This window comes from Oryctolagus cuniculus, chromosome 17, assembly GCF_051225735.1.
Source record: "Oryctolagus cuniculus isolate XC-2025 breed Fujian yellow rabbit chromosome 17, ASM5122573v1, whole genome shotgun sequence".
In the NCBI taxonomy this organism is placed as follows: Eukaryota; Metazoa; Chordata; class Mammalia; order Lagomorpha; family Leporidae; genus Oryctolagus; species Oryctolagus cuniculus.
Genome location: NC_142883.1, coordinates 39,581,908 through 39,651,203, shown reverse-complemented (window position 1 = coordinate 39,651,203; position 69,296 = coordinate 39,581,908). Strand labels below are relative to the sequence as shown.

Below are 69,296 nucleotides of genomic sequence, written 5' to 3'. Positions count from 1 at the left end.
CACCAGCGGAACAGAAGGAATCTCTGAGTTTGCAATTAATTTGTTCTTTTAATGGACCCAACTCATGATCAGCCATTAAAATGGGCTTTCCCCACCCACTGCTGGTGTCCAGGGAGGCAGCTGATGGCCCAGCCCCTCTACCCTAATCAAGGCGCTGTGGGTATGGGGGCTGTTCACTTGCCAACACTCCCACTAGCTCAGAGGCGCTTTGCAGACACACTCACAGGGAGACTTAAATACATAGACTCACGTCCAAACCATGCCCATGAACCCCACCAAAGTCCCTGCACGTAAGATGACAGAAAAGACTCCGTGACGCCTACCTTGATGCAAACAGAGCTGAAAATAGCGGTGAAGATTACCGAGTCCAAGCCCTCTGGGAGATCCCAGAGGCTGCACAGCACTTTGACGCCCAGGCAGGCCTGGAACCCTGGACTCCCCACGGCCACTCTCGGCGGCCTCCTAAGCCATGGTGGCAAGGGCAGGTGCAGTCTCTCAGAACCAGGCTTCCCAAGAGTGCCCCAGGGACCCCCTTCTTGTTCGTTTTCCACTCCACCAACCTGTCTCCTAAACACACACCTACTTATGGCATCACGGCTCAGCTCACCAGAGTAACACGCCCTGACGTGTGCACCGCACTTTACAGTTTACAAACTGTTGTACCTCATTAACTCCCAGTCTCAGAGGTGGGCAGAGCTGGTATTATTTTAATCTCCCTCCTCCAGATAAGGAAGCAAGGTTCAGAAACAGGAAGGGATTTGCCCAAGCTCACAGCTTGCACAGATAAGGCCAAGATTCAGAGCCAGGCCTCCCAAATCCAAATCCCAGCTGCCCCCAGCGCCGCTCTGCAGTAGCTGAGTTCGGAAGGCAATGCTCACTCTCCAGCCATCGCACTGCGTGGAACAGGAGCATGAAGACACGCACATGCGCCCGTGCGTCTGCACAAATGAGCAAGGCTGCAATGTGTCCCCATGCAGACGGCTTCCCCTGATTCACATCCTCCCTCCCCAGCCCAGCCAAGGCTGGCCCAAATCTGCCTACACTACGGGCACTTAATAAGCAAAAACATCAAGTCACTCAATCAATAAACTCAGCTGTCGGCAACAAGCGAGGCTGAGCACTCCTAAGAGCTAATAATGCTTGGAGCTATAAACATGGCCATTAGCTGGGCTCCCACCCTGCCAGGCGGGCTCTGCCACTTTGGGCAGGGCACCTGCAGCCAGAGGCCGTGGCATTTCACAGTTGGCTGAACCCACTGAGCCCGCTCAGGCTGAGATGTTGCTACAATCTCATTCCACTCATGTCCTCAGCTTCCCCCTGCCCAGGACCCAACGTGGGGCTCCAAGGCAGAGGAGGCCCTGCTGGATCCTTCCAGAACACATGGCAACCCTGGGGATCACCACCCCCAGGACACTGGCTTTCAAACCCATGCTGCCTCCGCAATCACACAGGGCTGATGCTGCCCATCGAGCCCACTCCCTGTTCAGAGAGGCCAGCCTCTCTGTGTTGGAATCCAGCTCAGCCATGCACTTGCTGTGGGACCCTGGGCAAATTATTTAACTTCTCTGTGCCTCAGCTGCTTTGTCTGTCAAGTGTGAATACAAAGCACCTCCCAAGGTGGTTACAAGGCTTAGGCGTGGCTTCTGTGCCCAGAAGAGAGCTCAGCATGTAAAAGACACCTGAGAATCAGAGCAGGAGGAGCATAGCGAATGGAGCCACCGTGTGAGTGGGAGAGGCCAGCAGGAGCAAAAGGGGGAAGGAACACAAGCCAAGCAGACTTCATCTCCACCCTCCTGTCTCCTGCACACACAGGCAGGCAGGGAGCAGAGGGCCTACCTGCTTCCAGCTGTTTCCTCCAGATGTTCTCCGCCCTTAACCTGCCCAGCCCAGGGAAGGTGGGGGAGGTGAGGGATTAGCAGGCACCAGAAGACGGTGACCTACCAGGACACCAGCCCTGGATTAGGCCCCATCGTGGGTGCTAAATCCAGGTACGAGATTACACAGCCAGGCTCTTCTTCTAAATGATCTTCAGCCCTGTCTGGAAGGTGCAGTAGCTCAACTGTGACCTTACCGAACTGTTGCTCCAGCTCTTGGGAACAGGTGCATGTACGCCCCCAGCTTGCCAGAGGAAAACAGGCCTCCTTCGGAAGTAGAAATTATTTGAAAGCAAAAGTCATTGTTTTCCTCTCTGAAAAAGCTGTTGTTTTCCTCTCGGGAAGCTCTCAACATTTTTGACAATCTCCCAGAGACATTGTATGTGTGCGCATGTGTGCACCAGCACCTGCAGTCTCACTTCTGATTCTTTTCGCCCAGTTCAGAATGCCTGAAAACTTCTGGACGCGAGTTAACCACTGAGGCCCCAAGGTTCAGGGGAAGAGAATCTGCCAGGTGTGACCATTCAGGACCATGGACAGAGCTTCATCAGGGCCACAGGGGGCCTCCTGCCCTCCAGGAAGGGGAGCTGCTCCCAGGGTCTGTGGGGTGGGGGTGGGGGCAGGACAGTGTGGGCGCAGGCAAGGGTGAATGGGCGCAGCTGAGCACAGTGCGGCTGAGAGGGTGGTGAGGATGGTGGCTGGGCTCAAGGAAGGGTGGGGGTGTCGGTGAAGCAGGGAGGCTGTGTGTTCAGGGGCAGCTGAGTGTAAGAGAGGAGAAGACTTTAAGTGGTGTGAGCGTGTCAGGGAGTGTGTCTGCTCATCTGAGTGGATGTGAAGGCAGCTATGAGGGATGGGGGCACTGGTACAAGTCAGGATTAGAGCTGGGCGAGCTTCAGGTTGAAGCCAGCATGAGGCCCAGGGGGAGCGGGAAGCCAGCCAAGCTGGGGTCCAGGGGGAGGCAGAGGAGCTGAGTGCTCACCCAGGGGCTCTGAGCGTGGGAGGGAGGCAGGGCCGAGAAGCAAGATCTTCCCCCAGGCTGCCAGGTCAATATTTAGAGGGCTGTTTCCATGTGTATAAAAACTCAGCGCGTCTGCTAGGCTGTGTTTGCAGAGGCTGGGAGTGGAAAGCTGGACCCAGGCCAGACATGAAGCTTGTTTAAACTCTAAGGCATGACTCCCCCAGCCCATGCTGTACCGGCCTGCCGGCCCTCAGACACACACACACACACACACACACACACAAGGCACTCAGCCCAATGGCACACATGGGCACCGTGTATTCAGGGACGTGACTTCACACACACACACACACACACACACACACACACGGAGCTCATTGGTTACTGCACAGAAGCCCACATGAACACACATCCACAGCCCCCAGACATAAACCAGACTCAGATCCAAACAAATGCAGAAAGCACCCAGTGTGCCAGCTCGCTCGCTTGCTCGCTCTCTCTCTCTCACACACACACATACACAGCAACGATACTGTATCATAAATACAACCAGAATGCATTATTCATGCATGATTAGCTTCACAGTGGCCCACGCAATAACACACATGCACTTGGCTCACAGAGCATCAGCCCCACACAGGCACACTAAACACATAGAGTCTAATAATTGCAGATGAAACAATATTACAGGTGGGCCAGCACAGACACAAAAGGTAAACAGTGTCTCACACGGAAACAAAATAGCATGTCGCTGCTCCACATGCCTGCGCCCACCTAGGAACTCACATGGCCCCCACACCATCCCGAGCACAGTTTATTTCCCAGGGCCTGGATGCAGCATCACACGCAATCTTGCACACACCACCCGCCCTCACCTGGCAGGCTCCAGGCTCTGAGTACAAAGTTTACAGGGCCGTGGTTAGGAGGCTTACTCTGGAGTCAGCCAGCCGGGGTTAGAATCCCTGTTCTGCTATTTATGGGTTGACCTTGGAGGAGACGGCAAGCTTCAGTGAGATAATGAACTCAGCGTGGTAGTAAGCGCGTGCTAAGCACTGCACAAACTCTATCCATAGTCATCACGCAGTTTACAATATTTACAGATAAAGAGATTGAGTGGAAGCGAGTGCCCAAGTCACAAGAATGATGATAAAGACGGAGGTACTGAGGAGAGGAGGAGGAGGAGAGCGATCTTTAACAGCGGACACTTATTTAGCACTTACAGGAGCCTGGTACTGTTCTTTTTTTAAAAAAAAAGATTTTCTTAATTTTATTTGAAAGGCAAAGTTACAGAAAGAGAGAGGAAGGAGAGAGAGACAGAGAGAGAGAGAGAGAGAGAGAGAGACAGAGAAAGAGAGAGAGAGAGATCTTCCATATGCTAGTTCACTCCCCAAATGGCCTCAATGGCTGGGGTTGGGCCAGGCCAAAGCCAGGAGCTTCTTCCAGGTCTCCCACAGGGGGTGCAGGAGCCCAAGTACTTGGGCCAGCCCCCACTGCTTTCCCAGGCACATTAGCAGAGAGCTGGATGGGAAGTGGAGCATCTGGGACTCGAACTGGTGCCCGTATAGGTTTCTGGGACTACAGGTGGCAGCTTTATCCACTGCACCACAGCACCAGCCCCTGCCTGGTACTATTCTAAGTACTTTCAAATATAATACTGCTTGGTCCCCATGGCAGCTGTATGAGACTGGTGCTGAAATTTCCTCCCCTCTGCAGCCGAGATGGGGCCATATGGATGCCAATTCACTTTTGCTGAGCTACACCCCAGGGTCACAGCCGAGCGACCATGTGGGCAGTGCCCTGCTGCCCCAGCCCCCTTCCCTCCAGAACCCTTGACTTATTCTGGGGCTTCTGACTGCAACTCATGTTCTCCCAATCTGCAGAACCCTGCCACAGCTTCTGCCAAGGCCTCTTCTCTGGCCACATTTGTTTCTGGGAATCCAGCCCCTCCCCTTGGTTCAAGGTGTAGAGACGCCAAGAGAACCAGAGCAAGAACCCTAGATTCTGGCCCCAGCCCTGTGATTCAAAGAGCTACCTGGGTCTGGCCACGTCCCATCTCTTCTCTGGCTCCCACTCTGCCTGTCTGTAAAGTGGGAACAACTGGGACTCATCAGAAGGGCTGTTCCATGACCAGGCATCTTTGTGAGCAAAAGCGCTCTCTGTCAGCTATGACACCCTCTAAAGGCACGGATGGCAGCATCAAGGAGCTGGGATGCTCACGCCAACCTTGACTCTCAGTCCCCAGGCTCAGGGCAGCACCAGGGGCTATCTGGCTGGGGGGAGGTGGTGACAGAACCAGCAGGGACAGAGCCTTGCAAGGAAACTCCTTTCTAGCCATGAGCTAAGGTGGGCTGTCACACTGCAGTAATGAGTAAGGCCATCTCAGATCTCGAGAACTGAAAACCACATGATTTCTCGCTCACATTAATTTCCACAGCTCTGCTCATGGTCATCCCTGGCCTCCTGCCTGATGCAGCATCTACCATAGTACGTGCTGGCAACCTCACTACTGGAAGGACAAGAGAGCTCTGGGGGTCTGGCCATGAGGTCCTTGGCCTGTAAGAGGCACGTGTGTCAAACCTGCTCACGAGGTCGGGGTCAGATCTAACAGACAGCCCCACTCACAGAGACCAGGCAGGGCAATCTCACCATGCAATAGGAACAGGGGTAGCAGCTGGAAATGGAGGTGGCTGCACTAAGGATTTCCACACCAGGAAAACAGAAGCTAAGCCCCAATACTAGGTGAGTACTGTGTCCTGAAACTGAAGCTCCCGGCAGGTGGATCTGGCCTACTGTGGCAAGAGGGCCTGTCCTGTGAAATCTCCCCCCGCCCCCGGGTGACATTCTGTGAAAGTCATGGATGAGGGCGTCCCAGAGGTCAGGACCTGGATGCCGGCCTTGCAATTGATTGCTAAGTCACTGTGGGACAGCCACAGCCTCTCCGAGCCTCGGTTTCCTCCTCTGGAAAACTCCTGAGGCACATACAGGGCACTCCATAACCAGTGGCTATGGTTCCCGCAGGGCAGGAGGCATGGAGGAGACTCGGCCCCCTCCCTAGTCCCAGACTCTGAGCCTGGCCTTGCTCGACCTGAGCCAAAGCAAACCTCTGTGGCTCATCTGCATCGTCCTTAAGGAGGAGAACAGTCGTAGGCTGAACCCCAGGACTGGGCACTGAGACAGAGATTTCCAAGCAGCACAGTCACTCTTACCCTGGGCATCTTCCCCTCTGCCCACACTACAGCTGCCGCTGGCCCCTCCGGACCGGTCCAGCTGGCTGGAGACACAGAAGGGGGCTTATCTCTCCATGCTTTCTCCCAAGCGTGTACAGGCATCCCTTAGGTGTGCAGACCCTAAATCTTTCTCTGGCCTGAACCTATCTCCTGGGCAGAGGGCTCATATGCCCCTTGCCTGCTGGGCACCTCCATGTCCAAGTCCAGAGACTGTCCAACGCACTTTGCCCCCCTAGCCCACTCCAGCCTGGACTTCATCCCACACTTCCCATGGCAATGAACGGATATTTGGAAACATAATGCATTTGCGCCACACAACGTGAATGGACATCCACAGCAGGCCTGGTGCCAGGAGCAGGGGGTACTGAGCTCAAATGCGGGGTCTCAACCCTTAGCAAGTTCTCAGACTAAAGGGGCAGACGGAGGAGGACCAAGCACTGCAGAGCAACAGCAGGGGCATACGACAGGGGCAGAAGAGGGAGTGATGGAGACTGCAGGTGACGCACGGCCAGCCAGGACAGCTGCCCAGAGGGGACAGCCTGAACGATGAGGTCCTGGGAACAGGTGGGAAGCAGCAGCCTAGGCAAAGGGCAGAACAAGTGGGAAGCAGTGGACAGCACCAGAGACGATGGCTAAAGCAGGGAGGGAAAAGCGGAGGACAGCAGTGAGTGGGGAAACCAGTGCAAGTGTGGGCAGGGACAGGCGGCGCAGTCTCTTCTCTGGGTCCCCAGAACATACTGCTTTCTACTAAGGAAGTCGCCCCTGGCAGGACAACATGAGGCAGCTGGTGTCACCAGCCAGTGAGGGGTCTCCGGGGAATCCTGAAGCAGAGCCCAGGTGCAACCAGGCCCCCCGGAATGGGAGACCCTCTCCTTTAGCATGTAGCTCTGCCTCCTCCTAACCTGTGCTGGCCACAGTCCCTTAAGGCCTTGGCTCTTCCTCATTTATCCAGACTTCTCAATGAATTCTCGTCCATGTGGAGCTTTGAGTTAAGTCTACCCCACGTCTAGCTGAAAGCCAGGGAGCCCTCTGGCCGCCCCTTCTGTGGGGGGTTTGCCCCGTGGAGATGGATGGGAAGGGGCGAGCTTGTGCAGCCCCCACGCCCAGGTCCAGCGCCACAGGGGATCCGCAGGGCCCTAGAGGAAGTGCTTGGGTCTTATTGTGAAGATGATTTCACCACAGTCCACCCAGCATTCCTCAAGGCTGCTCTGGCCATCACGTTCTTAGCCAGCCCTCCCTCTAGAAGTCAGAGTGGGGGTCCTGGCCAGCGCCGTGGCTCAATAGGCTAATCCTCCGCCTGCGGCGCCGGCACACCAGGTTCTAGTCCCAGTCAGGGCGCCGGATTCTGTCCCGGTTGCCCCTCTTCCAGGCCAGCTCTCTGCTGTGGCCAGGGAGTGCAGTGGAGGATGGCCCAAGTGCTTGGGCCCTGCACCCGCATGGGAGACCAGGAAGAAGCACCTGGCTCCTAGCTTCAGATTAGTGCAATGCGCTGGCCGCAGCACGCCGGCCACGGCAGCCATTGGAGGGTGAACCAACGGCAAAGGAAGACCTTTCTCTCTGTCTCTCTCTCTCTCTCACTGTCCACTCTGCCTGTCAAAAATAAATTAAAAAAAAAAAAAAACAGAGTGGGGGTCCTGCGAAGAAAGCACCACACAGACCACCAGCCCCTTGGTCCTGCGCAAAGCTTCCCTTTGCTCTCGGTGGCTTTTCACCTAGTAAATCTCCTCTGTGACACGGGCTCCATCCCTTTGTGGCTTTCTGTCCCTGTCTCTGTTTCTCTCTGTATCTTGCTGGATCTTAATGAGTCTTTCACCTCTGTCTTCCCCCATCTCTGCGGATCTCTCGTCTCCACGCATCACTGTGTCTTTCTGTCTTTTCCTATCTTCTTCTCTGCTTCTAGGACTCTCCCTGTGGTCCCATCAGGCTCTAACCTGCCCTTGGAGAAATGAGGAAATCAGGACCCCACAAAAAGAAGGCACTCACCCATGAGCAGAAATGCAGTCCCTCACCACTACAGCCAGAGCCATCTTGTTTCAACAGAGCTAGAGTCTCCCTTAGCCAGTTTATGCTGACGCCAACAGGGAGCCGGAGGAGGGGGGCCGTGGTGAGTCTCCAGGGCTCAGTGTGGCAGACAGGGCTTTGGCCCAGGGGATAAGAACTCAGCTTTGCTCACAGCTCGACCATGAACACGCTAACTCTGAGCAGCCTCGGTCTCCTCTTCTGTGAAATGGAGATAACGAGAGCAGCCTTGCCTGCCTCACAGGCCTATGATTGATGTCTTATTAAGGAAAGGGCCTGGGAGTGCTTTGGAATCAATTACAAAGCACCAAGCAGGACAAGGACAATGATGGCTGGGGATCATGATGACCCTGAGGGGGGTGGAGGTGGCGAGAGCTATGCTGACAGTGACAATGGCACTGTGGTGGTGAGGGTGACAGTGATGCTGGAGGTGATGAGAGCTGAGAAGAAGGCGACAGTGGGGACGGTGCTGATGATGTTCACAGTAATGAAATGCAATGTCCTTTGGAGACTGAGATGTAGAACAGCCAGCATGCCTTGGAGACAGCAGCGGGTCCTCCGTCTCCCCTCCACACACCAGCCCAGGACTCCAATCCCACCTTTCCCTTCACTTCACCCCAAAGCCAGGCTCCAGACCCCTCAGCTTTCCCCGCAGGTGCCATTCAGCTCAGTCCTCCCATGGCCACCTCCCAACCTGTTCTTCCCCTCAACCCGATCCCCTGCCCACCAAGGAGAGCGACCACACTCACCACAGCCATTTATACCCAGGGACACCTCCCATTCCCCTGCCTGCACCTCCCGCCCTGCTGTCAACAGTCTGAGCCAAGGGGCAGGTGGACAGAGCTGCCTGTACCCAGCTCTTCCTCCACTCCCCAGACAGGACCACTGTAGGGTTTAAGAGGATTGCCCACGGGTCGGCAGCGAGCCCAGCTCTCTGCCTCGGTTTCCTGCACACGGGAGTGACCACTTAGTCTCTGGGGCCTGAGACGTGTTCCCTGCCATGAACAGAACGGAAGGGCAAGTGGCTGGGCCAGAGGGAGAAGGTGTGGAGTGGGCAGTGTCCTCTCTGAGCACTGGGACACCCACATTCTCTTCCCACAGCCTTCTCCATAGCAGTGAGGGGGGCAGGAGCAGTCGGGGATCAGAAGGGATTAAGAGCAGGAGGCAAACAGAGCTGTCAGACAGAACTAAAGGCTGAAGTTCTGAGTGCCAGCATTCCCATGCCACAAAATGCCTCCAGTCCAATTGTGCCTCGGTTTCCCCCTTTGCAGAAGGCATAGCCCCAGACAGACGCAGATGCTACTGGGTGTTCTCATTGCAGAAGTGGACAGGGGCTGGCAGGCGCCGCCCAGGGTCATGCCCAGGCCCCTGCCCGCCTGCTCCTGCTGTGGCTGCATCTTGGAGGAGCCCTCGGGAATCAATCACTCCCAGCAGAGCCAGGCCCCGGCCCCTGACATTCCAATTAAACACTTGGCTCTGACCTTGGTTGCATCATCTGGGCTTGGAATAACGTCATCCATCTTCCCCGGACGGACGGTGCCGAGGGCTGGGCAGGGGCACCAGCAGCCACCCAGCCCCAGAGCCCACCTCGTGCCCACAGGGACACGTTTCAATCAAGGGGAACCATAGCACTTCCAGGGACGGCATTCATCTCCGCAGCAGGAGAACCGGCCTTGGTCCCTGCAGAGGGAGCCGTGTTCATCCTGCTGCCCTTCCCATCCGTCACTTGTCACAGGGAACTCTGGGTTCCCAGGTGTCGAACGAGGAAAGGGAGACCAAGGACAGTGTCTGATAGTGCAGTGGTGGATGTGGGTGACACTGGGGGGAGGGGAGTCCCGGCCTTCCAGAGGCAGCCCCAGTCGGAGAGAGTAGAGGGGCCAGCCGGGGGCTTCTGCCACACTGGCAGGAAGGGATGTTCCAGACTGACTGGGGAGCCTTGCCTTGGGAACCCCCTTCTGGAAGGGGGAGACGCAGCCCTGCCTTAGGGAGAGCCCAGTCTGGGAGACTCAGGGACGAGGTAGCGCCTCCCAGGGGGCAGAGGCAATGCACCTGCCTTGGGAAGCCCCGGCTGCAAGGGGAGGCAAGGCCTTGCTGCACAGTGGCACCCCCTGCACCCCAGAAAGTCAGCCCCTCCATGTAGGGCTTCCCAGAGGGCTGGCTGTACTCTCTGATCTGAGTTCAAATCCCAGCTTTATGCTCTCCTTCCTGTGCACCCTTGAACAATGACTCAGCCTCTCTGGGCCTTCTTTCTTTACATGGAAAATTCCTGCCTTCAGGACAAAGTGAGGCAGTGTACAGGGAACGCTGAACAGAGTGTGCAGCCCTCAGCGGCAGGCGGTGGGCTCCAGATCAGGCCAACTCCCAGGACATAGCAGAGGGGTGGCCAGGGACAGCTCAGAGGTTTGGGTCCCCAGAGAAGGGAACAGCACAGGTTGCACAGAGGGGAAAGCAAACAGCAGAGCCCTAGCCTGGGTCACCGGAGAATGGTAGAGGAGCCAGATGCCTAGGAGAGGTCCTGAAGACGATCCTGGGTCCTAGACTGTGGGCGAGGAGGGCAGAGCTCATCCCCAAAGCCACTGCCGATTAAAACATTAGAACCTATTACCCCAGTTTCCCCGGGTGCCCCTACCTCCCGTGAGCTGCTTCTGAGCTGGCACCGGTTCCTTGAGTGTTATTTTTAGTTTGTTTTCCCAGTAATGATTCTTCTGGGTGGATTTCAGGGTTGTAGCTGTGTGCTCTCTGGGAGACAGGAGCAGTATCCAGACAAAAAAAAAGTGAGGCTGTTACTCATAGTCATTCAACCGGGTTTGTAAAGTTATTATTAAGCATTTGTCACCACAAAAGTCACTTTGATTTGGCTTTGCCGGGAGCTGTGCTCTCTGCCCCGTTGTGCTTCTTTATCTGCCAAGGGAGTGTTCAGGGGCCCCATCCAGGAACCCCCAAGAGAAACAAACGGCCCTCCATGGGTAGAAGAGACCCACCCTTGGGAGCTGTGTCTCAGAGGGGCATCTGCCTGTGGGGTGGACAATTCCACAGGCCTGTCCCTGCACCCAAGGCCTTTGCAATGTTACCATTTAGGCAAGTTGTCCAAGGTCACAGAGTTAGCAGGGCTGGGATTTGAACTTGGGCTATAAGGTTCAGGACTTGGGTTCAGAAGCACCCACTAGATGCCCCTTAACTGCCTAAAAGGATCTGAGAGATGGATGGTGCAAACAAGGACAGGGGCCCGTGAGACCAGGGTTCGGCTCTGCCCTCTGCAAGCCTAGAACATTGCTGCACTGGCCTGGGATGGAAGGGTCTCCAAGAGAGGAAAGCACTGGGCACATGCCCGACTCCTGGAGTGTCCCCTGCTGATGGATCACGTGCAAAGCCCCAGGATGATCAGTCTCAGAGAGCACTGAAAATCGGATGTGCTGGGAGCAGGCGAATGTAACACAGGCTTTAGGAGTAGGCAACTTGGAATCCAATCCCAGCCCGGCCACTTTGTTGCTGTGCAACCTTAAGCACGTTCCTTTGCTTTTCTGAGCCACCTCTTCATCCTCTCTAAATCGAGCTAACAGTTACTTCTAGAGATCCAGAGGCAATGGCTACAAGGTACAAGGTGCCACTGTGCACCAAGGCACAGCAGCAGACACACAGCTGCGGGCGAGGAGCTCGCCTGCCCAGTGACCACTGACTACACAGCCAACAGATGCCAGGCAGGACACTGGTGTCCAAGCTATTGCCTCTTTTGCTGTTCATCCATTCATTCTGTAAACGTTTAGGAATATTTACACCATGTACCACATTGTGGGGGACCTAAAGATGAACCAAATTCCACCTGGGGTGGTTGAAGAGCTTCACTGAAGTCTCCAGAAAGAGAGGGAGGAGGAGGAACAGGTGTCCCAATCCCAGCAAAAACAGCATGGCTGAAGGGCACCACGACAGAAAGACATGGCTTGGATGGACTGGAAACGTCTGTGAGAAGCCCTAAGAGGTGAACCCAGGTGGTGGTGGAGGGGGCCATAGATGGTTTTATAGCAAGATATAAAAAGACATAGGCAAACACAGGAAGCTGAGCAACAGATCTGGCCAGTGCGCTGGGAACCTGAAGCAAGCATTTCCATCTCAAGGGAACAGGAAGAGGACCTGGGTTTGATTCCAACTCTGAAAGGAGTTCTTGGCATAAAGTCAGGCAAAGCATCCAGTGCTCTGGTCTCGTGTCCACCCTCGCAACTCTCAGGGACCGCCCCAGCTCTAACAGCCCCTCTAGCTGTGTGAGTCCCTGATGGAGGGCTCCCCTTGTGCACAGCAGCCCCGGCTTCCCCCCTCCCCAGCCTCAGCACGCCTGGCTCCTTCCCTTGCCCTCCCCAGCAGCCACACTGGCACTCTGTGCCCAGTGCAAGAGTCCTGCTCAGTGCCGATCCCGTGCACGGCAGCTCTGGGGGATCCTGGACAGCAGCTCCGGAGGTTCAGGGGTGCGGTTGGGCCCCGGTGCTTCCTCTCCCACCCGGCCCCCGATACCAGGTTGGCTATCGAAAGAGAAGTGCAAGTCGAAGGAGCACCAAGAGATCCTGCCATTCCACTAATGATGGTGAACTCGCTCGCTCTCCCCAGCTTCTCTCCTCTCTCTCCCTGGCTCTTGCTCTCTCTTTCTCTGCTTTGTGTTTGGTGAGTGCTTTGCCCTGGAATTAAGTGAAGCGGTGTGGGGGCGGGGAGGGAAAGAAGAGCAAAGCAACGCCCAGCCTTCATGGCCCAAGGCCAAATCCTCTCTTGGCTGGGTGCCCGGGGTGGTCCCAGCTTACGGCCCGCGTGTGCCAGCGGGAGGAAGGGAAAGGGGATAGCTAGAGCCCGGGCTGGGCGTGGGGTGGGGGCTGCGGAGAGGTACCTGGAGGGCAATGAAAGGGAAATGAGAATAAAAAAGACCTGGAACAGACAGTTCAGAGGGCAACTAATTTGGCAGAGTTCTATGTGTGTGTGTGTGTGCGCGCGCACACAGGCGTGTACTAAACAAATGCATTATCAGTGGCTTTGGCCCTGCACGTGTGAGGTTTTGTGTGGCTGAATAGAATAACTGGGAGCACGTGGGGAGCCGGGCAGGGTGTGCCTGCTGAAAGCCAAGCCTCCTTCCCAGCTCCACCCCAGCTCTCAAAGGCTCCAGCCACGCTGAACCACACAGCTTCCCATTCAGACTGGATTCGCCCCGCCTCCAGGCTGCCAAAAAGCTGCCCCTGGTTCTACAACAGCCTCTTCTCCTCGCCCTCATCTCCGCCTTCCCCGGCCCACACCACTGCTTGTCCTTCTTGCTGTGCAGCCCTGAAGTCGCGTCCCCAGGAAGCCTTTGCTTGTGGTGCCTCGCCCCTGGCCTTCTGACTCCCCAGCATAGCAGCAGACACACGGCTGTGGGCGAGGAACTCGCCTGCTCAGTAAGCTCTGACTACACAGCCAACAGATGCCAGGCAAGGCACATACAACGGGGGCTGATGACCCAGACAGCGCCTGCCTTCCTGGGTCTCCCATCAGAGGAGACAGAAATCCATACAATCTGATAGCTGCTTACATAGGAGAAACACAGGGCCCTACAGGTGCACAGACAGGGCCAGGGCCATGGGCAGCCTTCGTGGAAGAGGAAAGGTACAAGGTGAGGCTGAATGAATGAATGACTTAGGTCAGTGCAGCTGCCGGAACTGGAGTCTGAGACCTGAGCTGAACAAGCAGCTACACTGAATCAGGGCCAAACCCCTGAAATAATGACCCAGGGAGCCTCACTCCCCCAGCACAGAGATTGGTCCCCAAGTCTGCAGTGGGGGTAGCAACTGTGGGACATGGAGTAGGCCCATCCGTACACAGGGTTACCTTCCTCCCTGGTCAGCAACCGGCTGAGTGGACCTGGCCCATCATCAGCTCGCTCTGGGCCTTGGGTTTCTTAGCTATAAGACAGGGCCACACATTCCGACCTCTAATCCTAAATTGAGGACACAGCCCCTTCCCAGGGGGGGATTACCTGTGTGGGAATGACAAGGAGAAACTGAGCGAAGGGCATTGCGGTCAGGACTTGAATTCCGAGTCCAAAGTCTTCACTGTGAGTCTGGGAAGGCTTCTGGGCTGAGATGTTTGAGTCGGTGGAGAAGAGCACCAGGGGAGCTGAAGGTGCCGCCGGAACAAGGGTGTACCAGAGCCACGGACCCGGCATGGAGAGGAACACCCTAGAGATGGTGGTGGGAGGGCGGGCGGCAGCCGCACCGGGGAGTGGTGGGAGACGCGGCTGGGGCTGTGCTGCAGGCCGTGGTGACCAGAAGCAGAGGGGGAGACTCGGATCTCAGCCCGAGTCCCATCAGGCAGGGTGAGGCTGGCCTGGCAGGTGCGGGAACTCTGTCCATGGCAGGACAGCCAAGATCAGCATCAGGGGTGAAGGTGGTCTGGGCTAAGAACGTTAAGGAAATGAGGCCACTGCAGACATTTCGAGAGTATAAAAAGAAAGGACTGAAGGAATACGCCTCAGTTTTTGCAGCTGTGCAATGAGACAGCCAGCTTAGGGGGCTCTCTGAGCCACCTCCTGCTGGGACTGCAGGGTGATTCTAGAAACATCTGCAGTTGCCAGGCTCCCTGAAAGACAGGGGCAACCTTGAAGAGTGCAGGGTGTCACCTGGCCCACTGCAGGGAGGGCAGGCAGGGCAGGAAGTTTCGGTTTGGGCCCATGTGGGGCACTGGGGTTCAGAGAGCCCCGCTTGCTGCCTGGCCACTTGGCAGGAAGCTAGCTAAGCTGCCCCAGGCCTCAGGCGGGAGCCTGCGATTGACATACCCTCTGCCACAGCCAATCATTTGCCTAGAAAGTCAGCCAGCCGCGAACAGAGTGAGAAGAGCAGAGAGATGCTACCACTTTAGGCTGACAAGAAGCTCGGGGGACAAAAGACTGCACACATGCCACACCCTCACTCCAGCCCGGGCTGCTCCTGCGACGGCGCCTTCAGGATCTAGCAGCAGCCAGGTTAGACTCACAGGTGAGTCCAAGGGCAGCACATGGGTGTGTTGGGAAAGGCAGAGGGACTGTGGGGTTGGAATAGCTGGACCGGTGGCTATGTCTTGTCCCCCTGATTCCTAGAAGTCACACTTCCCAAGTCCATGGGGCGCTAGAGATGGAGCCGTTCACTCCCCCACGCGGGCCATCAGCAGCCTTGTCATCTCCGAGACAGGGAGGAGGGAGAGCTGGCATCATGAGATCAGAGGCAGCTCAGACACACTGTCCATGGAGGGTAGGGCCACAGAGGAGGCACAAGGAGAACCCGGGGCTGCAGCTGTGCCCTCTAAAGATAGCTGTGGCCACGTCCTTCCTGACCGCGGGCCTTCATCTTCTCCGTAAGATGGGCAAAGGGGCACCAAGCCACATAACACCGCCACTGCCACCGCCCATCAGCTTAGTGTCCGCCTTCCCTTCTAGAACGAAGTTGTGCCTATGATGCCAGAGATACAGTCTGGTGGTAAGAGGGAGGGGGGCAGTGGAGAGGGAAAGGGAGAGACTGAGTCAGCAAAGGGAGGCCTGGTTTCCTCTCACCTACGAACAACCAGAGGCGCAGAGAGGAGACTCGGCATCTGTGTCCTGTGCCCAGATTCCGGGGCGGCCAGAGAGCAGACTGACAGCACTGCCCCTCGGACGCCGGCGTCAGCTGCAGATGCGTGCAGGACGCTCGGACCTCGTGTGGAAATCGTCTCTTCCCTCTGGCCATCCTCAGGCCCAGTCCCCACTCACAGGGCTGGTGGACAGCGCCTCCTTCCTGGAGCCCTCCCCTTTTTTCCTTCCCCTACACACAGAGCCTGATGGCTGGCTTGCCTCTCACTGGGAGGGTTAATAAGCCCCTGGGTGACACTAATTGCCATCAGGCATTAGGGGCCTAACGAGAATCATCTTCCTTGACTACTCCAGCACCTTCCATCCCCAAGGCCTCCCTGGACTGAACCTCCTAGGTGCAGACAGATGTGGGGGAGGGGCGAGAGCCACTCCACAGGCCCCAGACCCCAAGCCAAGGCCACCCACAGCGGGCAGCCAGGGAAGAGGAAGTCTTCCAGGAACAGATCAAGCCACTTTCCAAAACCAAAATGTCATTTTCCTGGATGAAAATAAACTCGCCGCGTCAAGAGGGCTAGGAATGAGTCAGGGAGCTGGGGGCGGGGACTGGGACCGCCCCCACCCCCCTCAGACCTAGCTCTGACCCACCCCACCCCACATTCTCAATCTGGCTAGGTGCAGAGGTGTGGGGAGAGGTGCCCCTCGAGAGCCATAGCTCTCCTCATAAGGGTTATTACGCGGAGGTTTTGAAGACCCTGTCTCTCCAGAGTAGGACCGCCAAGACCTGGCTTCTGGGGGCTGGGGCGTGACACCCAATCATTGCCATTGATCCAATGCCTGATTGACGGCTGAGGGTTGACTTGTAGGGTCTGATCTGGGCTGTGCTCTAATGAAACCGGCCAGACAGTGGAAGGAACACCACCCCTCCCCCTAGTCGGCAGGTGCCCAGGTGAGTGTGCTAGAGGGGTAGGTCCCCATCCCCACCCCAGGCCCTTGGAGAGGTTTGCAAAACACCTGTAGGAGGGCTGGTGGCCCCCTCCTCTCCGCCGCCACTCCTCTCCCGCCCCGGCCTCCGCAGCGGATTCCATCTGCCCCCAGCTGCGCCCCCCGACCCATCCCCGCACGAAGTGGAACCCGAGAGCTTCCCCGCGACCCGAAAGGAGCTGGGCGCGGCAGCTAGAGGACTCCCACCCAGTGCCCCCGGAGACCCCCGCGCAGACTCTGGGGCTGGGGGTAGGGTGCCCCCTACCCGCGCCTCTGGCAGAACGGCTGCAAAACACCTCCGGCGCCCGGCGGGGAGCTTGCATCCTCGGAAAAGGGACCGCGGCGACTGCGGCGGTGTCTGCCCGGGAGCGGCACAGCCGCCGCAGCCGGCCGGCCCTACTCCAGTCCAGGCTCTAGCGTGCGTCGGAGAGGGGAAATAAAACCTAAAGCAGGGGAGAGCGCAATCGCCAGGTCGGCCCCTGCCCGTGTCTCAGGAAGGAGGCGCGCGCGCCCCCAGGCTGGGAATGCGGAATGGACACGTGGACGGCGGAGGGGGAGCCGGGGAGGGGGCCCTCCGTGGCGCGCGAGCCGGGGGCCGCGCGCTCCGGGCCCACGTGACCACGGGGAATCGGGGAGGGGCGGGGCGGGGAGCGAGCGCGCCAAGCTCGGCGCCCGCCACTGCCCGGGTGGGCGCTGGATCCCGGACGGGGGAGGAGGGCGGGCGAGCGCGCGTGTGTGTCTCTCTCGAGTCATTTACGGCGGAGCAGCCGGCGTGAGCGCCGAGGAGGCGGCGGCGGCTCCGTGCAACCGTGGCTCCCCCCGCCGCCTCTTCCCTTTTGCTCCCGATTCTTCTCCCCACATACACGTCCATGGGGAGCCGGCCCCCCTGCCGGCACCTCCTCTCCGCTCGGCCCCGTAGGCGCCAGCTGCCGCCTCCCTGGCCGCGGGCTGCGCGGGTGCCGGGCGCCCTGGCCCCTGGCGCAGCGCCCGCGTCTCGCCGCCCGCAGCCCGGACTGGCGCGGCGATCCGCTCGCCTAAACTGACTCGAAGAGAGCGGGAGCCGATGCCCGGCCGCAGCGCGACAGCGGGCGAGTGGGCGTCCGGGGGCGGGGCGGGGGCGGCGGGGAGACCGAGGCATCGGAGACTCTGAACCCCGGAAAAGTTCAAGGTTTGTGCTGCCCCCCTCCCCCTCCAGAGAAGGCGAGGAGCGCGGCGGGGCAGCGCGCCCCTCTGCTCGGACAGCGGGACCTGAGAGGGAGAGGGGTGGCCTGGAGCGGCCGCGGGCTGGCCGAGCGCCTTCCCGGCCGTAGAGCGTGGATGGGCCGGAGGCTGCAGTCGACGCCGTGGGCAAGGCGCAGTAGCCGGCATTCCCGCCGCCTTGCTCCTCCAAGCCCCGTCTCCACGGGGCGGCCCGTTCCGGCCGCGCCACCCTCGCCCCAGCCGCCGAGCCGCTGCCAGAGCAGGCGGCGTTAAGCCAGCCTGCGTCGAGCCCGAGCCGCGGTCGAGACTGGAGAGAGCGCCCCGGAGCCCAGGAGCGAGCTCGGCGAGGGGACAAACATCTGGCTGCCCACCTCGGGCATTCTGCCTGGGCGTCGCCTCTGGTGGTGGCGACCCGCGGCGCCGGTCTCAGCGCCGCGCGGAAACTTTTCCTTCTCCGGGTGGATTAAAGTTACCAGGATTTCCTATTTATATGCGAAAAAGAAACCCGTCATTTGCACCTGACCTGGGATTTTTGTGCTGAGGCTGCTGCAGGGCGCCTGGAGGAAGCAAGCCGCGCTGTCCATGTGGGGCTTCTACCGAGACAGAGGGAACTGGGGCTTGCGCTGGAGATCCGCACCCCTGTGCGACTTCGGATTCGAGCTGGGCCGCGGGGCCCAGGCATTCGGTGCTCGGCGCTAGGCAGCCCCGGGGCCCGGGGCCCGCACGTGCGGCTACCCCCTCTCTCCGTGGATCCTGCAGGGGGCACCAGCCCGGGGAGGTGGAGGCTCCTCCCGCCCGGCGCTGCGCCCCCACCAGTTCCGAGGGTGTAGCCGGCGGCGCCTGGGACGCCCCCTCCCCGCAGAGTGTCCCCGAATTGCACTCGCCTGGCCTGGCCCCCGAAGCCTCAGCAGAGCCCACGGGGCGCCACGGCCACCCTGAGTTGGATGTGACCGAGCCTAGCCTGGGGCCAGGACCCTGTCGCCTGTTGCCCCCCCTAGACCCCTCCAGCCCTAGCCTCGGCCATGGCCCCGGGGATGTCGGGCCGCGGCGGCGCCGCCCTGCTCTGCCTCTCCGCCCTGCTCGCCCACGGTAAGTGTCGCGGCGGAGACTCGGGGCTGAAGATGCGGCGGGCGCCGCTGGAGGGGGCCCAGGGAGGGTTGGAGGAAGGAGGACCCCCATCTCCACCCCTCCTCGGACTCGCAGCCGCCGCTCCTAGCCCGGAGTCTGGGGCAGCAGCTCGAGTTTCCGCCGGCCCCTAAGCCCTCCGGCGGGAGCAAAGGCTGCAAGCCTGGCCGAGGGGATCGAGCCCGGCCGGGAAAAAGAGCGAGTGGAGGGTCGATCCAGTCCTCTCCGGCTTAGGAGGAAGGGTCTAAGCCCGAGAGTCTGGGGGCGTGTCCGCCCACGGGGGCGCAGAGAGGTCCCGAGATGCGCTGGATCGCTCCCCGGCCGCTCCCCCCCCCCCCACCTTCGCCCTCCCGCTCCAGCCAGTCGGGCTGGGCGCTGTCGGGATCGGCGGGGATCGAGTGTGCCCCGGCCCCTGGAGCGCAGGCCGGTGCGGGGCCGCGCGGCCCGCTGCCTCGCTTCTTGCGGCTGTCCTCGCGAAGGGAAGTGGACTGACAGCGGCCGGAGAGTCGCGGCGACTCGCCCGCCCGCAGGCCTGTGAGCTGCATCTAAATGGCCGGCTTAGCCGAGTCCGGAGGGCGGGGGTCCCGGCCGGGACCGCGGGCGGCGCGCAGAGGGAGCGGGCTCCGCGCTCTCGCGCTCTGCAATCTGTTGCGTCTGCTCCCCAGGCTCGCCCCGGGCTCCGCGGTGAAGGGGGTTGGGAGAGGGAGGGGCCGGGGCGGTGCGCTTTAACGGTGGGACGGCGGCGACACGGGTGCGGGGCAGGGGTCTCTGAACAGCCTCCCCCCATCCCGAGTGGGAACTCGGACCAGACCGGAGGAGGCTGCAGCCGGCCCTCTGCAAGCTGGAGACGCTCCAGGAGGCGAGGGGCGCTGACCAGGGTGAGGGAGAGAGCTCGCGGGAGCAGAATGGAGGTCCTCTGCCCCTCCACAGCGAGCGACCAGCAGACCTGGGGCAGGTTTCCCTGCCAGCAAAGGTGGGGGGCTGGGGGCGGGCAGGGCTTCCCTGCCCCAGGCTGAGGGATGAGCCTTGGAGAGGATGGAGACCGGATGCGATGGAGTGGCTGCTCAGCTTCGGCCCAGATCTGCCCAGTCCCTGGGAGCCTGCCCAAGCCGGCCATGCAGGCCCTCGTGGTCCCTAAGCAGCGGCCTCTCACCCTGAGCAGGGCGCATCCATTGTCAAGGTTGAAAGAAGAAAGGGAATGGGCACTTGGAGACATAGGGTCCGGGGGCCAGAGGGGGAAAGGGATCAGCCCGATGGCCATGCAGGGCGTGCTTGCTTATTCCCAGCTGGGGTGGTGGGGGGGGGGTGGGGGTTGCTGCGTTTAGACCACAGGAGACAGCTAACCTCAGTTCTTCCCGGAAAGGCAGCATGCCACCAGGGGGTGGGCTGGGCGAGCCGGGGACCCAGAAACCTCGGCTCCCTGGACAAGACACAGAATGGGGAAGGGCTGGGGAGGAGGGCCCGCCTGTTTGCCTACTGTAGCCGCCAGGGCAGCACTGGTGGCCCATCCCTGGTGAGCTCTGAGCTGGACCGTCCAGTGGGAGGAAGCCAGGAAGCCCAGACGTTGGGTCTAGGTGTGGTCTGAACCTCCCCCTTGCATCTTCACTGTCAGAGCTCCCTTCCTCAAACCAGCCGTGGCCCCATCTCTGGGCAGTTCAGAAGCTCTCATTACATCCCCCACTGCCCACCGTCCTGGTCTTTCAGCCTGGCCTTATAAATCCTTGCCCACTGTAACCTCCCAGAATCCTCCCTTCCTCCTTCCTGGGGGGGAGGGGGGGTCTGATCACCGTCTCCTTCTTGCCCTAAGTGCCAGGGCCTTCCTTCTCTGTACCCTGGGGCTCCCAAAGCTGTGTGCTTCTTGTCCACCCAGCCAGTGCCCCGTGCTTGGTGTGGTACCAGCATGCCCAGGGGCTCAGAGCTTGGCTGCATGAGCAGAAAGAAGGTATTAGAGGAGGGGTCTCCCCCATCCAGTCCTCCTTCCAGGCTGCTTCCCTTCGCCCTAAAGTCTCCCCCATTCCATGCCTTTGTCTCCCCTTGTTGGGGAAGGACGCCAGCAGATGCTTAAAGCTGGGGGACCTCCCCTGTGGATAAGATCAGATCAACAGAAATCCCCTCAACCCCCACCCCATCTATCTGTCCTCCTCTGGGGCTGCATGACACCTTCAAGCCAACCCTTTGCTCTCAGAGGAAAAGGCTATATGGACGTCATCTCAGTCGGTTGGGGCCGGAGGGCTGGCTGTGGCTTCCTAAGCCTGGCAGGCTGCTGAGGCCACGGGGTTCTGACCACATAGCCAGATGGGGAGCCAAGCAGCCTGGGTTCCTGTCTGCTTCTGGCGCCACCAGGCAGGGTGACCTTGGGCTGCCTCACTCGTGCTCCTCGTCTTCCATAAAGCAGCGTGAGCTGCTGGCCCATCCCTCCCCTCCTTACTTGGTGCCCGGACCACTGACAGAGGGGCTCAGCCTTGGGGTGTCCACACCCTGCATTGTCGCCAATCTCAAGGCATCTCCCAGAGAACATCTGCCAAGGCCAGAATCTGGGATCTGGTCTCTGGGAGATTCTTCTCCGTTTTAGTTTGAATAAGAGTTTGGGTGGTGGTTCAATCTGGAGAGCTGATGATGCCAGCCCCCTACTCACTTACCTTCAGGGACTCTGCACTGTCCACAGGGCCTAGGGTACACTCCTTGCCCTGGTGTCCTAGCGCCTTTCCAATCCTGTCCCAGTCTCCATCACCACATCCGTGGTCTTGCCCTCTCATCTCACTCCATGCACCCCATGAGGTTTCTCTCTTCCCACTGTGTACTCTTTCTGCCTTTGCACCTGCCAGCCCCTCTCTCTGGAATGCCTTGCTTCTAGAAAGCCTTCCCGCATCAGTTATCACCTCCTCCAGGGCATCATTCTAGATTATGCTCTGGTTTCTCACCAGCAGTCCCTTGCAGCAGAAGCAATTACACTCTTTCCAGTCTACCCTTGCATTTGGCACTGCCTCTCTGGCCCTCCAGCCACTATGCCCGTGTTGACCCGGGCAACCCTCCTGATAACCACCGGGAGAGTGTATCATCTGTGTTTCTGTCTCATTCTATGGTAGGCGCTCAGGAGGAATGAATGGGGTGGGCAGAACACTGTGTATGGAGGGACGCTCCCAGTGTCAGTTGAAAGGGGAACTCTGAGATGTGGGCAGAAGAGGGGAGGGAGAGGAGACGGTCAGAGACACCAGGAAGAGTACAAGGGGGTGGGACAGGCACATGCGAGCCACCTGTCTCAGGTGACACCCAGCCTCGGAGTATGTGAAGGCGGTGTCCCACATCACTCTGATTGCCACTCGTCTGCCCAGTCCCACAGCCCACTTCCTTCTGGCCACTCGGAGCGCTGTGCCACCACACAGCCTTGTTAATGTTTAAGACCAGCAGGTGGGGATGTGTTATAAACTTGGTGGCAGAAAAGGAGCTTTATTGGAATCCATTCTGCAGACTGCTGGGTGTTTGGCTGCAGGAGGCAAGGCCACTGAGGAACAGCAGGGCTGGACCCAGGCATCTCCCGGGCCCCGCCCTGGGGGCCTGTCTGGAGCACACAGACCCCAGGCCTGAGAGACTGGTAATGAGTGGGGAAGCTGCAGAAATGGAGACCCAAGAGACCCCAGCTCTGGCCCTCTGGGGCAGGGTCGCACTTGGTAGCTCAGTGTGCAGCAGTGTCCACAGCACTGGAAGAGATTGCAAAACTGCCAGGTCCACCCCTCAGGTGGATAAGGAAGTGGCCACGCAGGGGAAGGGACTGGCCAAAGTCACTGTGCAAGGTCCTTCTGCATCAAGACTAGCCCCAGAACCCAAGTGGGGGTCCTGGCTGGGCGCGGGGCCCAGGCTCCTTGGCAGCTTCCCCCACCCCCACCATCCCTTCTAGGCACTTGGTCAAGGGAGGCACTTCCAGGCTGAAGCTGGGTGGCAAGCAGTTAGGACAAACCCTCACCAGCAGCTGTGGCTGGTAAACCTCACCACGCATCCACTGGAGACGGGAGGGGTTCCCTTTCGGGAGCTTCCAGCACCAGCTGCAGAGAGGAGAGAAAGCCCCAGATCCTTGCGGTTTAAAGCGGTTTGAAACCAGAGCCCTCAGGACTCAGGACACCTGGGTGCAGACCCTGACTGTGGCACCGATTGGCTGCGTAGCGGCAGGACTGTCAGCTCCCTTCTTGCCCACCCCTGCCCCCACCCGTGCCTCCCTCCACTGATGCCTGCAGCAGAGCCAGCAAGTGGACACGGTTCTTCCCCCTCCCTGCCCCATTCCCTCCCCAGGATCTCCCTTCTTCCTTACCCGTGCTCAACACAGAATTTTAATAAGAAATTAATGAACCAGTTGTGCACGTGCTTCTTTTTTTTTTTTTAAAGAAAATAAATGTCTTTTTCTATTCTCCTCTGTCTTTTTAAATGCCAGGAAAAGTGGGTCCCCCTTTTCACCAGTTCAGCTGTCTGGGCCGTACTCCAGTGGTCCCCAAAGATGGGGCTGCATATGGGGGAGCGCTAAGGCACCAGTTCCTGGAAGACTGGGGGCGCTAAGACCAGGGAGGCCAGAATGGTGCCAGCAAGGGAGCCGGCCAGTCACAGAGTCACCACAGGCCAGACAGCATCATCCCTCCCTGCAGTCTTGTTTGTCCCCTCCAGCTCCCCCTCCCCCCTACCTGAACCACAGGCACCTCCGCCCCAGGCCTCACCGGCCAGCCCACAGCAGCAGGATGAAGTGGGAAATGGAGGCAATTACCTAGATAATTTGGTGCTTGTGGCAAGAATGAATGAATGCAAGAATGAATAATTCAGTGCAAAAAAAAAAAAAGGAAAGATAATTGAAGAAAATCTCTTTTTGCCTAAATTATCTACATAATTATCTGCCTTTGGAAAGTCCTGCTTTTGATCAAACTTGAATCCTTCCTGGGCATCCTCACCCAAACCCCTTCAGCCTAGGAGGAGGGGCAGCTCGGCACCCCCTCCACACACACACACACACACACACACACACACTGGGAGGCAGCGGGCAGGATGAGTGCTCACTGGCTGGCGCTTTGTTCAGCTTACCTGCTTCCCTGGGGCCTCCTCCCTTGGTCCTGGGGGGTGGGGCGGAGTGATGTGCCACAGTCCAACTTCTGAAGCCTGGGGCTGGACGGGGATCACGACAGAGCAGGCTTCTTTCCGGCCTGGAGTGGAACAGGCAGCCAGGACAGCCCTGCCAAGGGACGTGGCCAACCCTTAGACAGAACCCGCCACGGACACGCTGAGGCTGTCTTGTTAAAAAATGTTTCTTTGGGTCCTTTGCCTGTTTTTTTTAATGGTTGTTTATTTTCGTCTTCCAAGGCAGAGCAGTAGAGAGAGAAGGAGAGAGAGAAAGCTCTCCCATTCACAGGATTGAGCCAGGCCAAAGTCAGGAGCCAGGAACTCCATCCAGATCTCCCACGTGGTGGCAGGGACCCAAGCACTGGAGCCACCCACCTGCTGCCTGTGCACCTGTGCACATTAGCAGGAAGTTGGATGGGAAGCAGAGCAGTTAGCGCTGGGCTATGGGATGCAGGCATCCTGAGTGGCAGCCTAACCCACTGTGCCACAACACGTGCCTCTCTAGTTTTCTAATGGAGAAAGGGGATTCCTGCCCTTGGGAGCACACAGTATGAGAAAGGAGGCACAGTGGCACTTCGGAGAGGCCTCCATCTGAGGCCCTCAGAGGTGCGTGATGAGTGAGTGACGGTGAGAGTGACAGCCACCCCTGCCCAGGGGTTACAGGGCTCCGTCCTGCCGGCTTCCCACCGCTGGCCCAGAAGCAACTGTATTCCTGGCAGCCTTGCCACGGTGGGAGCCGGGCGTGCAGGCACACGCTCATGTGCACACCCACTCGGTCGTGGTCACACACTGCTGCCCTCGTGAGCACAGACAGTTCTTGGCAGTTCAGAGCCATGGTCTCGTCTGCTGTTCACAGCAGCTGCTCTGGGAGGGCAAAGCCAGGGCTCCACTAGTCTTGGTCACACCGGCCTTACAGCGAAGTTTCCTGATCCTGCTAACAGAGGTCTTTCTGCCACGCCTTCTCTCTCCTGCAAACAGGGGACGAGCACACACACGGGCAGACAGAAGCGCCTGAGCCCGGTGCCACCTGGGCCACGGAGCCTCGCAGCCTCACTCTGAGCCCCTTTCTTCTCTGCTCTCCCGGCTTCTGTGATCTCAAGAGTGCGTCATGTTCTGTTCCATGTCAGAGCCTTTGTCCCTGCTGTTCCCTCTGAGCAGGACACTCTGCCGCCCCATCGCCTACCCTGCCTGCAAGCCAGTGCTTGTATCTGCCACTTCCATCAAGAGGGCCACCCTGATTATCAGATAAACCAGGTCCCAAGGCCCCTTGCAGCTTGTCGTGGAGTTGCCATGTTTCACCCGTGCACCGCTCGGCTCCCCTGCTGGCTCTGAGTCCACCTGTGTTCAGATGATGTGTGCTCTCTCCCCCCACCCCTGCATGCCTGCATCTTGTCTCGGAGGGGACATCTGGCATTAGGTAGCACTGATGCTGTGTCCAGTGCACCAGTGAGTGAACCGCGGACACACGGACACCCTCCTTGGCACTCAGTATCCAGTGCTTACTGGACGGTAATCAGCACACACAACAAAAATCCCTGCAGCCTGGAGCCCACGTCCTCATGGCAGGTCCGGGGGTGGGGGTGGGGGGCGAGTAATGAGCATACGAAGGCAGCAAGTGCCAGGAGCAAAGGGCGGTGCAGGCGCTGAGGGTGTGGGGGCAGGGCTGTGCCATCTTACTTGTCGTTTGATAAGTGTGGTCACTGGGCCACAGGCTTGGAGGGGTGAGGGAGCCAGTGCTCAAGGGCCTTGGGGGAAGAGGGACCAGCCAGGGGTGAGCCCCACCGGCGGCGGGCTCGGCATTCGAGGAACAGCACAGGACCCGAGGGGCAGAGCACAGGGAGGGCCTGTGAAGGCTGGAGGTGGGTCTTCCAGGGCCTCCCACATCCGATATGAACATGAACTTGTCAAACGGGAGCCGTCTCCATCTCTGCAGGGCAGTGCAGACTCTAAGCAACCTCTCATTTCTTTTCCAGACTCTGATTTTGAAACTAATTTTCTACTTATACCAGGGGTGGCTGCTCCGCTTCAGTCCCTCTAGTTTCCCAGCGCTGTGCTTTGGGGGTGCAGCTATCAGAACGTTCGTGTGCGCATGCTCGCACTCAGGGGCTTCCAGGGCCCCCTGCGACCTGTTGCTTTGGCGCCTCTGCTTGTCCCAGTTTTGTGTCTGCAGGTGCCCAGGTTGTTTGCCCCTCCCCCTCCAGTCACCAGCCCCCTGCCTCTGCATGAGCACCCCAGCCATGCCTCTTAGCCACGGAGGGGCCCTGCCCCCTGCTCTGTCCCTCCTGGGGAGAACCAGGCTTATGGGGCCTTTGTGCACTAGGAGGGAACTCTTGGATTGGAAATAGGAAAAATTGCCATTTTCTCAGCTGCCAACACAGCAGAGAAATGATCTCAATTTTCTGTGGCTGTTCTCGGTGGGAGAAAAACTGCCAGCAGCCAGCCCTGTGCATGAAAGGTCTGAAGTGCGGGGTGGGAAAGAGGCTGGAGGCGGGAGGTGCTGGGTGAGAGAAGGCGGAGGGTGGGCCCTGTGGGTGACTGCCAGCCCCCCCTGCTTGGGACGTCCCAGTGGCATGTGCCTGTGTCTGAGCAGCTGCTGAACTGTCCAGTTGCCTTGATGACCCTTATTAACTGAGCACCTAATACGTGCCACACCGGTGCTGGATACCAGGGACATCCCCCTAGAGCCCTGGGGGCCTCTGCTGTGTTTCACCTTGGCCTCACCATTTATGGCTTTCCTCCTCCTCCCCCGCACTCAGCCTCAAAACCAAACTGCCAGTTTCCTCACTTCCTGTGTGATTTGGGGCAAGTTACAGAACCACTCTGGGCCAGCCTCCTCCCCTGCAAATGATCGTAACAGGACCTGAGGTAGAGGGCGGCAATGATGATTTATTATGTTACTCTGTGTCGAATATTTAGTAAGTGTGTGAAAATGACAGCTGTCAGTCTTTCGTTGTTAATGCCCTTAGCACACGTCAGTCACTGGGTGTGGAATACAAAGATAAGGGGCGTGTGGTACCTGCCCTGTGAAGAGTTTGTGATGTGGTGTCCTCGGGAGATGGGCCCTGTCTGCACAGATGGTGGCAGAATCCTGAGTCGCATTGGAAGGGATGTAGGGTGTTGTGGCGGGAAAGGAGAACTCTCCTTGGAACCATTAGAGGTATCCAGAAGGCTTCTTGGAGGAGGCACACCTTCAGGATCCCTTCACCAGGTTCCAGGATTCTGTTTCTGAAACTAATCAGTCAGCAGATACTATGCGTCTCAGACCCCAAGGAAGCCAGAAGCTCAGGGGACAAATGGCTGTTGGCCTAGGAGCGCTCAGACGCAGGTGGGGAGAGCCGAGGCCGGCCGTGCGGGGTATGGTGCTGCAGGCAGGATGTGTGGCTGGTGGTCTTTACCTGGATGACCTCTTCAGACCTCTCAGAACTTTGACCCTGGGTTCCATGGGGCCCTAGGGAGCTTTGAAAAGTTGCGGAGCGAGGGTGGTCCATGCTCCCTTGGTTGGGAGGTGGTGGACAGGTCGGTGCAGTGTTGAAGGAAGCTGTAGCCCTGGAGTGGGGGCCTTGGGATGGGAAATGACTGGGAGAGGTCGTCCGAGGTCCGCCACCTGGCAGAGTCCACTTGCAGGCCCAGAACGGATCTGAGTGTGAGTGTAAGGGCCGGCTCTGCTGCTTCCCTGCCGCCTTCCCACCTGCACAAATGGAAGGCTAGGAGCATGCAGCAGGAAAGCTGGCCATTCCCGGACCTGCCCGTGGCCCCAGGCTGGGTCTGAGCCCTGGGGTGTGGGAGGGTCCTCATCCCCCCACGCAGGAACCCTGGAGAAAGGAGCCGAGTAGGAGAGCACTTGCCTCACTTGGCTCCCTGAGCCTCAGCCTACGCATCTGCCAAATGGGAGTAACAGCCTCGCCTCTCAGGCTGGGCCGCTGCGGGGACGAGGTGGCGGGAAGACGCTGTGTGTCTGCTGGAGGGCCTCTGGGACCTGGGTTTGTTTCCTTCTCTGCTTGCCTGGAGCCGGGCCTGGCTGTCAGGGAGTGCTCAGGTCCGTGACAGAGACTTGCCAGAGAGCTGTTTGGGGTCTTTTTCCCCCTTTCCTTTGATGCCCCCTAGTAACATGCTGCTGGTTGTTAAGAACAGCAGCAGCCAGAGGCTGCCCCTCTCCGCCCCTCCCGCCCTCCCGGGGCAGCAGCTGCCGGCTTTGCCCAGCACTCCTCGTGCCTCTGCAGTCCTGGCTCTGGCCGGGCCCCACTGCAGCCCCAGCCTGTGACAGCCCCAGGGCAGGGGGCCCGGGCTGTGCCAGACAGGGTCTAGGGTGACTCAGGCCTCCCAGTCCTGCAGCCTGAAGACACATGGGTTCAGGTCCAGGGCTGGGATCCTGGCCCCAGAACCTCCTCCTGGTCCTCCGGGGTGACCAGGTGGTCATGAGCAAGTCAGTTTTCTCACCTGCAAACCATGGGAAGGAAAAGACCTTCCCATTCCTTAGGGTTGTTGAAGGTGGAGCAGCAGGTTCAGACGTAGCCTGGCACTGTCCGTGCTCACTCCGTCACCACTGCTTCTTAATTGGATTCTTGGATCAGGGACCCCTTGGGAGTCACCTCACGCTGGACCCACCCAGAGGACCCCCCAGTTCTCAGCCTCCCACCATATTCTCTGCCTTTGTTTTCTCTCCCCACTTGTGTCCTTCCAGCCAGCTGCGTGGACAAGCCCTTCCTTCCGGTAGAGTTCAGTTTCCATTTATTAGAAAGGCAGGGTGTCGGGGTAAGGGAGGAGAGCCAGAGAGAGATCTCCCATCTGCTGGTTCACTCCCCAAATGGACACAACAGCTGGGGCTTGGCCAGGCCAAAGCCAGGAGCCTGGAACTCCACCAGGAGTGCCCCATGTGAGTGCCAGGGCCCAAAGATTTGGGCCATCCTCCACTGCTTTCACAGGCGCATCAGTAGGGAGCTGGATCAGAAGTGGAGCAGCCAGGTCTCGGGCACTCCCTTGTGGGACACTGTTGTCCCAAGCTTGACAGTGTAACCCTTAGTGCCACAGCGCCGGCCCTCCTTGCCTTTGGAATAGGGGTTGCTGAGCTGCGCCAGAGCTGTCCTGTAAAAGTGCACCAGGAGCCCACTCTGTGCTGGAATTTGTCCTGGCTTCCCATGAGAGAAAGCAAAAGAAGCAGACATTAGTTGTACAGTGCTGTTACACCTGCTGTCCCAAAGATCGCCATTTCAGCACGCAGTCGGTAGAGACAACTGTGCACGAGCTGGTTTGCATTTGTCCTTTGTGCACACAGCCTCTGGGCTTGGCACTTGCCAGCAGCACACCTCAATGCCAGCTGGCCACAGGGCTCCGCAGCCACATGGGCAGCACCCCGGGTCTCCGCTGGGAGGCGTTTGGGGACCCCTGAAGCAGTGCTTTGGAGCTGGCTCCCCGTTCTGCAGTCTTTCTTAGAAACCCTGCGCAGCCCTGGCATGATTCATGCTGGCTGTGGTGACGCCCATTCACTCACTGCCAGGACACCTGTAAGCCACGGGTCAGACCAAGTCACCACCTGCTCAGCTCCTCCGCCCCGCCACTGCCCCCCTGATCCGCTCGGTTGGTCACACTGGCACCTTTCCTGCTTGTACCGTGCCAGCCACAGCCCCGGGCCCCGGCCTTGCCACCACTCTGCCTGTGCATTTCCCCACACACTGTGACTCGTCCCTCCTACCTCCATGGGGTCTCCCTCAAGCAGCTCTGATCAGAGGGGCCCTCCCAGCCACCCCTGGCTACTGTAGTCCTGATCTGCCTCTGTCCCTCCGCCCTGCCTCGCTTCCCTTCTGCAGACATGCTGTGTGGCAGTGTGCTTGCTTGGTCACAGAATGACAGCCCCCAGTGGACTGGAACCTCAGAGAGCAGGGGCCACATCTGTTGTGTGCACTACTGCATCCCCATACCTGGGCCAGTGCCTGCCACGAGATGCTCAGTACTTGTGCTGTGGGTTGAAGGAATGAGCCACGGAGGGTGGTCCCTTCCATCTTCTTACCATTTCCACTCAGGGAGCCACTGGGAAGGCAGATCTGGGAGCTCAGTGGGCACAGGGCCCTTCTGCTTCTTCATCACTCATTCATTCATTCATCCGCTACATGCTCGCCACGTGGTCCTGGGGAAAATCGCTTCCTCCTCTGTGGCTCATAAGTGTTTCCACGCTTATGCAATGGGATAACACGAGCAGCTTCTGCTTGGGGTTGTCAGAATGAATTGATGAGCCGATGCCGGTGAAGAGCTGGAAGAAGGATTTCTCCTCTCTGGGGCAGGGGTGGAGATGTGGGTATTTGAAGGTCAGGTTCCCGCCCTTGAAGTTGCCGACCATGACCCAGGAGTGTGGAGACCTGGGCCGTTGGCCAGTGGCTGCACGGGTCTTGGCCCATGTAGGCCTCACCTGTGATATTGTTCATCAGAATCCCCAATACATGGGTGAGGAAACTGAAGCCTAGAGAGAGGAAGTGGCTGCCCAGGTCACAGAAGCAGGAAGTCCTGGCAGAGACTCTAACCTCCGGGACTGTGTCTGCCACTGCCCCAGGCCCTAACCACCTCGTTCTGGGCAGCTAGGGTCCAAGGCCACTCCTTTGACCCCGGTATCATACAGGATGTGTCTCACCCATTCACCTCAGTCCCAGGGCCGTCAAGTTGGCCCAGGCAGGTGCCGCGGTCACAAGGAGGAGACTGAGGCACGGAGTGGCCAGCTTCCGTCTCCTGAGCCCTGTCCAACATGTACTCCAGCGGCTTCCTTTGTCCTTGGCTGTTCTCCCAGGGAACCCCAGCCCTGGGCAGGGGCAGAGCCTGGAACCCCCTCCCCCGACCCCCGACACCCTCTTCTGAATTCAGAGTCCCCTTCCCCACCTCCCTGCAAAGCTGATTTGCATAAAACCATCCCCAGGCCCTGCCTTTAAAAGTCTTCATCTTTTCTCTTCTCCCTAAACGGCCTCTAAATGATTTCTGTAAATTGCTCTAAGTAGCTCAGAAAAAAAAAAAAAAAGAAATAATAATAACTCAGCAATGTGCCTGACCAGAATGTCGATGGCTCTCCTGCTGCCTGGCCGCAGCTTCCAGCTCCTGCCGGCCGGCTGGCTGGCCGTGCCAACATGCGCCGCCCTGCTCCACAGCCAGTCGGGGAGCTTGGCCCTGGGCAGGAGGCTGCCCCAACCGGGACAGCATGCCCCACCAGACAGGAAGCTCCTTGGGGCAGCTGCACCTTGCTTCCTCCTCCCTAACCCCTACCAGCCTGGGGCGTTCCCAGGAAAGGGGGTTCCCCATGGGAGGGACTGGGGATCCTCCACACAAAGCCCCTCTGACTGACTCCTCTTGTTCCACAGCCAGCTCCCCACAGAGCCTCATCGGCTTCACCCCAGCTCAGAAGTCTGGGCCCTGGCTTCTGGTAGGGATCTTTTCCATTGATTCCATCCATTCATGCTACAAATCGTTCCTGGGCACACTGGCTGGCGCTCCTGGGGCCAAGGCCGCAAGCACGGCCCAGATTCCCCGTGGGACTGAGCATCCTGCCAGGGGGCCCATGGGAGGCAGTGTCTTCTCCCAGCCTGACCCAGCCACAGCCCCCGGCCGCCAGCCTCACCTTCCTGACCATGGTCTCTGTTCAGTGCGGACCAGGGAGTGGACACCCGGGGCAGCAGAGGCCCCTCCAGCGATAGGGAGGGCAGTGCTGCCTCTGCGAACCTGGCCACAGCTGCCCTTCCGGGCCGCCCTGCGTGGGCTCCCCCATCCTCCCTTGCACACTTCTGGCCATGGAGCTCCAGGCCTGGGGACCTCGGTGCTAGCAGCCCAGACCCTACGGATGGTGTGGCCTTGGGCAAGTCCCTTGCCCCACTCTGTGATGAGCCATGGATTAGATGGAATTAGTGATTTTCTAGATTTTTTTTTTCAGCCAAAGGAAAATAAAATGTAATGTATTCAGTATACAATGTGGTGTCTAGACTAATAACACGTGTATTTCATATAACACACACGTTCTCTATGCTAGATTATATAGGATACACATACAAGCCAGGTTGCTGATGGGTGGAAGGGTGGGGGTGCATCCCAGAGGCCTCATCTGTGCCCCCTTCCCCTGTCACCCCTTGGCAGCCCTTGAGATGCCTCCAAGGGGCCCGGCTGGTAAGCCCTGGGTCTCCGAATCCTTCCTAAGGCCTTTTTCACTGTGCCATGGGGACCCGGGGTGCTGTGGATGGGGCACTCCTGTCCCCTCTCTGCCTCTTGGGTCTTGGGAACCTCGCTCTGTTTGCAGTCAGTGGGGGTGAAGCCCAGGAGAAGAACTAGCTCTTGCTTTTTTTTTTTTTTTTTTTTTTTTGAACAGGCAGTTAGACAGTGAAAGATAGAGAGAGACAGACAGACAGAGACAAAAGTCTTCCTTTTTCTGTTGGTTCACCCCCTAAGTGGCCGCTACAGCTGGCGCTGCGCCAGCCCGAAGCCAGGAGCCAGGTGCTTCTCCTGGTCTCCCATGTGGGTGCAGGGCCCAAGGACCTGGCCACCTTCCACTGCCTTCCCAGGCCACAGTAGAGAGCTGGACTGGAAGAGGAGCAACCGGGACAGACTCTGGCGCCCCGACCGGGACTAGAACCCTGGGTGCCGGCACCACAGGGGGGATTAGCCTAGTGAGCCGCGGCGCCGGCCAGAACTAGCTCTTGCCTAGGCCTTTCAGCCCCTAGGACCCTGCCTTGGGTGCAGCCCCTGGTGAGGAACGCGGGCTTGAGGGGTGCAGGAGAAGCGGGCAGCCGTGTGCACCCTGGCTGAAGGCGGGATTGTTCCAGATGAGATCAAATCCATTTGTCATCCTCCTGCACCCGCTTTGATGTGCACAAGGAGGAAGGAGGATAACAAACAGACACAGCCCTCCACCTCCTCTCCCATTTAATTGGAACCCAATTAAGTGAATAATTGTTACAAATGTGAAATTCCTTTCCACCAACTTGGGGATGGGAGCCGACACCCAGCGGGCCCTGGCCTGGCAGCTTGGGGCTGCCCCACGGTGGGTAGGGACGTTGTGTTGGCCGGGAGAGTTGTGTGTGTGTTGGGGGGCGGGGTCCCATCAAGCCCCTGCTGCCCCAGCCACACCCATTCATTCACAGAGCCTGGAGCGAGCGCTCCATCCTGGAGCTCAGGGAGGCTGGCTCGCAGGGGCTGCTCTGAGTCCAGCAGATGAAAGCCAGTGGCACGACGCGGGGGACCAAGGAGCAGCAGGGCGCAAGGGCCGTAACTGAGACATTGGACGCCTCCGGCAAAGCCTTGGAAGATGGATGGGAGCAGGGTTCCTGGGGCTGCCCAGAGTGGGCCTCTGGAGGAAACAGGAATGGGGGCTCTTCCTGGCAAGAGGGTACATGGGGAATCAGAGCATGGAAGATGGATTACCCACATTATGGAGTGTCCCAGAAACCTGTCTCAGTAACACCCCACCATGGGGCGCCCCAGCGTCCCCCAGCCCCCCACTGCCCACAGCTGAGTGGCCAGATGCGTCATCGTGGAGTGCATGCAGCGGCCTGGGCGCTGGGGCTCTGAGGCTACGAATATTGTGAGGAAGGCTGCTGTGCAGGGCGTGGGGAGCAGAGGGCAGGAATGTGCTTTGGTCGTGTGCATCCAGGTGCGGGGCAAGAGGTGCGTCCATGAGAATGGGGACAGGGCAGGCGGCGGGTCTCAGCCCTGGCTGAGCCCTGCCCATCAGGGAGTGCTTCCGTAAAGCACCCGTGCCTGGGTCCCAGCCTGCAAGGCTCTGAATTCACAAGGCGGGGGCTCCCAGGTGCTTCCTCTGGGAAACGAGACCAGACCCCTGTCCCCACCCCTTGTCGCATTTCCTGCCCCCTCTCACTCAACCCCCTGTCCCAGGGCCCAGAGCTCAAGCGTCTCTTATTACCTCTGCGCAGTCTTCTGTGCACATAGTAGGTGTTTGATAAATACTTACAGAATGAATTATGGGTGAAGTCTGTCAGGTGGGCTAGCCTGGGAACCTAACTGCTGGTGACTACTGCTCCTGAACCTGTGCTAATGACTCCTGATGGTCTGTCTCTAGGGAAACGGGCGGAAATGTGTCTCTAAGTGCCAACAGCCTATTTCCTGTGCACTCTTGATAAGCAGCCTGTTGGTAACTTGGAGCACGCCTCTGTGTGTGTGTGTGTGTGTGTGTGTGTGTGTGTGTGTGTGTGACAGAGGTAAAGAGAGAGACAGAGAGCGAGCGCTTCTGCTTTCAGTGAACCTAGCAGAGGTTCCACCCCGGGAGGTTGACCCCAGTGGCGTGGTTATGGCTATGGCAAAGTGGAAAGTGGTGGAGGAGGGCCAGCAGTCCAGGGCAGGCCGAGCCAGGAGGGACAGGACTTGCAGTGTGGCCCTGGCTGAGCTGGGGCCATGGATAAAGCCGGGAGGTACACAGAGCCCCAGAACCCCTTTCACGCGGCCTCGGCTGGACAGGCAAGAGCAGCCCTGGCAGATCAGACTTCAGGCAAAGACAAAGGCGGAGGGAGCTGGAGAGAGCAACATGAGGCAGAGGCCCTGAGGTCACAGGGACCCAGAGTCCCTGGGAGCCCGGACGGCCAAGGGGCGGCTCCTGGCAGGGTCTCTGTCAGTGCTGACTGTGGGAGAGGAGGGCCGGGGGTCTGCCAGGGGGCTCTGGGGTTGCAGGGAGTTCCGGCAGCGACAACCAACAGGAGGGCCTGGGGGCTGGGGTCGCCAGAGGCCCGAGAGAGCTCTGGCTGGGAGCCCTGCCGCTGCCCCCACCCAGCACCAATGAGGAAAGCAGTGAGGAGCTGAGAGCAGTGAGCCTGGGCGGAGCCTTCCCCTCCGCCAGCCTCCGGACAGCACAGCGTCTCTGCAGCGGTCCTTGGTCAGCCACGGCTGGGGGGCCCCTGCAGTCCCCAGCCCAGCTGTCCCTGTAAAGCCAGAAGCTGTGTGTATCCCCAGAGTCCCGTCCTGCTTCCTGGGGCTGGAGAACTCCGGAGAGGTGGCCGTTCGCGGGGGAGATGACCCTGATGGCCTTGGGGGCGGAGGGCTGTCCCCGGCCACACAGGGTGACAGTGATTAAGTGCACCAGCAGCTGGGCCATCGGGGGCCTCCCTGCTGCTAATTTGGGTCAATTAAGCCAATTTGTCTTTGTTGACTTGAAATCCCTTCCCGGTAATGGCTCCGGCTCCTCTGGGGCTGCAGAGGGAAGGAAGGAGGGAAGAGGCAACCCCTTGGTTGCACCACACAGCGGTCTCCTTCGCCCCCACCCCGAGGGACCCCCCCACTGTGTGGGCCAAAGCCTCCACCCCTGCCAGCCCTGTAGCTGTCCCCGGGGGAGTCTGCACAGGTGAGCAGGTAGGGCTCCTCGGACAGGGAATTGCTCCAAGTTCACATAAAAACAGGGATCAGAACCCGGCATTCGGACTCGCTGCCCAGCTCTCCACTGCCTGCTATCTGGCCTCTGCGATTTGCACAACATTCAGTCCATGGGCAGGCCCTAGGAACGCTGTGCTGCCACAGCTTCCCGAGGGGTTCCAGGGAACATGGTTTGAAAACCACTTCCCCCGCCCATCAGGCTACACCTTCCATGGAAACAAGGGCAGAATGGACAAGGAGTTGTGTCTCCAGAGAGAAGCCAGCTGCCTCTGTTTGCCCAGCCAACAAGCAGATGGAATGTTCTGGAAGGAACAGTAGCGTTTGCACTCCTTCCGGTCTCCCAGTAGCACTTCCCAGACGGAGTCCACTCTGTGTGCCCCCAGCATGTTCCTTAGCACCTGTAGGTCGGGCCCCCTTGAGACCTCTGTAAGCCCTGCCCGGCACACAGTGGGCCCTCAAAGAGTTTGGATGAGACATGGGTGCACTTGGAAAGATAAAGCCCAAAGCCTAACAACAGGGATGGTTCTTAATGGCAATTGCTCCCATTCGTTACTGAGCACCTACCCCGTGCCTGGCCCCACGGGAGGCACTGCAAGCCCCGGAGGTGCGCACTCCGCAAGGTCCCACGGTTCACTCAAGGTCACACAGCAGCAGGCAAGAGGCAGTGCTGGGGTTCGAAGCCAGGCTGGTGCGAGCCCCGTGCCCACCCCCCAGACTCCAGACGCCCAGAGCTATGCAGGCTTAACCGGGTGATCCTGGAGGGGCCGGCGCATCCGTGGGCTGCCTGCTGCTGCCCACAGAGCTGCTGGTGTTTCCTTCTGTAATCAACTGTGAAGTCCTAAGTGAGTAGACTCCAGTCCCTTCTCCCCAGCTGTCACACATGGCAGTTGGGGCCCTCAGAGCATGGACACTGGGATATGTAAGGCTCAAGCCAGCCTCAGAGCCACATGGCACTTGGTGGGGCCAGCAAGGGGGTCTCCTAGTGGAATAGGGGGGTCAAGTATACTCAGTGAGTGGGGTCAGGCGGGGATGGTGGGCAGCTGCCCGTGTGGAAGACCTACCCAGCCACCTGATGCCTCCCAGCAGCCTCTCCCCACCTGCTGTCGCATGTGGCTCCCTACGCCGTGGCCTCGCCTACACGCAGACACGGGGCTGAGATGACCAGCCAGGGCCCCCTCGGCACCACGGTTCACCCCACACATTTAGGAAAGAAGGTTTACTAGGAACAGTCGCCATGATAGTGCCACACAGCAAACCACCAGGATTCCACAGCCTACGACAGGGAGCCCGCCGCTCTAACGGCATCCCCTTCTCTTGCTGGGCGGCTCTGAGTCTGAGGAATCACAACGCTCATTTTTTAAATTTTTTTTATTTTTATTTTTATTTATTTATTTATTTTTTGACAGGCAGAGTGGACGGTGAGAGAGAGAGAGAGAAAGGTATTCCTTGTGCTGTTGGTTCACCCTCCAATGGCCACCAAGGCTGGCACGCTGCGGCCGGCGCACCACGCTGATCCGAAGCCAGGAGCCAGGTGCTTCTCCTGGTCTCCCATGGGGTGCAGGGCCCAAGCACCTGGGCCATCCTCCACTGCACTCCCTGGCCACAGCAGAGAGCTGGCCTGGAAGAGAGGCAAGCGGGACAGAATCCAGCGCCCCGACCAGGACTAGAACCTGGTGTGCCGGCACCGCAGGTGGAGGATTAGTCTATTGAGCCACAGCACCAGCCAACACTGATTTTTAGTTCCAAGTCTGCCTCCCCTAAACTCCATTCCCTGATTTTAATTCAACCTATGTTTCGGGAGGACCTACTTTGTGTTGACTTGGGCGGGGGCTACAGGGATGGGTGTTTGGCTACCTCTGCGAGGGGCTCACAGGCTGCAGGGGAGGGAGGTGGCAGGTGCTCAGGGAGGGGAAGCCTGGGGCTATGCATGGTTGTGCTGGAAGGATGCCCCCCCCACCTTCCTGGGGCCCTGCCTTTCTCCCTAAAGGAAGACCTTGTTCTTGAAGTCACAGCACTGCTGATGTCACAGATGTGGACTTTATGCCTCACACCAGGCTGTTCTCCCAGACCCCAGTTTCCTGCGGGCACCCAAAGGGCGGCCTGCAGTTCCACTTGATTCTGACACTCGCTGCCCGGAGTTAGCACAGACACCACAGGGACAAGGCCCAGTCCCCTAAGACTGCTCTCCAAAGTGTTGGGTGCTCCCACTTCTGCCCAGCTAGGCTCCCACAACGCCTTGCTCAGCATCTGTAATTTGCTACACAGCTCACAGGACTGGGGGAAACCCTTCACTTTCCATCACTGGCTGAGCAGGCAGGAGGGACCAGGACACAGATGAAGGCATGGGTGAGCGCCGGGGGTGAGATCTGGAATGGTCCTAAGTGCAGATGCTGACCACCACCCTCCTGGTACGTAGGTGTGCACACCAAGCCAGAAGCGCTTCCAGCCCTGGGGTTCTGGGTTCCCCACAGGACTGATGGATGACATCATTGGACATTAGGGATTAAGTCAACCTCTAGCTCCTGCTCCTCCCCAGAGGTCACGGGGGTGGGGCTGAAGGTTCCAACTCTAATCACACGGATGGTTCTCCTGGCCACCAGCGTATCCTCCCAGCCACCTCATTAGCATAGATTCTGGAAGGTGCACAGGGACTTAGGGGAACAGCCAGAGTCACGCCTCTCACTCAGAAGTTCCCAGGGCTTTAGGAGCCCACCGTTAGGAGCAAGGACGAGGAGCACATGTGTGTTTCTTCCTGGATCACAGAGTCCCACTCCCCCGGACTCCCAGCACCTGCTGCAGGGCCGGCCAGATCCAGGCTTGGGGTCCAGAGCCGTCATCTCTCTGCTGTGGTCTCAGCCATGGCAGGGCTGCAGCGCCCTTCTGCATGACGTGGGGATGATACACCGGTCCCCTTGTGGGAGGATGGGAGGTGGGGTCCGTGAAGCCAAGGCCCATGCCTGGGACTGTGCTCTTGGGCGGGAGTGGGAGTGGGAGTGTAATGAGCATTTAGCACATCTGTGCCCAGGCACGACCTCACAGCAGCCCCAGATCGGAGGCTACAGGGAACTGCCGGGAATGTGGCCCCGTTTCCTGCCTTCTTGTCTCTTCCTCTCAAAAATGAGAGCCAGGGACACAGGCGTTTGGCTCAGTGGTTAAGTTGCTGATTGGGGCATCCACATCCCATGTCAGAGTGCCTGGTTCAAGTCCTGGCCCCTCTCTCTTTCTCTCTTTCTCTCTTTCTCTCTTTATCTCTTTCTCTCTCTCTCTCTCTTTCTCTCTCTCTCTCTCTCTTTCTCTCTTTCTTTCTTTCTTTCTTTCTTTCTTTCTTTCTTTTGACAGGCAGAGTTAGACAGTGAGAGAGACAGAGAGAAAGTTTTTCCTTCCATTGGTTCACCCCCAAAATGGCCGCTACAGCCGGCTCTGCACCGATCCAAAGCCAGGAGCCAGGTGCTTCCTCCTGGTCTCCCATGCAGGTGCAGGGTCCAAGCACCTGGACCATCCTCCACTGCCTTCCCAGGCCACAGCAGAGAGCTGGACTGGAAGAGGAGCAACCGGGACAGAACCGGCGCCCCAAGCAGGACTAGACCCCGGGGTGCCGGCGCCGCAGGCAGAGGATTAGCCTAGTGAGCTGCGGCGCCGGCCAGCCCCTCTGTTTCTGATCCAACTTCCTGCTAATGCAAACCCTGGGAGGCAGCAGATCATGATGGCTCCAATACTTGAGCTTGTCACCATGCAGGAGACCCAAATTGAGTTCTGGGCTCCTGGCTTTGGCCTGGCCAGTCCTTGACTGTTGTGGACATTTTGGGAGTGAACCAGTGGGTAGAAGATTCTCTCTCTTTCTTTCTTTCTTTCTTTCTTTCTTTCTTTCTTTCTTTCTTTCTTTCTTTCTCTTTCTCTCTCTCTCTCCCCCTCTCTCCCCCCCCTTTGAAATAAAATGAAACTACATTTTTCAAAAATACATATTTTTTAAAAAGGACAACATTGTTAAAAGCATGAGCAGAGACGCTGGACAATGAGACCCAGCTGTGGGCTTTTAAACTGTACAGGAGTTGCCTTCCCAGTAGATGGGGAAGCAGGTGGCCGTGGCTCTGAGGAGGGCATCACCTGCTCTGGTGTGGCCTCCTCCAGAACCTGAGGGCTGTAGGAAACCTCAGAAATGTCGAGTTGCTTGGGGTCAGGGGAGGAAGCAGGAGACAGGCAGGAACGGAAGCCCCTAGTTTCTGTCTGCACTCGCAGCAGACATCATTAATCAAGTACGGCTCCCTTCCTCTCCTGGATGCGGGAATCTTCCTCAAATCAGACTCCTTGGCAGGAGAGAGGAAAATCTCTCCACCAGCCTGGTTCTGCAGCATTCAGGGCAGGCTTCCTGGGGGGCGTGGGCTTTCAGAATCTTCTCACCTGGCAGGGAACCACAGTAAGCATCAGCGAGAAGTCTGTTCTGGGGATGAAGTTGGGGCTGGGCAGGGAAGGTGCTATGCTCACTTCTGTGCGGCGTGGCCTGGGGGAGAGCTCTCCCTGTGTGCTCTGCTTGGTTCAGCGCTGGGAGAAAGAGGACGAGGGGGACTGGGATGGGGCAGCCTGGAGATGGGACATGAGGACAAGGGGACGAGGGGATGTGACTGAGCAGGAAGGGCTGCCAGCTGGGCCTGCCTGCCCCTTCATCCCAGGACGCCTCGGGACAGGAGCTCTTTCCTCCCCAGCAGGGCCAGCCACACTGATTGGATGATGACACAGCGGAAGCTCCGGAAATTCATTCCAGCACCTGCCTCTGGAGCTAAGCGTCAGCCCCTCGCAGCCTTTGCCCGTGTGTGTGTGTGTGCATGTGTGTGTGCGTGTGTGTGTGTGAATAAAGGCAAGCAGCACCTCATGCATCTCTCCCCTGCTCAAGAACCCGGTGCCTCCTCATTGCCTGTGGCCTGACTGGCAAGTTTTTAAAGGCTTAGGATCTATTATCCATGCAGCAACCCACATGAACACCCATGGCAACTGGGACCACTCCACAGAGCCCCAGGGCTCCAAGGAGCACAGCTTGAGAGCCCCTGGGGCGAGATGCGCTGACTCCTTCGCCTCGTGCATCTAAAGCCCGTGCCCTCTTGGTGCCAGTCCGTGACGCAGCCTTACCTCTGCGCTCTCCCCGTGCCCTGCCCCTCGGTCCAGATCTGCCTTTCATCCCTGGCCTCTCTTTGCCACCCTGTTCCTCCGACCTGCAACGCCCCTGGCTCCCCCACCCAGTACGTTGCTGAACTTGCACCCCTCGCCGGGAAGAGAAGGCTGTGTGGGCGGCTGGCTCTGCCCGGGGCTTGCGGGGAGCTCGGCTCGTCTCTGCAGCCTCCAGCGCGTCCTACCTTTTAGCACGGTTATTTATGTACTTGTCTCCCCGTTAGCCAGCAAATCCCTTAAGGGCAGAAGCTCTCTTCTTTATCTCTGTCTCCCTGGCAGCTCCCAGCAGGGTCTTGTGAGAGAAGGGGCTGCATAAATATTTATTTGTCGAATATATTTATCGAACGTCGGTTGCAAGCCCTAGTCCTTTTCTGGGCAGTCAGGCTGTATCGGTGCAGGGTCCCTGGCCTCAGCAAGGCGTCCATCCAAGAGAGCAGAATATGCACGCCGACTGTTGCAACACAGAGAACAATGGATGTGGGCAGCCCACACGTCTGTGCCTTGCCCGGCTCTGGGGAGTGATCAAAGATGCCTTCACAGAGAAGGCTGCACTTGGGAGAAGTTGACATGACACCTGTCAGGTGGAAGAGCAGAGATGACAGAGGGCACGTGCAAAGGCCCAGAGGCAGAGGGTATTGGCTGGAGATGCCCAGACCAGGGGTGTGGGTTGGAGTGAGAGAAGGCTCAGGAGCAGATGGGGTAGATCAGGCAGGGCCTGGGGGACAAAGGACATACCCGTGGTGCAGAGGGAGGGAGCTGTAGGACCTGGGCAGGGTTGTCTCCTCTTCCTCCCTTAGTCTTCCCGTCTGTTAAGCGGTAGTTTGAAGGCCTCTTTCAAGCCCTGAGTTAGAAATGCTGAAGAAGCGTCAGCCACACAGCTGCCAATCAATCAGCCTGGTGCCAAGAGAAACCAGGTACAATAGGGCCTAGGCTTTTAGGGGTGCTTACAGCAGGACAGAGCCAATCAGGGAGGAATCTGTGGGGGAGTCACATGGAGCCAGGGCCTGAGAGTGGATTCCCACACTTGAGCTTCACCCAGCCACGTATGGGAAGGTCTTGTTAGCCCCATTTTGGAGACAGAGGTCTAAACCCAAGACCAAGCGCTGTGAATCCAAGCCCAGGATTCAGATCCCGGGGGCTCCCCCACCCTTGCCCCCTACAGGGGAAACCAGCCAGGCATGCTTTGCCCACCCTACAGGCAGCAAGGGAAAGGATGGTGAGCTAGCCTCGTTCTTGGACCGAGAAGCTGTTGGCACTAAGCCAGTGATGGCCGTGGGCAAACCGGGACAAGCTGGTCGCACTCCTCATGCTATTTCCCAGGCACACACCTGCCACCTGCTTTTCTCAGGGCTCCCTGTGACCTGGCCTGGAGTCGCAGGCCTCGAAGGACAGCAGGGAAACAGGCAGCTGGTGATTTGGAGAAACCCAGCTGAGGCCCAGAGCCTGGCAGGAGGCTGATGAGAGCGGGCTGCTGCTCCAGGTGCAGGTGTCCAGACAGGCTGGGCAGCTGGGTGGGCTCACTCTTTCCTCCCTCTCAGATACCCTGCTCCCCCAGCGCACCTGCCCAGGGACAGGAGTCTGAGTTCCAAGCTCCTCTTTGCCAGTAAACCTCAGGGACCTTCAACAGGTGTCTTCTGCTCCCTAGGTTGAGTTAGAGCAGGGATGGGAAGACAGCTCGTGGCTCAGGAACGTTGTCCAAACATCAGCGGTCAGTCTCATCCAGCGACACTGATGGCACAGCTTCACAGCTGTCCCCACCTCCAACTCAGGTCTAGGAACATAGTTGAGGGGGTCAGTACACACAGCCCCCCAACTTCTAGGCTCTGGTGTCCCCGCAGAATGAGTCAGAGAAGTCAGGGGGCCATGGGCCAGCGCTGTGTCCTTGAGTAAGCCTTTCCGATTCCTCCATTGACAAAAAGGATGCAAGTTCCCTGGGCTGCTGTGAGGACGGCAGCACACTTGGCCCCATGCCCAGCACTCCAGGGGCAGCCTCGGAGTGTTAGCTGCACCCCGCTCACCACGCCCGATACCCCTGGGCGCTGTGGCCTCACCCCTACCTGGGCTGCAGAGTCTCTGACTCTTCCCAGAGCCTCCCCTGCCCAAGCCTAGCTCCAACCACCCCCACCCACTGGCAGGCCTGCACAGGATCTCTCTCTCTCTCTCTCTCTCTCTCTCTCTCTCTCTCTCTCTCTCTCACATATACACACACACGCACACACGCACACACGCACACACTTTCTTTTTCCGTTGTTTGTGGCTAATTGTTTATTAGGAGATGCAGGCGGCTGCACCAGTGGGAAGGCTCAGCTTGCTCCGCTATAATTAGGATAATGCACATTAGTCATTTAGTGGAACTCCGCACGCCGCCCCTCCCCCGCACTCCCCTCCTCCGCGTGCCTGCTGCCACTCGCTCAGCTCCCAGGCCACAGGGCCACCCAGGCTGGTTCCAGGGCTTCCTCCTACGGCCCCTTCCACCCAGCGGCCCCTCTCCCTCATCACACTTCTGGGGAGAGGGCCACCCCAGGCTGGCGGTGGCCGCCTCTGCCCTCCCTCCCGTTGCACCTGCTCTGTCCTTTCTCTCTGTCCCCTTTCTCCACCTCCCTCCTGCAGCCTTTCTCTTCCTGATCCGAGCTTTGCCGGCTCCTTTCCGGTGGCTCCCTGCAGCCCTGTTTCACTTCTCTCCCCCACCCCTCAAGGCTGCAGCGGAGATGCAGGGGTGGGTGTGGGTGGGACAGCAGGGCAGGTCAAGCCCAGGAGAGAGGTTGGTAGCAGTTGCTGTGCCTGGGGACCCCACAGCCCCTCCCTGGGTCCCAGAATTGGCGTGGTGAGAAGAGGCTGGGCAGGCCATTGTCACCAAAAGGCCCTGCCCAAGTCCATCAGTGTGGCTCCATGGCCCTTCACCTCCTGAATCACTCATGACCACTCTGAAATCCAGGGACCTCCGGCCCTCAGGAGGCTGGAGGGATTGAGAGGGCGAGGGCAGACCCCCGCAGCGCTGGCAGGAGCCAGGGCTCTGTTCTATGTGGCCTGGGTCAGGCGGGGAGCAGCAGGACAGTGAGCAGTACCCATGAGTCCACAGGAACAGTTTGTTTTTGTCTAGCTCCATGCCGCTGGCCAATGCTAGATCTGGAGACAAATGGACCCCTGACCCTGTGGCTTCATCCCCAAGCCCCCCACCCAGCTCTTCCCGCCACAAAAGGAACCTCACATCAGAGCCCTTACAGCTGGGCCAAAGGTTCACGCTGGAGGTTGCTGCTGGGGCAGGGTGAGGTTGGGGCCCCGCCAGATTTTCCGGAAATACAAGGGCCTTTCCGGGGCGAGGGGCGAGGGGCGAGGGTCTCGCCTGGAAGCACAAAGCCTTCTTGTCTTCCATGGCCTGTGGGAGCCTCTGGCCCCTAACCTGAGGTGACAGAGGCAGCCAGAGGAGCAGACAGGCACACACCACAGTTCATGGGGCAGGCCCAGGCCGGCCGGCTCTCTGTGCACTCGGAAGCAGCATGGCTTCCTCACCTCCCCCCTCCCCAAATCTTCAAGGAGCTGGGCCTCTGAGCTCCAGGCCCCTCCTGCTTGGGGACAGGCAGAGTTGTCCATCTTGTAGGCCCTGCTCCCAAGAAGGCACCATCACCCCATTCTGCTACTGTCCATCCACATCACAGCGGAGGCCCTGCACTTCATGCCACCTGTAGCTTACAGGATCCCATGGGAACAGAAAGTGCAGCTGGAGGGAGAGACGGGGCCCAGCAAGTCTCCCAGGACTGGGGTGTCCGTCCCTGGTCTCCCCTGGGAAAACTCCCGCCTGGTGGAGAAGCTCCAGGGGGCCTGTGGGGGAGCTGCCCCTGGGCCTGGCAGGTGCCTGGGCCTCTGGCACTCCCTCGCTGGAAACATGGAACAAGTGCTCCCTCCTGGGGCCTCAGTTGCACCAGGAACAGGGCTGAGAAGTTCTCCCAATCAGCAGCTCCTTGGGGTGCCCTGGTCACCTGTCTTTCTGGTATCCAGCCTGCCTTCGGGCTCCAGGAAGCAGGCACAGCCCTAAGTTGGCACGGCTGGGCTCAGTCTTTGATTCAGCTGATCCTCTTCGCCTGCACCCCTCTGCCTGGGTCTCTAACTCCGTTCACGCTCTCAGCCATGAGCGCGCAGCTGAGCATCCGCCTCAGAATGGGTGCAGGTTTCAGGCAGAGGGGACAAAGGGGGCGGCCAGTTGAGGGCAGGGTTCCCGGAAGGGGGTGTGTGCATACAAGTGTGTGCCAGGCATCCACTCACTCACTCACTCATTCATTCACTCTACAGAGACCACAATGGGGGTCCCTGCCTTTAGGGGGGCATGTCGGCCACCAGCAGAGGCCCCGAGGCCCTGGGGGGTTCAGTTCAGTGAGAGGGGAGTCAGTGGCTGGGTGCTGGGAAGGGGGGATTCCCCTGAACGCTGGTGACGACACTGGAATGACAGCCGACACTTTAGGACTAAGTAAATCATAGGGCCGATTGTGCGTGGGGCGGGGTGGACATTTCACAAGTGACTACAGACCACACGTTTTGTTCTCCAGGCATGCCAGCCACGGGGAGTTCAGTTTTCTGCCCATTCCACAGCTCGGGACACTGGGGCAAGTGCAGAGTGGCGGGAGGCTGAGCTTGCCACGCCGTCCCACAGGGAGTGACCCGCAGCGCCAGGCGGACCCCACCTCTCCCCACCCTGATGCTGCCACTGAAAAATGTCTCGGAGGGACCCTGACATCCCTTCAGCTAGAGATGGCAGGAAACCAGCAGACACAAGGTCTCCGGGGAGGGGATTGAGGGCAGAGTGGGGGAGGGGTGCCCCTCCTGCTGGCCCCTCCCTCGGCTGAGTCAGTCCAGCCTCTGGCCCGCTGCCAGGCAAGGGGGGTGGGGAGGGCGAGTGCTGGGAAGCCGCCTCTCGGGGATTTACAGCCTGTCAGGGAGGTGGCCGGAGCGTCTGGGGGCTCAAGGCTGCCTCAGGAGTGGCCATGTAACCCGAGGCAGCCCTTTCCCACTCATGGGCTGCAGCCTCGCCCTGGGGCGCCCAGCCCAGCCCAGGCAACCTGAGTCCGAGGGAAGAGGGAGAAGGGAGCCTCCATACTGGTTGGGGGGCCACCCCTGGCTTGGAGGAGCACCCAGGCTGGTCCTTGAGACGGGTCTGCAGTGTTGCAGCTGCAGGAGTTGGTCTGAGCTGCTTGGGCAAGGGTGGAGCAGCTTGAAGGAGGGAGGTCCAGGGGGCTGGGGCTGGCATGGGCAATCTCTCTCCAGCTCTGATCCTCCTCCGCCCTCTAGCCCAGGATGGTTTGCTGCCGCTTCAGCCACGGGCAGGGACATGGCAGCACGGAGCGACCTCTGTGGCATCTGTTGTGCAGCTTAGAAAAACCCAAAAGCAGTGCCACACTGGGCGGCAGGTCTGGGAACAGAGCTGGGCTGCGGCTGAGCCCCTGCTGCATCCTGAGCCGGACAGCTTGGCTCAAGACCAGCTGTTCCACAAACCCAGGGGCTCTGTCCTGGTAAGGAGGGGAGGGCAGCGCTCAGAGCCCGTGGGGCCCCTGCTGTCACCTGCCATTTATCCAGAATACCCCAGGACTCCCTGGGGGCATGGCCCTTACCCGCTCTAGGTCACTGTGTGGCATGCAGGGCAGGGACTGTCCTCTTGCCCCAGATGAGGAATTTGAGGCTGAGAGGGAAGTGCATAAGGTCCCACGGCAGGCAGGTCAGTGGCAGGGCTTCCTGGGCTAGATTCTGGGGACACCACCAGCTAGGACCCCTGCCAGCCTCGGTGCCTCCTCCCAGGTCCTTGGGCGACTGCTCCATGTGCCTGTCATCTCTGTACTTGGTCTGTGTGACTTAACAGATGTTGACAGGGGACCTGCCATGAGCCAAACAAAGCACCAGGCGCTGGAAAAAACCAGGCCCCTCCCTCCTCTCAGAACTAAACAACCAGCCGGCATTGAGTGAATGAATGAATGCGTGAATGAGACTGAGCTGCATCACTGCACCAGGAACCACACCCAGCAGTGTGCTTATTAAATCACAACTCTGCAACAGGCTCATCGAGGCCCAGAGAGGTGAAGTGGTTTGCCTGGGGTCACACAGCTAGGACGTGTCGGAGCTGGGACTCAAATTTGAATCTGGGTGACTCCAAAGACACACAAGTTCTTTCTTTCTTTAAAAAAAAAATTCTTGGAACAGCTTCAAATACTTTGCTCCATTTATAATGGCGTTTATTGTTTTCTTTCTAATTTTACAAGCAATGCATGTACATTGCAGACTACTGGAAAATACATAAACGCATAAAGAAAAAATAACACTCCTCCATAATCCCCGCCCCCCTAGAGATCACCACCATTAGCATTTTGATGCGTTTCTTCCCACTGTCTCCGTCTTTTTCTGTGAGATCAGGATCCGGCTGCAGAGCCGCTTCTGCACCCTGCCTGGTTCACATTTTCCCAGGTGAGGAGCACTTTTCTGAAACCTTGATCTGCAGTGGCAGCACAGAATTGTGTGACTCGTCTGTGTTCACTAATAAGCATAATGTTACAGTGACTTCTTTCTCTGTAAGTCTTTGAGCAGATGTTTGCTTCAGGAGCGGGGCCAGTGTGAAGGCCTTCACCGTCCACACAGGAGTTGCCTTCCGTCCCCTTGCCGCCCGTCCCCTCTGCCACCGGGGCAGCCAGCGCCCTGCGTTGTTAAGCTTGCTAACACTGCATAGCGGTCTTCTGCGACATCACACATCCCTCTCAAGACTCAGGCCTGTGCACCCCCACACAGGAACTGCGTGGTATTGTGGTCACTCCCCGTGTCCCTCAGGAGACCCAGAGTCCCCCAGAGCCAGAATGGCATGCTAGGTCACACCCACCGGCCAGCCAGGGACCCGCACGCTGCCCCAGGGCCGCCCTCCTCCCAGTTTGTACACAGCTCTCTTCCCTGCACCCTGGGCTCCGTCTGCCTCACAGCAGCTCCCCTGGGCATCCCAGTTCCCCTGGGGGTCCCCTACCCGGCCCCACTCCTGTGGTCCTTGAGGCCTGCGGCAGGGATGGCCCCTGAGCACCTCACTGTCTGTGTGAGTCTCGGTTCCTGCTTCCCCTCATTCATTCATTCACTCATTCATTCATTCATCCATTCATAGATTTGACAGAAAGACTGGTTTGGTGGCTGTGTAAGCCAGGCATCGGCCTGGGCTCTGGCTACTTGTCACACCACTCGCTGCCACTCACTGGTGCCACACCAGAGGCACCTCACAGCCTCCGGCATCTCTACCCCTCCCCCACTCTGGACCTGCTTTCCAGATTTCTGTGCTGGTGCAGCGCCTGGGGGCCTGAGCGACACGAAGGGCGGGGCTTCCCTGCTAATCCTGATCCCGTCCTGGGCTCCATTTGCTTTGTGTTGTGTGCTCCTGCTGGTTTATTTAATTGAGAAAGAAAGAGTTCCCACCTGTTGGTTCACTCCCCATATGCCTGAAGTAGCACCCCTCCCCCAGCCCCCGCCTGCAGGTCTCCTACTTGGGTGACAGGGACCCAGTCACTTGAGCCATCACTGTTGCCTCCCGGGGTGCACATTAGCAGGAAGCTGGAGTCAGGAGTCAGAGCTGGGACTCAAACCCAGGTCTGCAGCCACAGGAAGCACGAGTGTCCTAATCGCCAGGCTGCGTGCCCAACTCCAGCTGATTCCTGTGTCCATGCAAGTTAAGGTGTGAATGCTAAAGGATCCCTAGGCACTGACATGTGTGCCACGTGCACATGCACACGTACACACACACACACGCACGCACACGCACGAGGTGAGCAGGCCACGCCCTCTCCTGGCACAGCCCAGAGCCCTTGGGCCCTGCTGACACACCCCACTGTGCCCCTTAGCCGCAAACTCACCAACGCTAATGACATTTTTTTTTCTGATTTGCAAGTGATTAGTTTTAATTTGGGAACAATTAGAGGTAGAAGCCAAGGCATCTGATTGTGATTAGAAGCAGGGAGATGGCCAGAGGCACCCCTGCCCCCAGCTTGCCAGGCCCCGCCCTCCACAAGGAGCTGAGCTCTGCCTCTGGGGGCCGCTGAGATTCCCTTGCTGCGCTCCCAGGCACCCAGCACCGGACAGAGATGAAGAGGGAGCTGTGTCCAGCCATTTGTCCTAAGCAGGTGTCCCCAGCCCCGTCACCAGGTGGATTGGCATTTGAGAAGCTCCTGCTGTGTGCCATGCCTTGCACTATGTCTGCCCATATCACTGCGTGGCTGGAAAGGCAGGAGTGGGAGTCAGTAAGTTCGTGCTTCCTGGTGTTAGGGTGGTTTCAGAGACCTGTGCCTGGCAAGGCGGCACATGAGGGGCTGGCATCATGGTGCAGCAGATTGAGCCACACGCTATACCACCAACATCCCATACAGGTAGTGGTTTGAGTCCTGGCTGCTCCACTTCTGGTCCAGCTCCTCCTAATGCGCCTGGGAAAGCCGTGGAGGATAACCCCAGTGCTTGGGCCCCTGCATACCTGTTGGAGACCTGGGTGGACTTTCAAGTTCCTGGCTTCAGCCTGGCCCAGCCCCAGCTGTTGCAGCCATTTGGGGAGCAAACCAGTGGATGGAAGATCTCTCTCTGCCTCTCCCTCTCCTTTCCCCTGTACCTCTCTGTGCAAGTCTGCCCTGGGATGCTGGTGGGTCCAATGCCTCCCTGGGGGGCCAGCAGAACCTCTGTTCACTCCTTTATCTCTTGGTTGTGGGAAGGAAGAATCTGCCTAGCACATGGGGGACAGGTCACTGGCTATACCTGGTGTGTGGGGGTCCGGGCTGCTGGGGAGGACTGGGAACCCCTCAGCCACCATCCTTACCCCCTTGTAAGGAAGTGGGATGACCCCCACCTGTCTTCTTCCCCTGCCAGTGTGGGAGCTCCACATCTCACTGGGGAAACTGAGGCTGTGAGTCAGACCCTACCAATTCCCGTGTATTCCCTCCCTGGGTTGCCATAACAGAGTGCCCGGGGAGAGGGGGGAGGCACAGCCACTGCAGGGGCCTCCTCACAGTCTAGAGGCTGGAAGGCAGTGGTCAAGGTGAGGGTCTCTTCTCCCCGCGCTTCCCGTCAGCATCCCTCTGTGTGCGGCTGCACGCTCGTGGCCCCTTCTGATATGGGCACCAGTCATATGGGAGTGGGCCACCCTCATAAGCACATTTTAACTGTTACCACCTTAAAGGCTCTCCCTCCAAATTCAAGTGCTGGCAGTCAGGACTTCAGCACAGGAATTCGGGGAGGGACACGGCCCAGCCCCTTCCACCCACAGAAGTGTGTTCCAGCAGGAGGTGTGGGCAAGGGCTGCAGGCAGAGCACAGGTGGCTGATGGCAAGGTTGTACTGAGCCTGCTCCGCATGGCGAGCTAGGGCCGATAGAGGTGCAGATGGGGCAGATGGACTTGGGAAGCAGGCTGGGGCTGGGGCTCAAAACCATGCCCACGTACCACTCTGGGTAGCCTGCTGGGCACTGAGGCCAGTGCTAGCCAGTGCGTGTGACTGTGTGTGCACTGTGTGCATGCATGTGCATTGTGCCCATGTGCATGTGTGTACCTACGCCTCCAGGGCTGTGGGGAGGGTGTGGGCACCTGCTTGGTGCTGAATGTGTTCAAGGCAGGCCCAGGCTGTCACTTTCTCCCCAGTCTCACCTTTGCCACCTCTGCAGCCAACCTAACCTCAGTGTTTGTGTTGATCCCCAGTCCCTACCCCATATCTGACTTCCAGGAGTCTCCTAGCAGCTGTCCCTTTTCCCAGCCCAAGCCATGGTCATGGTGTCTGGAGGTCAGAGTTCTGGGCTGCAATGCACACACACTTGCACGCACGCGCGTGCACACACACACATGCACATTCGCGCAGTCTGCAAACCCTCCACCGACTGAGTGATCTGCTGACTCTGCCAGCCTCACCTCCTCTCTCTGCTGCCACAGCACCACCTCCCAGGGGAAACTGAGGCTCCAGTGGGTGCCAGAATAAGCGAGAGGGAGAGCAGAGATGAGTGCCAGGGTCTCAGGGCCCCACCAGCGCTGCCCACAGGGGAGCCCCCAGGGCCCCGGAAGGAAAGGTGTGTGTGGCAGGGTGAGAAGCAGGAAAGCCACAGCCCCGTAACATTGGATGCCAGGCGCCCTGCTGAGTGCCAGTTGCTTCCTTATCTGCAGGGCTGATAACGGGGTCGAGAGCCTGGGCCCAGGGCCAGGAGCCCTCCCCACAGTCTCCTCTCGGTAGCCTCATTGACCAAGGCTCCCATCACACCTGCAGCTCTGCAGACGGTGCCGGGCAGCTCACTCGGAGAAGAACTCGGACAAGAACTTCTTGTCACAGAAGTCAGTTGAGGGCCTACTACATGCCAGGCAGTGTTAAGCACTAGCACGGTGCAAGGAGCAAAGCAACATCTGCTGAATTTCCAGCAGGCAGAAGCGTGGAAATATGGGCAGGTGCCGAGAAGGAAACAGGCTGGGGGAGGGAAGACGCTAGGGAGGGTGGACGGCCCTGCCTGAAGACTGCAAAGAGAAATATGTGCCTGTCAAGGGGAGAAATTTCCAAGCAGAAGGAGCAGCGAGTGCAAAGGCCCTGAGGCAGAAGCAGTTTTACATTTTCTCAGTGCATTCAGACTGCAACAAGGGTGGTCGGCCAGCTGCCCTCTCTCCGGCTGGGGGGCGGAGAGTGGCATGCAGACACAGTTCCCCAATCCTTTTCTCCACGCCCCGTGAGTCCAGTGCCCATCTGCTCGCCCCTGCCCCTGTTGTGCCTCCAAGGGCTCCAGATGGCCAGCCATGAAGCCAGGATGGTGAGGGGCAAATGGGACTAAGTGGCACTTAGCAGCTCCCGGCGTCTCTGGGGCCCAGGGCAGCGTTCCGACCTCCCACACCCGCCACCCAGCATGGACAGTGAGCACTTACAGCGCCCGTGCACAGATGGCCTCCTCCAGCCTGGAGGGCCAAGCATGGCGGCCCCTCCCCGGCTCGGCCCCTGCCATCCCGCCACACGCAGCAGCTCGCCGTCCCCTGGGCAGCTCCGCACTTCACAGAGCGGAGCCTAAGCCTTGGTCCTTCTGCCACTGTCAGCATCCCTAGGAGGTGGTGGGGCCGAAGTCACCATCACTTTAGAGCAGAAAACTGAGGTTCGGGATGGGGAGCAACTTGCTTAGTGAGTTGGTGGCTGAAGCTGTTTGCTTGTTTGCCATTGCTTCCAAAGCAGGTGGTTGACAGCTGTATCCTGACCCCAGCTAGTACCCTGGGTTTCCCCATGCATGCTGGGGGCCAGTCTCAGAGGCCCAGGGGTAACTGCAGGGTGGCCAGGGACCCCAGATGCCAGTGAAGAGGGCTCTTCCCATCTCTGCTAACATCTTCCTGTCCTCCTTTTGGCCTCTGCCGCCCACGTGCACCCCAGCACCGCAGCCGGCACTTCCTGCAGGGCCACAGAGTGTCTAGGAGGGAGGGGCCGCCGGGGGCTGAGTTCTCCTGGGAATGCTGGCTAAGCCTGGGCTTTCTGGGGAGACCAGGACCCACTGCTTAGGATCTGGGGGGGTCCCTGAGGAGGGGTGTGAGACCAAATGCCACTCCTACAACTGACCCCAGGTCGGTTGCCTCTAATTAGAAACCTGAGACATGAACCTTGAGAGTGGGGACTTAATTGGCTGCCTTTGTGAGGCACTGGTGTGAACATTTGTGAAGCGCTCACAGTGTGATGGACGGTGGCACAGTGATGAGGGGGCACCAGCTGCACGCCGGGCCGAGGACTAATATCGCGTCTCCTCTGCCTGCACTCACCGCAATTGCTGAAGACTTGCTGGGTGCAAGGCCACATGATGGCTAACTCCCACACGAGGCAGGAGGGCAGAGGTCACCTCAGGGAAGACCAGAGCTATCGAGAGTCGAGGGCATAGCTTGGAGAGCGTCCTGGGTGAGGTGGCCCTGGAGCTGCCCCTTGGAGGACAGCGCAGATCTGGATGTGTGCAGAGAGAAGAGAATGCAGACGATGCAGCTTGAGCAAAGGAGAGGAAGTGCAATGGTATCTGGGAGCCCTCACGACCATAAGTTGTCCCGGTCACCCTGCCAGCCAGCCAGGTCTTGGGGACAGGAGGCCTAGGGGGCCCTGAATGCCACACTCAGGGGCAGGGTGTGTTTGGGTTTTGTAAGCACACAGAAGAGAGTCTTCAATACTTGCACACTTGTATGTTCTGTGGCACGATTAATAGTGCTTTCTTACTTGAACAAATGACACAGCTTCCTAGGAGGCCAGCATTCTCACTGCCCCTTCAAGCTGAAGACCGCGACTCAGAGCGGTGCGTGGGAAGAAGAGAACGGGATCTCAAACCTCAGCCCTCTCTGTCGCGCGTCAGTGTCCAACAGGTTCTGCGCTGGCAGTGAGGGGACAACATAGGCTGATCTGTGTCCAGGAGAAAACACTGACCTGGCTGTTATGCGGGAGACAGGGGGCCCAATTAGGCAGTTTTGTGTCACGGCAATGAGGCCAGAATAGGGAGGGGTATGGGGCTGGAGGATAGGGGACAGCCTGGGACATACCAGTGAGTCAGGAGGTGGAACTGCAGGGCCGTGAGACGCCATGGGATGCCCCGCCTCTTATCAGAGTGCCTGGTTCAAGTCCTGGCTCTGTCTGCAATTCCAGCATCCTGCTAACATGCACCCTGGGAGGGAGGCAGCAGGTGATGGCTCAAGAGCTTGGGTCCCTGCCACCAACATGGGAGGCCCAGACTGAGTGCTGGGTTCCTGACTTCACCCTGGCCCAGCCCAGGCTGCTGCAGGCGCTTGAGGAATGGATCAGCACACGGAAGATCTGTCTGTTTCTCTGAGCCTTTCAAACATTTCTTTTAATTTATCTATGTTTTGAAAGGCAGAGTTACAGTGAGAGAGTGGGGAGAGAGAGATATTGATCTTCCATCTGCAGGTTCACGCCCCAGATGGCTGCAATGGTCAGGGCCGAGCCAGGAATCGGGAGTCAGGAGCTTCTTCCAGGTCTTCCACGTGGATACAGGGGCTCAAGGACGTGGGCTGTCCTCCTCTGCCTTTCTCGGGTTATTAGCAGGGAGCTGGATCGGAAGTAGAGCAGCTGGGACTCAAACTAGCGTCCATATGGGATGCCAGTGCTACACATAGCTTTACCCACTACTCTGTAGCGCCAGCCCCTCAAACATTTTTCTTAAAAAAGGAGGGGAGATTTCTAGAACTCAGTAACTTCCTAGGTAGGTGGGGAGGAGGGGACTGAGAAGCCGGAGAAGTCAAACCTAAGGCCTACAAACAGGTTTTGGAGCCTGGTGGTAAATTCAGGAGATACAGGGTCCCTGGGGACCCTTCCCCACCTGGACAACTGGTGCAATAAAGACTGGGTCTGAGAATGGGGCAGGCCCGGGACGGAACCCCGCCACTGGCCGGGTGATCTGGAGTTCCTTGCGCCCTGTGCCACAGCCCCTTTACCTGTCAGATGTAACAAGTCATTGGTGGAAAAGCGGCTGACTCAGTGGGACCCCAACAGTGCCCACCTGGAAGGACTGACCTCAGGATCCATCCAGCTGAGGCTTGCTGGGCTCTGAGGCTTGCACAGTGCCCGCCGTCAGGAACCCCCCTGAGAGGGAAGACCGCCATGACTTTGCAAAGGCACAGGACGGCCCTGTGAGGCAGAAACGCATTTTCTACCGTTTTACGGATGAGACTGGGGGCGGAGAGAAAAATCCGGCTTCAGCCGCACAAGCCTCCCTACCTCCACGCTGCTGATAAGGAAAGGGGGTGCCAGGCCTGGGCCCCCCCCGGGGTGGAAACACAGCGGGCTGCATGCGCAGCTTGGAGAGCCAAGGGCCCCGGAGGGGGGGCGGGTAGGCTGGGCGCCCTGGGGTCTCCTGACTCCTCATTGTCGCCTCTCTCCTCTGTCTGTCCCCAGCCTCGGGTCGCTCGCACCCGGCCAGCCCCAGCCCGCCCGGGCCGCAGGCCAGCCCGGTGCTGCCGGTGAGCTACCGCCTGTCGCACACGCGGCTGGCCTTCTTCCTGCGGGAGGCGCGGCCGCCGCCGCCGCCGCCCGCGGCCAACGGCTCCCTGCAGCGCTCCGAGCCCTTCGTGGTGTTCCAGACCAAGGAGCTGCCGGTGCTCAACGTGTCGCTGGGGCCCTTCAGCACGAGCCAGGTGGTGTCGCGGGAGCTCCTGCAGCCGTCCAGCACGTTGGACATCCCTGAGCGCCTGACGGTCAACTGGAAGGTGCGGGCCTTCATCGTGCGCGCCCGGGTGCCCGCCTCGCAGCCCGTGGCGCAGGTACTCTTCTACGTGGCCGGCCGCGACTGGGACGATTTCGGCGTGGCCGAACGCCTGCCCTGCGTCCGCCTGCACGCCTTTCGCGACGCCCGCGAGGTCAAGAGCTCCTGCCGCCTCGGCGGGGGCCTGGCCACGTGCCTCGTGCGGGCCGAGCTGCCGCTGGCGTGGTTCGGGCCCCCAGCGCCCGCCTCGCCGCCCTCTGCGCGCCGCAAGGCTGCGGACGGGCTGGAGGCCGAGGCGGCCGCGGAAAGTCAGCAGGCGGAGCTCTACTACACCCTGCACGCCCCCGACGCCACGGGGGGCTGCGGGGGCGCCCGCCGAGGGCCGGGGGCCGGAGCAGGGGTGCGCGCCGAGAGCCCCACGCAGCACCCGCTGCTACGCATCGGGAGCATCAGCCTGTTCCGCCCGCCGCCCCGGAGGGCCCTGCAGGAGCACAGGCTGGACAGCAACCTGATGATCCGCCTGCCCGACCGGCCCCTGAAGCCGGGCGAGGTGCTCAGCATCCTGCTCTACCTGGCTCCCAACGCCTCCTCGGCCCCCAGCCCCAGCGTGGAGCACTTCACACTCAGGTAGTAGGGCTGCGGCAGGAGGGGGCCCAAATGCACACCTGAGTATCCCGCGGGGTGGGGTGGGGGGTCCAGCTGCACCCGGGGCCAGCATCGGAATCCTGGCTCTTCCATGTATCCCTCGAGCAACCTCAAGAAGACTCCTCACTTACGGGAGCCTCAGTGTCCCTGCCTAAAGGTCTCCTACGGATTGGAGTCCCAGTAAAGGGGACGTGCCAGTTTTCACAAGCACAGGTGTCCAGAATAATAGAATCGGGGCTGAAAGGGCCTTTAGATGGAAGCAGGTGCAGTTCTTCCATTTTACAGATGAGGAGACTGAGGCCAAAGAAGAGAAGTGGCCATCGGAGATTAGTAGCTCCTTGGCCGATTGCCAAAAGATGGATGGGGGTGTATGCCTGTTGGACACTGGGCTGAATCCAGGCCTCCCAGCTCTCTGTGCCCTGAGGACACAGGACACGGATTTGGGAGCATCTTAGATCAGGTCACAACCCTGCGGGACAGTAGGAGTCCGTGGTTCCTTCCAGCCAGGCTGGGTGATTCTGGGGACGTGGGAAGGGCCCCACACAATGCCCCTGCTTCGAGCACTGTGTGGAGGCCCCGGGGCGCCACGGGGGGCTGCAGCCTCCTTGTACCAGGTGCTTGTACCGCGTGCTCCCGTCGAGCTCAGCTGTTCCTAGAAGGGCTCGTACCTGACTCAGCGCTGCACAGCTGAAAGGCAAATGAGCAGAGTCGGTCGGCAGAGAGCTTGGGCTGCACTTGGAGCAGAAGGTGTGGAATCAGTCTGCCTCCGTCAGTGTTACCTGGAGCTTGGCGGGCGTGGCGCGCCCACTGTAGGACACTACACTCTGTGTGGCATTAGTGTCCAGGGCTCAGTGACTAGGCAGGAGGGCACTTGAAGCTGTGGCCACAGAAACTATTGGAGGAGCTGGAGGAAAGAAGACAGAGAACGCCTCTCTCCAGCTGTCTAGAGGACTGTTCCAGTTAGGAGGGGGTGGCAGGGTTCATGGCCATTGTGCTTCAGCAAAATGAACACACATCTTCTGTCTGCGGGCCTTCGGGGGCAGAAGCGGTGTCACTAAGGCGTGCAGATGGAGAGGGGGCAGACGGGGCAGAGATAGCCTAGAGGTGAGGTTGCTTCCATCTGTGACACCCTCTCCCCGGATCGCTCTCACTGAGCCGAGGACTAGGGTACACTCAGCGCAGCCTAGGGCTGCTGACCAGGCAGGCAGCCTCAGGGGCCCAGCCTGACCCAATCCCTCTTCTTCCTCCCCTCTTGGTCCCAGGGTAAAGGCCAAGAAGGGTGTGACCCTTCTAGGTACCAAGTCCCGGAGTGGCCAGTGGCACGTGACGTCAGAGCTGCTGACTGGGGCAAAGCACTCAACAGCCACGGTGGATGTGGCCTGGGCTCAGGGCACGCCCCCGCCCCCCTGGTGAGCCCGAGGTTATGCATCTGCAGGGGTGGGGGGTTCTTGATGGAGGAGGCCCCACCTGATGGGGACCGCGAAGTCTGGGCCACTGGGCAGGGCTGGGGCACCTCGGGAGGGCTGGAGAAGCCCCTGGTAGGGTCCCCACGGAGGGGGTCAGGAGCCCTGGGCTGCTCCCAGCCCTTCCTCCTGTGCTCTCCCACCGAGGCAGGGAGGGCCAGGGACCCCTGGAGATCCTGCAGCTGGACTTTGAGATGGAGAACTTCACCAGCCAGTCGGTGAAGCGTAGGATCATGTGGCACATCGACTACCGCGGCCACAGCGCCCTGCCCGAGCTGGAGCGGGCAGTCACCGAGCTCACGGTCATCCAGCGGGACGTGCAGGCCATCCTGCCCCTGGCCATGGTGAGCGAGCGGGGGACTGGCTGCCGGATCCCTGGGTCTGGGCATGCATGGGGTACGGGTGGGACAGGGACTGGAACGTGCCTGGCTGAGCATGCACGCAGCTGTGTGCCCATGGGTGTGTGTGTGTGTGACTGCCTCCTGTGCCCAGGTGCCCACATGGGGCGGGCACTGTGAGGACAGCAGGTGCCAAGGTGGGCAGAAGCAGGGGAAGTCACCACGGAGGGGCCACCTGGGAGGTCACCCGGGAGGAAGTGCTGGCAAACAGAGATGGCGGGGCAGGCAGCGCTCACATGAGCAGAGGTGCCCTGCTGGAAATGTGAGGGGTTGTTCCAGGGAGCAGTGAATTTAGGAAGATCGTCTGAGACCAGCCCAGGGGCACCATGAGTGGCCAGCTGAGCATGTGGGGTGTGGTCACCCGGGAGACTGGGGAGGGGTGTAGTGAGAGTGAGAGTGAAAGAGACCCTGATGCTCCTGTAGAGTCCAAGAGAGCGGCCCCCTCCCCCATGAAGGATCATAGGACTGGGTGGACGCCTGTCCCTGCCCAAGTCCCTGCAGGAGGGATGTGGCTCCAAGACACGGGAGCAGCCAGGAGCCAGGGCTCCGCTGTGGCGTTCCAGGAGAGAAAGGACGGCAAGCAGAACCCCTCTGCCACCCCCCCGCAGGACACAGAGATCATCAACACGGCCATCCTGACCGGCCGCACCGTGGCCATCCCTGTCAAGGTCATCGCCATTGAAGTGACGGGCCTCGTGCTAGATGTCTCTGGCCTGGTGGAATGCGAGTCTGACAATGAGGATATCATCAAGGTGGGCTTCCTGGAGGTGGGGCCCCTGCAGAAGAGGGCCTCAGGCCTTCAGGGGAGAGCAGAACCCCGACCCAGAATCCAGGTGGCTCCCTCTTCCTCAGCCTTTAATTCTGACCCCCGCACCTCCCCTGCTTGGGATCCTTTCCCTTTCCTCCTGAAGCACCAGGCTCTCCTCATCCCAGGAGGCATCACACCTTTCTGAAAAGGTGCATTCCCAAGATGCTCCCTCACCCCATCCCTGGGTACTGCTCAGGCCAATCCTGGAGGGCTTCCTGTAGGAATAGGGAACAGGCCTTCTGGCAGGCCAGAGAGAAAAAGGCAGTGTTGAGTACCAGTGTGTGACAGACACTGGGCAACTGGGCAACTGGGCAATGGGGCTGGGTGGAGGGAGTGGGCCCCTCAAATCCCTGCCCTTGGGAGGTATGGAGATGCAGTGGGAGAGACGGAGCTGGGGGAAGGAGTTAGGCCAGGAGAGAGGGCCCGTGCCCTTCCACTCCTGCTCTGCCAGCACCAGCTCCGCCTTCCTGCCCCTAGGCTGCTCCCAGGGCTGGCTCTGGCCCCGGCCTCCCCAGGCCACCACACAGGACCTGTGTCCGAGGCGAATGGCCCAGGTTGGCCCTCCCTAGGAAGGTCCAGATTTGCTCCTTCGTTATTGTGCAGTGGGCAGGGGGAGGGGGCGGGAGGCAGTTTGGTGGGAGAGTGGACCACCACACCTGTGGGCTGGGAGAGCAGGCTGCCGCCAGGGCGGCCTGCGGTGGACACCAGAATTGGATGGTGAGACGATGAAGGGCTTTCCTGTTCCTGGAGAGTGCAGGTGCAGGGACCCCCCCTCTGCCCGCTCCCTCCCTCTCTCTTCATGCTCTGTCCTGGGTCCCTCTGGGTCTGCAGAGCCTGGGGGTCACCTATTCCATCACTGACCCAGAAGAACGTCCCTCACAGGAGCCAGAGCGGGGGGCTCCAGGCCGCACCCCATCACCTGTCAGCATAGAGGGAAGAAATGGGCCTGCTCCCGAGAGTCCCACCCTGCACCTTCTCTGCCCCAGGCCTGGCTGAGAGACCCCCGGAGTTAGAATTTGTTAGAGAGCTCAGTAACGCACACCGGGGCTATGGAGCCTGCCAGCCTGCTGATGCTGAGCGAGCGGGAGCTGAGCGCTCCTGGCAGGGCTGCTCTTCCCACCTGGCCTCTCCTCTGAGCCAATGAGGGAGGTGGGCGGGGCCTCGCCATGGCCACCCCCGCCCACTGCCTGAGAGACCACCCCCAAAATCCAGGACCAGTGCCCATGGCGTGTTCCCGCAGGAGCCCCGGAGGGCTTGGGCACTCAGCGCGCACCCCTGCCTGCACTGCCCACCCCCCGGCAGCACCGGCAGCAGCCAGTCTGTGAGCGGGCACTAGTCCCTATCACCGAGACGTGGTCAGCAGAACCCTAGGAACACACATGACTATCTAGGTGGGCCCGTAGGAGCCTGGGCTCTGAGCTTGGGCTCCCCTGGCCCTGGGTTTTCCCTTCCGGTTCTCTCATCTTCAGCCCCCAGCAGGAGCAGCCGCTTGCCCTGAAAGTAGCCACTGTGCATGCTCCAGAGTTCAGTTGTTCTGGAGGAGGGGCCAGCCTGAGAGCCCCACCAACCCACCCTCCCCACCCCAGGCCCTGAAGCCTCCTACCTGCGGGGTTGGTCCTGGCACATCCCCCAGGGCCCTAAGCCTCCCACAGAGGCCCGAAGGGTGGTCTCTGGAGAAACAGAGGCGGGGGGCTTCTCCTGCCAGCCTCCTGCCTCCTCCCTCCTCCAGTCTCCCCAGCCTGGCCTGGCAGGCAGACTCACAGGCAGGTCGGGCGGCCCGTGCCCACTGCCGTCCCTTTCCACAGGTGTCCAGCAGCTGCGACTACGTGTTTGTGAGTGGCAAGGAGTCCCGGGGGTCCATGAACGCCAGGGTCACCTTCCGCTACGACGTGCTGCACGCCCCCTTGGAAATGACCGTCTGGGTCCCCAAGCTGCCCCTGCACATCGAGCTCTCAGATGCCCGCCTCAGCCAAGTGAAGGGCTGGAGGGTGCCCATCCTCCCTGACCGCAGGTACAGCCCCGACGGCAGGCGCTGGGGATGCTCACGGGGCACACAGCCTGGCACATGTGTGCGCGAGGCCCTAGATACACACAGGCCATCAACAAACTTATTGGGCAGCTACCATGTGCCAGGCACTGACCGGTGTTTGAGCTGTGAGTGTGGCTGTGCCTGCTCCAGCCCAGTTCTGAGTCCAGGGAAGGCAGTGCTGATGGAGTTAGGCCAGCATGGTGGTGCACAGGAAGCCCTCCAGGGGAAGTCCCCTAGGTCTAGAACTTAGCTCCGTGCCAGGCACATGCTTGGGGATGAAGAAGAGGTTTTGACGTCAGCCGTTCCCAGACGTGGGCTAAGCCACGCCGAAAAGGAGAGAACAAAGACAATCCAAAGAGCACTTTCCTAGGAGAGAAAAGGCTGGGACTCCTGGCCCCAGGCTTCACACACAGAAGGCAGGCTTGAGCCAGGAGGAGACATCCTGTCTTACAGAGATTCCACCCACCGTGAGCTAGAGACGAGGAAGCAGGGCAGGGGAGAGAGCAGTGACTTGTGCGGGTCAGACCAGGGTAAGGAGCCCGCAGTCCGGCCAGGCCTGACTTTGCCCCATCTCCCCACCCGCCCAGGTCAGCCCGGGAGAGTGAGGATGAGGACGAGGAGGAGGAGGAGCGGCGGCAGAGTGCAAGCCGCGGCTGCACCCTGCAGTACCAGCATGCCACCCTGCAGGTCTTCACCCAGTTCCACACCACGTCAGCCGAGGGCACCGACCAGGTGGTCAGCATGTTGGGCCCAGACTGGCTGGTGGAGGTCACTGACCTGGTCAGTGACTTCATGCGTGTAGGTGACCCCCGAGTGGCACACATGGTGGACAGCAGCACGCTGGCAGGCCTGGAGCCAGGCACCACCCCCTTCAAGGTAGGCACACGGGGCAGTGGTGAGAGCCTTGGTTACCTAGGTGTTCCCAGAGCGTCAGCCTCGGGAGCCAACCCCCAGCCGCCCCGGAATGCTCTCCTCGACCGTGGTCTCTGCCGGTCAGATGTCTGGGTGGAAGTCACCCACCTGGGCGACCGCAGATGGAGACTCAGATGTACCTACGGACAGACATGTTTGTTATTAAATAACTGATCCAACGTTTAGCAATTGGGAAGCTTCTCATTTAAAAAACAAATCCAGATTTCTGGTTTTCCCTGGGCATGCACTCCCCCCAGCAGCAGTCCGCTGGAGCCCTCACAGGTGCCCTGTTTTGTCAGTGTGCCCTTCCCCCGCCTCTCCCTTCCATCTCGGGAAGAGTGGGCGGGAACATCCATTGCTGCTCAGCACCACGCAAGGGTGGGTGTGGTCCTTCCCAGCTCTGCGCTCTCTCATCTGTGTGGCTGCCTGGCTCCCCGGGACCACTAGCCACCGGGTCCCAGCTGCAGACCCAAAGCAGAGCCAGGAGTCCTGCCCCCCCTCCCCGCCCCCGCCTGCCCCAGCCCTCTGGGCCCCTCCTCTGGAAGCACTGAGATTCCTCCCCGACGTGGGGACCCTGGCCCCCTCCCACTCCCATTGCACTCTGCCTCAGGTGGTGTCCCCGCTGACAGAGGCCGTGCTGGGGGAGACGCTGCTGACGGTGACAGAGGAGAAGGTCAGCATCACACAGCTGCAGGCCCAGGTGGTGGCCAGCCTGGCCCTGTCCCTGCGGCCCAGCCCCGGGAGCAGCCACACCATCCTGGCCACCACAGCCGCCCAGCAGACCCTCAGCTTCCTCAAGCAGGTAACTGGCCACCTGGCCGCCCCAGCCGGGGACTCTGGGGTACAGAAGGAGGACTCAGGGGCTCCGCCTCACCCTTGTACATGGAACCCCCAAGGGAGGGCTTTCAGTCAGTCTGGGCAAGGTCTTGCTTACTGTCCTTGCCCGCTGAGCCTTTCCTGCCAATGCTCAGAGGGCAGTCACCTCAGCCCCACCCCCAGGAAGGACCCCCACCCATCTCTGGAGCCCCGAGTACACTCTGCAGGCAGTAGGCAGTGCAGCAAGGCAGGGCGTCGGGTGGCAAGGCAGGAGTCGGGACATAGGGCTCCTCTGCACCCCGTGCTCCACGATCCCAAGCCCATCCCGTTCTCTGGGCCCTCCCTCCTCCTCTGCAGAGGATGCCTCTCAGAAGGTTTCGGCCAATGGAGGAGGGGTGTGTGTGTGTGTGTGTGTGTGTGTATTCTCAATAGTCAGGTGTCGAATGGGGGTGATCCCGAGGTCAGCCGTGGAGATAGGGGGCTAACCGGCAGCAGTACAGACTTGAGCTAGACCCAAGGCAGAACTCAGCCTCAGCTCATCAAAGGGAGAAGCTGACGTGGACTAAGAAGCCCTCGGTCTGGATGTTGTAAGCCGCCTTTCACCTCCCCACAACCTGTGAGCAGGACTCACACTCAAATGACGTTTCCTGAGAGCCCGCCCCCGGCCAGGCATAGAACCAGGGCCGGGAGTGCAGCAGGAGGCTCAGCAGCTTAACTGGGAAGTCCATGGAGTGAGCGTCTTCACTCCTGTCCCCTTTCTCCTCCTCCAGGAAGCCCTCCTGAGCCTCTGGCTCTCCTACAGTGACGGCACCACAGCCCCACTCTCCCTCTACAGCCCCCGGGACTACGGGCTGCTGGTGAGCAGCCTGGACGAGCGCGTGGCCACCGTGACGCAGGACCGCGCCTTCCCGCTGGTGGTGGCCGAGGCAGAGGGGGCCGGGGAGCTGCTGCGGGTAGAGCTGAGCATCGCCGAGAGCTGCCAGAAAACCAAGCGCAAGAGCATGCTGGCCACGACCCCCGTGGGCCTGCGGGTGCACTTTGGGCGGGACGAGGAGGACCCCACTTACGACTACCCGGGCCCCAGCCAGCCGGGGCCGGGTGGGGGCGAGGATGAGGCCCGGGGTGCCGGCCCACCAGGCACCGCGCTCCCCGGCCCCGAGGCCCCGGGCCTGGGCCCCAGCAGCCCCGCAGCGCCGCCCACCGAGGACTTCCTGCCGCTGCCCACCGGCTTCCTGCAGATGCCGCGGGGGCTGACCGACCTGGAGATCGGCATGTACGCGCTGCTGGGCGTCTTCTGCCTTGCCATCCTCGTCTTCCTCATCAACTGCATCGTCTTCGTGCTGCGTTACCGCCACAAGCGTATCCCGCCCGAGGGCCAGACCAGCATGGACCACTCGCACCACTGGGTGTTTCTGGGCAACGGGCAGCCGCTGCGCGTGCAGGGGGAGCTCTCGCCGCCCGCTGGCAACCCGCTGGAGACCGTGCCCGCCTGCTGCCACGGCGACCACCACAGCAGCGGCAGCTCGCAGACCAGCGTCCAGAGCCAGGTGCACGGCCGCGGGGATGGCTCCTCGGGCGGCTCGGCCCGGGACCAGGCTGAGGACCCCGCCAGCTCACCCACCTCCAAGCGCAAGCGGGTCAAGTTCACCACCTTCACCACGCTGCCCTCCGAGGAGCTGGCCTATGACTCAGTGCCCGCCGGCGAAGAGGACGAGGAGGATGAAGAGGACCTGGGTTGGGGCTGCCCGGATGTGGCGGGCACCACGAGGCCCACTGCAACCCCAGACCTGCACAATTACATGCGCAGAATCAAAGAAATTGCATAGGCGCCGTGGGGACCCCAGCTCACCCTGGGGCAGGCAGCTGGATGGATTTTATACTCCCTGCTCCTGCAGCTTTGCCGGGCCCTGCCCGCCTCCCACTGTTACCCTCTTCTGCCCCCTGCAGGTGGAGGCCCCTTCCTCCCCTGGCTTGCAGGGAGGAGAGCGACCCCCAGCCCTTGTTCACCCTTCCCAGACTGCCTCCATCCTAGGCAAACCCCTGCCCCAAGAGGGAGGCCGGGAGGCCATGCTTGGGGCGAGGTGGACACACACTGTGCCCCAGCCCCCGCCTCCATCTCCCCCGTCCTACCCCTGTGCAGGGGGCTCTGGCGAGTCCTGTGTCACACACGCTGCACAAAGACTTTTCTCAAACCACTATTCAGGGATTTCTGTCCTGCAGGGTGGGAGGTAGCGGCTGCCTGCCCTGCCAAGGATCTTGCTGTGGACAGGACGTTCTGGGGGGTGGGGTACAGTTGTAGCATCTGCCGGCTCCTGGGTGCCTCCCAGGGCCTGGGAGCTGACCGAGCCGGGCACCTCCCTGAGTGGGCTGCCTGCTCCAAGGGCTGTGGGCAGGGACCTAATGGGAAGGACTCCTGGGTACTTCTCCAGCCACACCACACCCCAGAGCGCCACGGTCTGCACGGGCCCAGGGGGACCCCGGGGCCTGCTGTGTCCCCCACAGCAGGGTCAACCCTACTGCGCCTTAGCCACCCCCGCTCTGCTGAGCCCCTTCCCTCACAGAACAGAGTCTGGGCCGGGGAAGAAGAGGGCGCCGGGGAACGCCACGAGGGACCTCGGGGTGGGCACAGGCCCAGGGGAGCTGGCAACTCCCCTTCCTCACCCCACAGCCTCTTTTCCTTCGGGCTCTACCCACCACTGTGTCGGATTTTTCTTAAATAAATGGAGGCCGTCAGACTTGGGGGTGGGGGCGGCAGCTCCCAGCGAACAGAGAGTACCTTGTGGCTGGCTCTGTCTCTTCCTCGTGTGCACTGCGCATGCCGGGGCACGAGCCTGAATCTTGGGAGACCAAGCTGTGTCCTGCTCTGCCTCCCTGCCTGCAAGCCCCCTGCTCCTCGCCAGTGCTGTGGGGGCGCCCAGTTGAGGGGTGAAGGATCTGCCCCCAGAATGCAGCCCAGCATTGTAAGGATGACTTTGTCATGATTGGCTTGGGTGAGGGAGGGCCCAGGAAAGGGAGGAGTGACTTAAGGGGGAGTGTGCCTGGCTGCCTCCACCCACCTCTCTTCATCACAGGGGTGGGGTTGGGGGAACTGCGGGGGGGGGGGGTGTCTTTTTGTTAGCATTGGTATGCTGGGCATGCACCTCCCACCAACGGGGCTGACACACTTGACCTGTGAGCATGCACGTGGCCTCCCATGGCCCCGGGGGACCACTCCCCAGCACAGGCAGCAGTCCGTGGGGACACAGCAGCTCCCTGCCTGAGAGGAGCCCCCTCCGGTGCCTGTGGACAGGTGGTGACAGCACATGTCACATGTCACATGTCATGGGTAGGGGAAGGAACGGCAGTCAGCCTCTGTCCAGGAGTGTCCAGTGGCAGCTCGGGCTGCACCGGGAACTGCTGGAACATGCACCTGTCGGCCTCAGGAGGAAGCCCGACCTGCCACGGTCACCTGCTCAAACTGATGGGGGCCACCCTGGGATTGGGGCGGGGGTTCCGTGAGGCCATGCATGTGAAGGGCTCTGTATGGCGCCGGGCAGCAGGTGCACACTTCCCCAGGCCAGGAGGGTCTCAGTGAAGGGGTTTGCCACAGCCAGGTGTTCGTTTTCAGGTAAGGTGTGAGGGCCTAAAAGGACCATCTCCGCCCACGACATGTTTGGCAACCAGGAGTCCAGCGCCGGAAAGCCGCATCCAGGGCAGAAGCACGGCGGCCTCGCGGGAGGGCTGTCCTTGAGCCCACAGCGCAGCAGCCGCAGCCAGTCGAATCTGCCCTGACCACAAGCTCCTAGAGGCGCATTTTCCTTACCCCCCAGGTGCCTAACAGGGCGCCTGGAATTGGCAGTGCTCAACAGGTGCTAGCTGGATGCAGAGTGTAAATGGATTGGCGTGATCTCACGTGTGGGGATTGCCTCTTCTCCACCACCTTATGAGTGCAGAAAGTCACCTGTGATCCGTCTCAAATGGAAGAGCGATAAGGTCACTGGTGTAGGACAAGGAGGGCTACTTGGCTTGGGAGTGTGCTGGGGGTAGCTTGCTGTAGAATTTGGAACAGGGAACCACTTTAAGCTCCAACCTGGAAGGAGTCTGGGGAGCAGCCCCATGGGACTGTGGGTAAGAAGCCTCCAGAACCAGAGGGAAGGACAGGTCAGCTGCCCCCTGTTGTGTGGGACAGGTGGGGCTTTGCCTGGGGGCCTCCCCCAGGCAGCTTGGGAAGGACAAAGCCAGGGAGGCTCAGAAAGCTGGAAAGTGAGTGCAAAGCCCCGGGCTGCTATACCTCTGCCACACCCACTTTGGCCGCCCTGTTTTTGCACCTGCTCTGCTGCATCTGGACTGTGGGTCCCTGAGGATGGGAAGGTATGGAGGCCAGAGAGCGTGGCAGGGCCAGAGGAGGTCTGGGAACCAAGCTCACGCCTGAGGTCCTGGTATTTCCCTCTCTGTGGGGGCAGCAGGCACGGAGAGCAGGGTGCACACAGTAGGCAGCGGCAAGCTTCAGCCCAGGCCTGGTGCTGTGTGAGGATGGAGGGCAAAGGCCCCAAGCTGCCGCCTGCCTACCCAACTGCTCCTCCGGATGAACTCCAGGAAAGACCTGCGACCAGGCCCCCGCGGGCAGAAAGCTGGTGTACTGGTGATGCTGTTTGCTGGCATTCATGCTTTCGCCAGCTGGAAACAGGGCCCAGAGAGGGCGAGCCGTGGGTTGACAGGCACACAGCAAAGCTTGGAACAGAGCCAGAGCTGCGCCGCCCTCCTTGTAACTTGTGTCCCCTTCTCTTCATCCCTCACGCCCTGTCCAAATGCGAGAACCAGAAGCGATCGCTAGAAACAGCAACGGCTGACCCCGGCAGAGTTCAAGTGGGACCAGGCTTGGTGGGAACGAGGCGGGACATTAAGTTAACAGCCCCTCTGGAATGGCCCTGGCACCGAACGCCTCTTTGAAAATTTGTCTCCAACCCCAGAATCGAATCGAGGGAGCGTGTAAAGAATCGTTACTCACGGAGAGCTGCTTGGGGGCACCGGGCAGCCAGGCCCATGAATCAGCTCGCTGGCAAAATGAGATTTCTCAGACGAGCAGGGCCGGCATGGTGGGGAAGCCACTGGGGAGTGCCCCGAGCCCCGTGCTGCCAGCTCCTCCCTCACACCAGCCCAGGGCTCTCCTCCCCGCCTGCCATCAGCCACATTGACCCAGCACCAGCACCTACGGTGTGCTGGGCGCTGTGCTCCCCTCAAGAGAAGGCTTCTGGGGCAGGGGGAGAGATTCGGGAGCCAAACAGAAAACATTGCAAATGCAAAAGTGGGCTGGAGAAGGACCCTTGAAGACCTCTAACTTCTTTTTTTATTTTTTTAAAAGATTTTTATTTATTTATTTGAAAGTCAGAGTTACACAGAGAGAAGGAGAAGCAGAGAGAGAGAGGTCGTCCATCCACTGGTTCACTCTCCAATTGGCTGCAAAAGCCGGGGTTGCGCCAATCCGAAGCCAGGTGCCAGAAGCTTCTTCTAGGTCTCCCACGCAGGTGCAGGGCCCTAAGGACTTGGGCCATCTTCTACTGCTTTCCCAGGCTATAGCATAGAGCTGGATCAGAAGTGGAGCAGCCGGGACTTGAACCAGCGTCTATATGGGATGCCGGCACTGCAGGTGGCGGCTTTACCCGCTATACCACAGCACTGGCCCCGAAGACCCCTAACTTCCTAAACAGGTTAGCAGAGCTTCCTGGGGTCTGGCTGTCTATGCTGCCTGACCTTCAGCCCTGAGCCCTCGCATGCCCATTTGCAAAAGCACAGAATCACCACTACCACTCGGCAGGATCCTCCGACCTCCCCAAAGAGGCCCCTCTTGAGTCCCTAATGAGTTTGGGGACAGAAGAATCACGAATTCAGTTTCATGGAGGAGGCGACAGGCACACAGAGAGGGCAAGTCTCCAGCTCAGCCGTGACCTGGGGGGACAGCCCCAAGCCTCCCCCCTCAGGGCTACGTCCCCTGGCAACTGAGGATGCTGGAAAGAACGGAGCTGGAGAGAGTGTGCGTGCAGGGGGCTGGGGAAGGGTCGGGTGGCTCCGATGTGCTCAGCGGTGCGGCTACGGCTGAGGGAGCCCCCTCAAGGCACAGATCCTCCACAGCGCTGGGCCACATGGAAGAGAATGAAGACACTGTGGACGCGAGGCCTCTCGGCCGCTGCTCAACCACAAACCCCACCTGAAAGCCCCTCCCCCGCAGGCTGACGCAGCAGACAGGCACCCACCCTCACGCTGAGACCCAGCAAGACCTTCTCTAGCAAGGCGACACAGAGGTGCCCAGCCCAGGGAGCCGGGTGTGGCCACACCTGCCCTTTCTCATGGAATACCACTGCCCTTCCAGGCCCTGGGGCTCAGCAAGAAACTGGGGCGCTGAGGCCGACCCCAATGGCCCCCCAACTGCCATATTGGCTCAGTGAGTGTTTATTAAAGTGTAGATCTGACAGCGTGCAGAGGACGTCAGAGTCTTCAAAACTCACTGCCGTTGAGGGAGCACCCACTACATGCTAGCCATTCCATATCCACCACTTCATAACAAATAAGTATACCCATTTTACAGATGGTGAAACTGAGGCTCAGAGGAGTTCTATGACTTACTGCATACCACACAATAAATACACAGCAGAGCCAGGATGCACAAACCAGGCTGCACCGGCTCCAAAGTCTGCAGCTGCCAATGCCCCACACTGCCCTCCTCACTGGGACTGGGAGTGCAGACAGTCATTCTGATGCAGCGGCAAGAGCACCAGGCTGGGAGCCCAGGGGCTTGGTGGGAGCATTCACCCTGCTGTTGCCTGGCCGGGTGGCCTGGCACCACCCACAAGCCCCTCCCCTAGAATCCAGGGCCAGACATAGTGCCCTCCATCCTGCTAGCTATCTGGCCTCAAGGTGTGAAGCCCTGGTCTCACTTGGCCCTACCAGTTCACACCTCCCTTCCCTCCACTCTTGGAGGGCCAGCTGCTGTGGGGTGGGAGGTAGGGGAGGGCACAGGCACTGGATACCTTTGGCTATCTCTAAGCTTTGCCAACCCTGCCATCCTCCTCTTGATGCCACTGTATTTGGGGGTTTGCCATGTTGGGGTGGGGAAATCGTAAGAGGGGCGGGGCTGGTAATCGTCCCTCGCGGTGTGCACCGGGCAGGCTGTGCATCTCTGTGGGAGGGTCCGCCAGCCAGCTGGGGTGTCAGGAGCAGCTGGGGATGCGCCTGGCTGGAGGGCTGCCACTCTGGCGGGGCCTGGCTGGAGGAGCCAGTGTGGGAGGAGGCAGAGTGTCTCTCCCAGGGCCTGCAGAACGGGGCCCAGAGGACAGGGCACCAGGAGGGAGCTGTGCCAGGGCCGGGTTTGGTAGAGGCAGGGGCAAGAGGAGCCCTGTGCCCCGGGAGGAGGCCTGTGGATCCAGCTGGGTCCTGGTTTCCAGTCTGGACTCTCCCCAGTCCAGGCCTCTGCGCCTCCATCAGAGGCCCAACCCTGTCCAGCTCTGCAGAGGGCCTCGCAGCCCAGGACTCACGTGAGCCCATCCTGGGCG

At 59.7% G+C, this 69,296-nt stretch overlaps 1 protein-coding gene across 1 annotated transcript; it reads left to right on the top strand.

Moving 5' to 3' along the window:
• Window positions 1-17,263: 17,263 nt before the first annotated feature.
• Window positions 17,264-64,545, top strand: TMEM132E (transmembrane protein 132E). Its single transcript, XM_017349225.4, has 9 exons — window positions 17,264-18,894; window positions 54,393-55,326; window positions 56,607-56,753; window positions 56,959-57,151; window positions 57,814-57,957; window positions 59,819-60,024; window positions 60,630-60,918; window positions 61,565-61,756; window positions 62,541-64,545. Exons 1-9 carry the CDS (start codon window positions 18,828-18,830, stop codon window positions 63,594-63,596), a joined length of 3,228 nt encoding a protein of 1,075 aa, XP_017204714.3. The 5' UTR covers window positions 17,264-18,827; the 3' UTR covers window positions 63,597-64,545.
• Window positions 64,546-69,296: the final 4,751 nt, after the last annotated feature.

Excerpts from the sequence above, each read along its gene's own strand:
- TMEM132E (XM_017349225.4), top strand. The coding sequence starts at position 18,828 with ATGGCCCCGGGGATGTCGGGCCGCGGCGGCGCCGCCCTGCTCTGCCTC. Across the intron at positions 56,754-56,958 it reads GGCACGCCCCCGCCCCCCTG|GGAGGGCCAGGGACCCCTGG; the intron begins GTGAGCCCGAGG and ends CCACCGAGGCAG. Across the intron at positions 57,152-57,813 it reads CCATCCTGCCCCTGGCCATG|GACACAGAGATCATCAACAC; the intron begins GTGAGCGAGCGG and ends ACCCCCCCGCAG.